This window comes from Pipistrellus hanaki (assembly GCF_964339955.1).
Source record: "Pipistrellus hanaki genome assembly, chromosome: 2".
Lineage (NCBI taxonomy): Eukaryota > Metazoa > Chordata > Mammalia > Chiroptera > Vespertilionidae > Pipistrellus > Pipistrellus hanaki.
In genome coordinates, this window is record NC_140504.1 from 28,724,874 (window position 1) to 28,776,336 (window position 51,463).

Sequence of the window (51,463 nt, forward strand, 5' to 3'; positions counted from 1 at the left end):
TTTAACATGTTTTACTTATCTGGCTTTTGAACAGCTAGTGCATTCATACAGTTCAAAATTCAGACAGGACAAAAGGGTAGAGAATCAAAAGAGTCTTTTCACATCCCTGTTCTTCACTGCCCCGTTCTCCTCCCCAGGGGTAATTAGCGCTGCCAATCTTTTCCGTCCTGTCAGATGTCTGCTATGCAGAAACAAGCCACACACATGTGTTCTCAGACTCTGCGTCCTAATGCAAACAGGAACATGCTGTCCGACACATGCAGTTCTATACCTTGTTCTTACACTTAACAATGCCTCCTAAATATGTTTTCATGGCAGTATTATAGAGAATATGGCCCCCACCTTAACATTATGCTCCATCATAGAGGTTCCTTCTAATTGGCCTTGTTTGTGCCTAGATTGTCCATTTATTCTATGGTTTTTCTGTCCCTGCTTTTGTTGTGCCTTCTTTCCTATTCCTCCTACATTTCATCTGGCCAAAAGAAAGAAGGTCTCTGTGCTGCAGTGACCCTAAGCTTCTAAGAACTCTGGTGAGCACAGGTTTGAAAAAATCCCTAAGGTTGGGAGCTTATACCTTTGTGGAGAGATAGATGTGCAACCGATATAAGGAGCCAGGGGTAGGGGCAATGAGAAATGAAATCACACTTACTTATCATTAAGGAAATGCAAATTAAAACCACAATGAGATTTCACCTTACACCTGTCAGGATAACTATTATCAAAAAAATCAATAAACAACAAGTGATGGTGAGGATGTGGAGAAAAGGGAACCACTGTGCACTGTTGGTGGGATTGTAAACAGGTGCAGCCACTATGAAAATCAGTATGTAGATTCCTCAAAAATACTAAATAGAGAACTCCCATACCACCCAATAATTGCACTCACTTTTTGGCATTTATCTGAAAAAAATTCAGAAAGATATATGGACCACTATGTTCATTGTAGCATTATTTACAATAGCCAAGACGGGGAAGCAACCTAAGTGTCCATCAATAGTTGACAGGATAAAGAAGATGTGATACATGTACACAATAGCATTATTACTCAGCAACAAGAAAGAAGGAAATCTTGCCAATTTTGTCAACATGGATTAACCTGGAGGGTATTGTGCTGAGTGAAATAAGTCAAATAGAGAAAGACAATGACCTCACTTTTATGTGAAATCTAAAAGAAATAAGACAAACAAACAAAACAAAATAAAAACTGATCCATAGAAACAGAAATCAAAGTGGTGGTTGCCAGAGAGGAGGGGGCTTTGAAAATGGGTGAGAAAGACGAAGGAGAGTATAGTCAGTAATGTTGGGATGACATGGTAACAGATGATTACTAGACTTAGTGTGGTGATCACATCATGAGGTATATAGATGTCAAATCACTGTATTGCACATTGAAACCAATATAATACTGTATGCCAACTATACTTAAGTTAAATTAAAATAAAGTAAAGGCAAAGGCCACTGAAAACGCCAAACATTTGAGATAATGGATCCCAAATATATCGATCATTGACAATGATTAAGATGACCAAACTAGAAAAGCTGGTGTTGTGTGTGAGGAGCCTGGTTAGTGTGAAGAGGTGGCTAACGTGTTAAAGGGGTAGGAAGGGGATCGTGCTGGATGGGATCGTACACAGTGAGCTGTGGAGATCAATACAGCTTCTTTCCATAAAAGTGAATGTAAAGTGGTATATTCTAGTGGCCAGCTTAGAAAAAAAAAAAAAATAGAAGAACTAAAAATGCACACACCCCATGAAACTGTTCAGAAACTTGTTTGTATTAAGAACACAAGAATGAACAAAACAAAAAAATCACAATATTTAAAACAAGAAAAAGTAGAAACCATCTAACTATCAAACATATGGTATTAATGTAGTAAACTATGGTACATCCATAAGCTGAAATACTATCAGCGATAAAACAGGTATGAGAAAATGTTCCCCATACGTTTCTAAATTATATTTTTAAAAAATTATAACAGCAAAAGGGCTCACTGTGTTCATTTATTTTAATGTAGCAATAACAAATGTTTATTGTGACTCACATGCACCAGATGCTCTTTGCAGCATTTTAAATATCTTAACTCATTTGTGCCTTACACCATAAATTGGGAGCTATGATTATTTCCAATTCGCCCAACAAGAAAACTGAGGCACATAACAGTTAAGCAACTTGGATGAGGTTGCTGTTGGCAAGCAGAAGGCTGGGAATTGGATCCGGGTATTGTGGCTATGCCCACACGCTCAACCATATGTGAGAATGCCTATTTAGTATCTAGAAGCCTAGGAGATGCAACAGAATCAGGCTGTTTAGAATAGTGACCCCAGCAGGGAAATGCATCTCCTCTGAAAGCAGCTCCCGGGGGCACTGAGTCCAAGGCCGGCCTACCTGAGTGGCAGGGCTCAGATAAGGCTGATCTGAGAGACTGAAATTAAAGGCAAACAAATAAATCTAGCCCTAACCAGTTTGGCTCAGTGGATAGACTATCGGCCTGTGTACTGAAGGGTCCCAGGTTTGATTCCTGTACGTTGGTTGTTGGTTATTTATTTTAATAATAAATAAATCTAAGGAGACTCAGAAGGAACCAAAATGTATCAATTCAGGATCTTAGAGAGCATTTAATCTAACTACAAAATGTGCCATGAGAGCATCTGGATTAGAAAGACAAATAAACAACATGCAATTGTTTATAAATCTAAATTTGCAAAGTGATCAGAGACCTATTTATTTACTAGTATTCACCAAATAAATAACTTATTTAGTCTACAGTGACTGCTTAGGATGCCTTTTTTTTTTTTTTTTTTTTAATATTTTATTGATTTTTTACAGAGAGGAAGGGAGAAGGATAGAAAGTGAGAAACATCCATGAGAGAGAAACATCAATCAGCTGCCTCCTGCACACCCCCTACTGGGGATGTGCCCGCAACCAAGGTACATGCCCTTGACAGGAATCAAACCTGGGACCCTCCAGTTCGCAGGCCAACGCTCTATCCACTGAGACAAACCAGTCAGGGCTAGGATGCCTTTTAAAAGTGAGCTCTCATTGTTCACTTAAATTATATTAAACTATTCAAAATAAGTGTAAAACAAAGATCTTTGTTATAAGACCAAACAAAGTCCAAAAAATCCCAATATTTAGCTTACATATTAAAAAATTATATGGAGAGATTGGTCATATTTTGTACCTTTTCCTTAGAAATGCTTTTAAGAGCACTTTTGTCTTTATTATTCTACATTGTTTTTACCGCCCCCCCCCCAAAAAAAAAAAAAATCATTTCACCTGTGTTATTTACCATATTAGTCACCAGGTGTTTCTGGAAGTTCAAGGCCAATGACCAATGATAACCTGCCACCCAAGAGGCTATTTTTAAAACTAAACTGCAGCTTTAGACCCAAAGAGGCATTCCCATGATATGTGTAGGAATGTCCTCAGTGTTGGGGTAAGTCTCTACCTAAAAAGCCTCCTGAGAAATTCTGATATTCTGTTTTGTTTTGTTTTGTTTTTGTTTTTTTGGGGTTTTTAATTTTTTTTATTTTAGCCATTTATCACATTATTGTTTTTAATATATTTTATTGATTTTTCACAGAGAGGAAGAGAGAGGGATAGAGAGTTAGAAACATTGATGAGAGAGAATCATCGATCAGCTGCCTCTTGCACACCCCCTACTGGGGATGTGCCCACAACCAAGGTACATGCCTTTGTCCGGAATTGAACCCGAGACCTTTCAGTCCGCAGGCCGACGCTCTATCCACTGAGCCAAACCGGTCCCAGCTGACATTTTGTTTGAAAACAAAATTAGTCACATTTCTGTATTGTAATACGTGTAACTTTGAATGTAAGAATCCATTGCATACATTGAGTTGTATTTTATAAACACATACCTAGAATGTATTTCCAGGCATGCGAGCACTGCACTCCTTCAAGTACAATAAACACCATCTCCTCTTCATTGCATCACGGCCTGGGGCCTTGAGCAAACGAAAATAAACGACACTAATTTCGTTGTATGTTAAAGCCTTAAATCCACCACATCAATATTCCAAAACCAACTCAGAGCAGCAGGCTGAGGGCCCGGGTGGGAAGCACAGAGGGATTATGCTAAGGCTGTGAGGGAGCGGGGGAGACGCAGTTCCTGACCTCCAGTCCCGAAAGGCTCCTTTTCATCTGGTTTCAATTCTCTTGTTTGTGCACCTTGCCACATTTATTATTGAATTCCTGATTTCCCCTTCGTGTTTCATGTTCCGTGTTCCAATGATTTATGAGAAATTGCTGATCTAGATGTTGTCTTTGGCATCCGGCGGGCGCCCGGAGCCCCTCAGGAATGCTGAGGGGATGAATGTGTCTGAACTGCAGAGCGGCCGGGCTGAGCAGATGTCCATCAATTCATGAAACACGCGGCTGAAGATGCTTTAATAAGATGCATTTTTCTTCTTAAACGCAGCAGCAACGGGGATGTTTCCAAAATCACTTTTTCCCTCTTTGGTGCATGATTGTCATTAGAAATGATAAAAGGCTTGGTCCTAAAACAGTGATTTGAAGATAAATCTGGTCAAAGGTAGATTTTTTTTTTTTTTTTTAAGTTCAGCTCAAGATAAAATGGCATTTATTTTTCTTCCATATCAGTGATCCGTTGTTTGATTGGACTAAGAAATGAAATATACTAATGACATTTCAGTTCAATCTAAACGTCTCCATAAAGATGCTCTCAGGGGTCCTCAAACTTTTTAAAGTGGGGGCCAGATCACGGTCCCTCAGAGAGCTGGAGGGCCGGACTATATGAACTACTAATTCCTACTGTAACACCTCGGCTGCGCTCACTGCCCAAAAAACCTGGCGGGCCGGATCAGACTCCTCTGCGGGCCGCATGTGGCCCGCGGGCCGTAGTTTGAAGACCCCTGCTAGTTGATAAGTGTGTAGGAATGAGAGCATTTTTTTTTTTTTTTAATGGTGACCAGCTTTCTCTCCTCTAAGTGAAAACCAGTTAACAAGTCTAATGTGCTCAGAGAGAATTCTCTAATCAGGTAAGTTTTGTCATTTAATCAAAATGTCGTCTTCCTCTCCACTGGAGGGGGTGAAACACAATCCTAGAGGACACTGCTGTTGCTGGGCCTTATGTTTCTGGTCAGTGTGGCTAAGTTGGTTGGGCTCCATCCCAGGCACCAACAGGTGCTGGTTCTATTCCCGGTCAGGGCATATGCTGTGACAGGTTTTCATCAGGATGACTGCTGACCTACTATACTTTCTGAGATTCAGAAACATAGCCACAGTGTAATCTTGTATCCACCTAGGTTAGGTACCCAACTATCTTTTCTAAGAATCTCATTAAAAGTTTAATTAAGAAGAACCAACTCCACACTGAGAAATGATTTATGATTAGTTAGTAAACAGGTACACACAGCTCAAAAGCAAAACAAAAACAATACCATGTAAACTGTATTCAATCAAAACTGTTTTATCCCCAAACAGAATACAGAAGAACCTGTGACTCAGAAATGATCACAGAAATCAGTAAGGAAGCCTTGGTTCCATCTCGATGCTTGTATTCTCAGCCAAGTTCACTGTCACCCACTCTACCTCTATGCCCCTAGCTGAATCAGGGCACATGTTTGTCCAAATCCTCACTCACACATTTCATTTCTTTATGTTGTGCTTGACTTGTCCGTCTTTCTGTCTCCAACTGTCCAAGTCTCAGGCCTTAAGAAACAATGTCTTCTTTAATTATGTTGCTAATTGCCAGCTCCTTCACTCTCCAATGGCCTCTGCTCATACAACTGCGTTCGAAGGCCATAAATGCCCGCTGTTGTTCTCTGTGACAAAACACCTTCTCTCTCAGACAGGGAGAGCAGAGGGGTCTTGAGACTCCTGGACCTGCCAGGCAGTGCTCTGCTTTCCTTTACAATGAAGCTAGAGGCTGTCACTCATCTTTACAAGCAGACTCTGTGTTTGCGCAGCACCAGTAAGTAAGTAATTAGGCCTCTGCGCTGTTCTACACAAGAAGCAGTCATTCCCAGCATTTTGAGATTTGTCTAAAATTGACTTCACTATGGATTTCAAAGAAGCAGAGACGAGGTCTTGCATTACATGTAGTCACCAAACTGCCACAGACATCCAAATCAGAGCTCACCCACTCCCCTCACATTTAATTCACCAATGCATCCAAGATTAAGGCTACTTGTTTTATAATAATACAGTTTGGTAAATGGTTACAATGGAAAATATATATATTTTTTAATATTGAGAGAAACAAATTTTGTTTTGTTTTGTTTTGTTTTCTTCCAGTTTTATTGAGATATAATTGACATTAACATCGAATTAGAGTATAAACTAATGAGTTGTGTGTATATGTTGTGAATAAGATGGAAAGCTTTTGAAGGGAATTGAGATTGTTTAAACTGGAAAGAGAACTCTGAGAAGAAAAATCGATAGATATCTAATAAGGTAAAAGCAAATTTGTGAAAATGTTGATGAGCAGTTCTATTCATGGTCATTATCAATGACTGAAAGCAGACAGATCTAAGACAAATTAGAAAGCATTTCCTAAGTAGTCAAGTAACAACATTCTAATATAATGCCAAGGAAGTCAGGCAGTCTCCTTCCACAAGGTTTGTTTTGTTTGAGGAACAGCGAGAATGTGGCCTCTTTCAGTCTGGGGTGATTTGGTTTGGGCAGAGGAGTGGGGGAGGGTGATAATAAACAAATGAGTTGCCTGTTGAACTGTAGGTGCTCTGCCATCCATATTATTTTTCTGACTTAAAAAAATAATAATAAAGCCAAGACACTCTTTTAAAAAAAGAAATTACGTAGGTTTATTTTCAGTCCTATTATTATTATCTATAATGCACTAATTTTTTATTTTAAAAAATTTACAGTACCTTCAAATGAGTATTTGTGTATTTATTTTTCTTGCTTACTAAAAGAACTTAACACAGATTCATATCTTCTTTAAAAGACTTGGAAACAACTGTAGTTTTGGTATTTTGGTACTTTTTTATTTTAAAAAGATAATATGGCACAAATATGATATACTATGTAATACCCTCTGTGGAGTCAGGGCAGTATCCATAATATTTCTGCAGTGATACATACAAATATTCACAGTCAGCGGGGTAAAGACTATATATAGCCTTACATCAATTTAGGTTACATTTTCCCATCAAATAAGTTACAAAAATATTTGGTTTTCAGAATGGGCTGTAAGATTCAGAATACCCAATTAAACTCAAATTTCAGACAAACAACAAATAATTTTTAGTATATATCCCAAATGTTGCCTGCAACACATTTACTCTAGCAAAGGTATTCAGTGTTCAAATTTAACTGAGTTTCCTGGCTTTACACTTGCAAAATCTGTTTTTTTGGATTTCATAATTGCAAAAAAGAAGTGGGGAACATGTATCTAGAAATATCCTAATTGAAATACTATTAATAGCCACTCTTCTAGGAGTATAGTTTGGTTTGGGCCTTTTTAAAACAACAACTACAACAACAAATACACCACAAATGTTACTAAATATGCTTGAACAGTGTATAAGGTCTGTGAAAAGACACCATAATTCAAGATACTTCAAAAGTTAGAAATAACATGGTTACTCTAAAAACAATTTTAATTTGCAGTTCTTCCCTGTTCCACCTTAAAATTCATTATCTATAAAAATAAAAAAAAAAGCATTCTTTCTATGAAATTCATAAAACTCTCCTGTGACAAACATATAGCTCCATCTAACGGAAAGAATATCCAATTGCAGTTCTTCAGGGAGCTAGAAATACTTATGTCTATGAGTGTTAGTAAAACTGTGAAGTATAGGTAGACCCCCACACACGTACCACACACACATATATAAACTCACACACTCCACACACACCACACAGGCACACAACACACAACACACATGTGAACATACGCACACATGCATGCATGCATGTGCTGCATGCTTTTTTGTGCCTTTCCTTCTCTGAAGTCAGATAGGACCCAAAGGTCTGTAGCCATAGTTTTTATAAGATATGCTCTTTTCCTTAGATTTGGAATATATATATATATATATATATATTTGTATTTCACCAGCATCCTAAGCTTTCATTCTCTCCCAACTATTACATTCCATTTCAGACTAAATTTCCTAAACCATGGCCTTCATCGTTTCTTTCACCTGTTCCAAAACACACAGCTCCATTTCTGTTTCTTCCCTATGCTCACCCAACCCTAACTACCCAACCCCTTTCCTCGCTGTTCCCCATTCCCTTCTGTTCCTGGTCACAGCGGCCTTTCCCTCTGCTCAGTCATCCTTCAGGGCCCTGAAATAGTGGAACACACGGAGGCCATGGAATCAGACTGGCAGTAGTGGTTCAGATCCCACCCTGGCCTTTTAATCACTTGGAGCCTCAACCATCTCATCTATAAAAACATAAAACATGCAATATCAAGAGAATGGAGCCTTGGGTCCACCTTTCTGCTTAAGTCAATTTGGTTTTGTCTTTTTGTCATTTTCAACCTTGTGGGTCTGATTTCTCAAAAAAGAGAAAAGTAGCCAGGAGCTGGCCTGGCACTCACAGGCCGACCAAGGTATTCTGTTAAACAATAAAATAAAATAAAAATTCACAAAGCACTGACAGCAGCCAAAGTTACTCAGTGACTGCGAGAGAGCAAGACAAACACGAGGCAACCTAGTCACGCTGTCTGAGCACAGACTAAAACAAGAACACTGTCCAAAGCACAAAAGCGATCAAATATCCCCCTTTTCTGGCCAATATAAAGGACCGTTGTTGCTTTATTATTACAACTACAGCCCTAATCTATTCTTCCTACTTCCTGTGTAAGATTCATAAGGACACCCAATCCCAGAACTGCTCCTGCTTCCTGATAGCACCAACCTTACGCAAGTTCTTGCTTTATGAAACCCTCCCCGAACCACCCAACAGAAACTACAAGTGCCTTTTGACACCTTTAGGTAGTGAGATGGCCCACAGTCCCCTGTGGTGTGCTGACCCTCTCATCCAACACGCCACCAAATCCAAATTGGCTGGCTGGACGATAAATGTGTTCCCAGAGTCTTTGGACTGATGAGCATCAACATCCGATAAAGTGTTCATTGAAGTGATTATTAACTCAGGCTCCAGAGCCAAACTGCCTGATTTTGTATTTTAGCATCTCCTCTTCCTGATACGTGACGTTAAGTCTTTCTGCCGCCATTTCTTTACTCATTAAATGGGATAACAAAAGTATCAACTAAATAAGTTAGCACAGAAAGCCTCATTAAATTTTAACTATTCTTTATATACCGTGTATACCCGAAAATAATTCATCCTTCAAAAATAAGACCTAGCACATGAAAAGATAAGACATACCCTGAAAATAAGACCTAGCGCAACTTTGGGAGAAAAAAATTAATATAAGACACTGTCTTATTTTCGGGGAGGGGGAAAGGGTAGTTCCAGCCAAAGACTCTTGTATATCCCAGGTCCTTTCTTATGTTAATCCTCCAGGCCAAAGGTTTTAAGGGCTATAACGCCTTATACATTTGGAGGGAAGCAGAATATGCCACCCCAAAATATGCCACTTTGGCATATTAATTATTTTGAATTAAAGTTACTTGAGAAACATCCTGTTCATGAAGGACACTCTGACCTCCTCTGTTCCCTGAGAGTAGGAATAATTCTCCATGTGAAGGTGCCCTCACTGTACCAGAAGGGTGGGACACATCCTCATCCCCAGAGACAGGGGATTTAGGGCCGAGAAAGCTCTATAAACACATTTTGTTACATCTTCACTAATTTGCGGCCCCAAACCCAAACCCCTTTGCCTCATCAATTCTTCACAAATTCGTTGTTTCCTTTTCTAAAAAATATAAAAGCTTCCTGCCTTGGTCACTCCTTTGAGTCTTACATATTTTTAAAAATATATTCTTAATTGATTTCAAAGAGGAAGGTAGAGGGTGAGAGAGATAGAAACTTCAATGATGAGAGAGAATCATTGATCGGCTGCTTCCTGCCCCCCCCCTCCCCCACTGGGGACTGAGCCCAAAAACCCAGGCCTGTGCCCTGACCAGGAATCGAACTGTGACCTCCTGGTTCATAGGTCGATGCTCAACCACTGAGCTACTGTATTATTAAAAGTGGTCCTTCTGGCTTTTAAGTCATCCAGCTTACAAAAACAGCAACACACTAAAGCTCTTCAGCTAACCCCAAGCAAGGATTTCCAAGGAAGTAGGAAAATCAGTATTAATCAAAACATTTTGAGTACATTGGAATCGGTTAATGTGTTAGTATAACAGGGGGAAAAGGTAAAATTAGATTTACTTCTTAAATTGCAAACCACGGTAAACTCCAAATAGACCAGAACAGAGATCTAAATCTAAAAAAGGTAAATCACACCAACACTAGCACATGAATTCAGTGACATGAAAATGAGGAAAACTGTTAACAGCTCAAAATCCTGAAGCAGAATAATAAATATAATTGCATAGAAGCATAAGAATTCTGCTATAGCCAAAACTGGTTTGGCTCAGTGGGTAGAGCGTCAGCCTGTGGACTGAAAGGTCCCGGGTTTGATTCTGGTCAAGGGCATGTACCTTGGTTGTGGGCACATCCCCGGTGGGGGGGTGTGCAGGAGGCAGCTGATTGATGATTCTCTCAATGTTTCTAACTCTCTTCCTCTCTATAAAGTCAATAAAAAAAATATATTTAAAAAAAAAAATTCGCAAGGGTCCTCAAACTTTTTAAAGTGGGGGCCAGATCACGGTCCCTCAGAGAGCTGGAGGGCCGGACTATATGAACTACTAATTCCTACTGTAACACCTCGGCTGCGCTCACTGCCCAAAAAACCTGGCGGGCCGGATCAGACTCCTCTGCGGGCCGCATGTGGCCCACGGGCCGTAGTTTTGAAGACCCCTGTGCTATAGCAACCAATCCAAACCAAAATCACCATAGACTTGAGGGAAATACAAATGACCAGCTGAAAGAAAATCTGCAACTTAATCATAAACAAGTGTTTTAACAGCCTGAATACAGCTTTAAAAAAAGACCCATAAAAATATCCTATAGATATAAGCTGCCCACAGAAAAAGAAATACAGATGGCTAAACCATCTATGTACCTGAGGTATTGACACTACCACTTTCAGGTTACACTCAACCTCACAAGAGAAATGCAAAAACTATCCTGAAAGTCCTGCCTTGCCTATCAGACCAAAAAAGTCAAACTGGATAATATAACTTGTTGGTGAGTCTGTGATTAGGTTCCCATGAAGGTAAATGGCAGTATTTACTTAAATTACACATTCCTTTGCTTTGATAGGAGTCTCAATTTTTAAATGGCAAATATAATTAAAGTATCTGTATAAGGCTTTTAATTAAGCACTGTTTATAGAGACAGCAATTTGGAAGCTCAAATGACCATCAGTAGAGAACTGGTTGGATCAAGGATGCCACTCAGGAATGAAAAACATAAAAAGTGGATACTTAAGGAAAAAAGGATATAAATGGATTTATACCCTGGCTGGTGGACATTTGTAAAATCAGTTAAGTTTCAGAAACCCTGGAAAAAATTCCACTAGCTATAAGCTAATTTAAATACTGCTTACAGAAACTTGTGATGTGAACAGCACACACTTAAATAAAAGACAAAAGTTCAACAGAATGTTAAATTTTTTATTCACTGATAAAGTAAAAATTCATTTCTAGATGTTTCTCTTGGTAAACTTCATGTTTTATTAGTAAGCAAAGGCCTATATAAGGTGCCTTCACCTAGTCCTCCGATTCAGACCCATCTTCATCCTGACTAATCTGGAAGTAGCGAAGTTCATATGTCTCCTTATCAGATGCAACCACACGAAGCCAATCACGAAGACTATTCTTCTTGAGGTATTTCTTGGTAAGGTATTTCAAATATCTTTAAAACAAAAATATTTATTTTATTAAATACCTACTATGTAAAGGCTTATTACATAAAAGAAGTGCACTGTTACCTTCACCTTGTAGGCTCTCAATTCCCCCCAAGATACTTCGCTTGTATTAACCATTGTGCAAGATTGCTAGGGATACAAATAAGGGAGCCTCTCAACCCCAATTACAATCAGTTTTTACTCTACAAAACCCTTATTCTCCCAACTCCTTAAAACGAGTATTTTTATGTTATAAGCCAATATGCAAGAGCAGCTTTCTCTTCGATCTCACTGTCACAATCAGATTATTTCTACATTAAATTTACAATTCCATTCTTCCAATGTACCATGTACTAAAATATCAACGATCCCTTCTTCACCATCTCTAACCTGAATCCTATGTTGCATCAATTAGAGGTAACCTCTCAACAGGTTCCACTTACAAGTCAAGATTAGCCACAGCCTTGAAACTAACACCTGGCTGTTATTAAAAGCTTTCAGCCTGGCTGAATCTCATCACCAGCCTTTCTGCCCTTTGCCAGAAATACCCAATTCCACTGGCAACACTGTGTTCACTCTCAGGTTTTCTACTAATTCTTGTGTCCTCCCTCCCTATCTCTTGCCTAAGTAACTGTCACTATCACTAAGTATATTTTCCATTCATATAGGCCTTATTAAAGTTCCAAAGCACTTTTGATATGTCTCCAACAACGTATCTATTCTTACATATGAAGAGCATACTAGGATTACGTATTCCATAAAACATTCCACAATTATCCTAATTTCACTAAAATAGTATGGAAAATAAATACTAACCTTTTAGAGAATTGTTTCTCAGAAACAACTGTGATTTTATTCTTGAAGCGTTCAATGTGAACAACATTCCCAAGATTTCCAGTTTTCCCATTGACTTTAACCTTCTCCCGTAGAAACTGTTCCTATTTTAAAACAGAAAAAGTGCAAAACTAGGGAAGAAAACCCTAGATATTCACTAGGGAAGGTACCCTAGGAATAGAGCTTAGGTTAAAATCAAATATTCTATACTCAGTAATTATTAAGAACTTTAGATTGATAAAAAAAACAAACTGAGTCGAGTGATACTTACAAAATTTGCAGAGTCAAAAATGCCATCTTCCACTGGATGAGTAAGGTCCAAACCAAACTTCCAGGTTGTCCTCTTAGGCTTCTTGGCTTTCTGTCACAGAATATTAATATAATCATGACTCTCGGAAACAACTTAGTCACTTTATTTACAAACTTTAAAAATCTATCGGTGCAATGATGTACGCGATGCCAAAAGATGACATGAAATTGTGCAAAATCCTAAAACAAACAGCCGATCATCAATCGGGTTATTCCTTTTTCACCAGGATGCCGGAAGGAGGGTGAGTACACCCCTTAACTTGACTTACACCAAGTTTTGGTGAAATCTGTCATACATCATACAAGTTGTCTCCCAAATGCAAAACTCGAAAGAATACGGTAAGCTACTTACTACTCGTTCCCTTCATTAGAAGATTTCAAGGAGTCCTACTTTTACAACTGGAAAGGATTAAGAGGATCCATGCACTTCCTACTACAAGTCCTACAAGTGAGAGCTAGAAAACACCCATCCTGCTGTTTGAACCTCTAACCTTGTTCAAATTATCGAGGAAAGTCTTACAGCCCTTACTATTTCCCAGACCACGGATGTCCTACTTCAAATTACCAGGTACCCCTCTCTCCAGGACTGGCGCCGCTCCACCACGGCCATCCCCACTGCGGATGGGGACCAGCGCTCCGCCAGGTCGGAGATCGCACCCTTCACGCCCACATAATTCACTCCTATCGCTGGTACGAGGGGGCCTTTAGTCTGGCCGGTATTTTTTTTTTTTTTATCTTTGAAAACACGTATAACTTAGCTTTTTCAGACCCAACACTTTCAGGCCAATGGCCACGTAACAGGGTTACACAAATGAAATGGTGCTATAGCTATTAACTATTCAGACAAAATCAGCATTTGCCAGAGGATGACACTTCCACATCGCATCTACCCAAATGGGTATCAAGTTTGCTTCCTTACGTAGTCCAGGAACTTGTGCCGAAAAACTTGCGTGTAACTTAGGAGTCCGGCGGAGATGAACCAGGGTTATGGCCCGCTCAGACAGCACCAGTTTTGTCTGTAACCCAGCAGTATCGCCCTCATATGCTTTTTTTTTTTTTTTTTTGTAAATTTCCGACACACACCTAGCTTCCCAAGTGCTCTTAGGACCGACTTTAACATCTTCCCGATTCCCTTATTATATAAGGTCAATGTTTGAAAGCGCATTCCTTTTACTTTTACCCAATAGTCGTGGTTTGTGCCTTTAAAACAATTCCTTCATGAGAACAAGCTTCCTCCGCAGCTCGGCTCTGACGTTCTCTTTTGTAAGGGGGGCTAAGGCCGTCAGACCCTCCCGGCACCCCATTCCCTCCCCCGTGCCAGCTGACAGGGTGGCGGGGAGAAAAGCAGCGGCCCACGTGCCGCCGGTGCCCCCGGCCCGCTCCCTGGGCGCCTCCTTCCCTGCGCTCGCCCGGCCCCCCCAGCCAAGGCCGGGCCCGGCGCAAACTCCAGGCCACGTGCCGGTCCCCTCGGAAGGGCTTAGAGCCTTTACATTTAGGTCGTTTCCCTGACGCAGTCTACTCTTCCACTTCCTTTTATCTCCAAGGAGACAACCCGAACTCTCCAGACGCCTAAGTGGTCTACTTGGGGGGGGGGGGGGGGGGGAGAGAAGACGACCGCGCAGCGACTGCGCGCACACTCACCGGCGCCATCTTGCTAGCAGGCCGCGCGATCAGAAAGAAAGCCGGGCGCTTCGGCACGTATTTATAGCGTAGCGTGCTGCGTCATGCGCCGCCGCGACGTAACCTCCGCGCCGGCCGGAAGGGAACTCGAGAAAGAACGCGGAGGCCGGTAACCCAGGAAACCGGTAACCCAGGAAACGGAGGGCGCGTCAGGGAGCGGAGGCAGTCAGGTCTCCTGGGAGCGCCCCCCAGCGGCGGTGTATGGAAGGATTCACCGTGTTCGGTAAGAAGCTGGCTCTGCACCAAGTTACGCACACATACTACCGGAGGTACAGAGGACTCATCTTTCACTAATCCTCTGCATCTTCTTTCCATTCAGAGCAAGGCATTGTCTCAAGAACCTTTGAGATCTCCTGTCTTCTGTATTTATTATCCTCCAGCAAAAATTTATTTCTATATCTATGTTTTGTTTTCTAAATGATGGTTGAGAGAAATCAGTATTTCGGAACACAAAATAAACTATGTTTTCCAATCGAAAAAAAGAAATCTTTAAGTGAAAATCACTTGTTTGCACATTGGGTATGATATATATATTATAAAATTTAAAGAAGATACAGTATCATTTTCAATAACTTAATTATATAAAAAGCTATCTTGTGTGTTGGAGTGATGGTCAATCTGTATATTACTCTTTTATTAGATAGGATAGAGGCCTGGTGCATGGGTGGCGGCAGGCTGGTTTGCCCTGAAGAATGTCCTGGGTCAGGGTGAGGGTTCCCTTGGGGTGTGTGGGGCGGCCTGAGGGAGGGGCCTGTGGTGGTTTGTAGGCCGGCCATGCCCCCTGGCGACCCAAGCAAAGGTCCTGGTACCTGGGGTTTATTTATTTTCTACAATTGAAACTTTGAAGCCTAGAGCAGAGCCAAGCCTTCTGCTGGCTCCGTGGTGGCAGCCATTTCTGTTGGATTTATGTATCTTCTATTATTGAAACTTTGTAGCCTTAACCAGAGGCCTAGGCCGGCAAGAGCAGGTGGAAAGTTTGGCTTCCTCCATCACTGGGAAAACCCAAGCCTCCCTCTTGCTCTCTGTAGCTGTAGCCATCTTGGTTGGGTTTATTTACATATTCACTGCTGATTGGCTTGTAGGCATATCAGTGACGGTTAATTTGCATATTACTCTTCTTTTAACTTGCATATTACTCTTCTATTAGATAGGAGATGTGTGTGTGTGTGTGTGTATTCCTTAGCAGATGATATGTTTTCCTTGAATTTAGAGAGGAAGAAAGAGAAACATTGATTGGTTGCCTCTCTTACTTGTCCCGACCAGGGATCAAACCGGGAACCTAGGTATGTACCCTGACTGGGAAATAATCCTACATCCTTCTGGAATATGGGACAATGCTCCAATCAACTGAGCCAGTTGGCCAGGGCTTCATTATTATATTTTTATCTTTCTGTTGCTACTGCAAGGTTTTCCTTCCATTATAGTTTCTAATTGGTAATTATTTTTGTATAAAAGCTGTTTACTTTTGCATGTTAATCTTGTATCCTGCTACATTGATGAATACTTTTGAGTTAGCTTTATCATTGACTAGAGGCCTGATGCATGAAATTCAAGGCAAGGGGCTCGATCCTCGCAGCCCCGGCTTCGTCAGGAAGGTTGTCTGGACAGTCGTTTGCTATCCAGTCTAATTAGCATATTATGCTTTTATTATTATAGCTTACCTGGGACTTTTCCAGGTACTATCAGATCACCTGAAAATAACAGTTCTATTTTTTTCTTTTACAATGCCAATGTGTCTGTTTTCTATTGTCCAATAGCATAGGTTAATACTTCTAGAACAAATAATAGTGGACAAGATAGTGGACATTCTTGCCCAAGTTCTTTATCTTAGTGAGTTAATGTTTTTAGTGTTTTTCCACTAAGTGAAAGGCTAGCTTTTGGAATATTGTACATATATACATTCAAGTTGAGAATACTATTGAGAGATTTCTTAAGATATTAATCTATTTTCCATGAAAGTGTATTAAATAGACTTCCTAATATCGATCTATTCTTCATCTCTATAGAAGCTGCATGTAGGCATGTGCATTATTTCTTCATGTGCTATTTGAGTCTAATTACTAATAGTGTATTAGAATATTTGCATGTACATTTATTTTCCTTGTTTTTTAAAAAAGTTTAGGGTAGAAAAGTTATACAACATAAAAATACTTTCTCATTTTTATGCTCTAAACTAGGGGTGTCGAACTCAATCAGAGAAGGGGCCAAAATCTAAAATCCAGCCTAAATCGCGGGCCAAATGGTTTACTGAACAGTCATAAACTGACAATGTCATAAACTGACAGCGGAGTGCAGTGATGACAGCGCAGTGCGGGCCACATTGCAAGGCCTGGCGGGCTGGATTTGGCCCACGGGCCTTGTGTTTGACACATGTGCTCTAAACCATCCTACGTAACTTTGGGAGACGATCTGGTCTCAAAGGTGTGGTAAAATTCTCATGAAAATATCTGGGCCTGGTTTTGTTTTGGTTTGGACTTTTTTGTGGGATAGTTGTAGATAACTTTATTCATATTGTTTTGTGTAAGCTTTATATATTTCCACAGAGGTTGATTCTAATAATCCTATTTTACTAAGAAATTATATCACCTAGATTTTCAGGCTTGCACAGAATTTTACATTTTTTCCTCTGCATTACTAGTCATTCTTGTTATTTTTTCATATGTGTTTTCTTCTTTTACTTACTTTAAATAAATTAGCTAGTGGTTTGTTAATTTTAAAAAGAACCGTATTATTTTTAATTTGCTATTTTTCTATTTACCTCACTTTATGCTTTTTATCTTTGTATCTTCCTTTGTACTCTTTTTTTGGTTTATTTTGCTACTATTTTTCTAGTTGTCTGGTCTAGTAATTTAATTCACTTATGTTCTTTCATTTTTATTGATATAGATGTAAAACTTATGAATTTCCTTCTCTATTGCTTAACATAGATTTTTATATACTTTCATTCTTTTTCTTGAATTCTTTCATTTCTGACTGTAGGTTCTTTTCATTCTAGAATTATGTAATAGATTTTTACATTTTCAGGTAGAAAAGTCTTTTAATTTTCAATTTCACTTAGGATTAGTATGTGTTAATATTTCTACTTTATAAAAACTGTTTTTTTGTGTGTGCCCTAAGTATCTTTTTCTGATATTTCCATTTGCCATTAATATATATATTCTAAAATATTTACCTCAATGATTCCACAGCAATTAAAATGATTAGTGATAATTTAAGTGAAACTCACGCACATAATTGTGAACAAAAAAAGGGCAGAGACACTATCAATGTTAGGTAGATGGACTTCCATTTTCCCAATTAGAATCTGTGTGGGGTACCTGATGGCAACTGAGGTTGTCAAGCCTTTTTGGCCCTCTAAACACTGGGGCACAATCATTATGCTAGGAAGTGCCCACTTGGTGGCCAAATATTATTTGACTGGATTTAGAAATAACTCTCAAATTGGACAATCTGTAATAATAAAAGTATAATATGCTAATTAGACCACGCATCTTCCCTCTGGATAAAGGAGCAGTGGGTGGGGGCCAAGGCAGAGGTGGCAGAGCCCCCTTGCCCCCCCCCCCTGCCATAGTGGGTGGGGGAAGGGACCAAGGCCTTTGCACTAATTTCGTGCATCAGGCCTCTAATGGATCTATAATAACTTTATGGGTGGGTTCTTCTGAAGCAATATACACCCAGTAGTTGTAAACGATACTGCTGAATGTATTGTGGGAACAGATATTTTAAGATAGCAGTGGCCACACGTGTTAGGCAGGCAGTATGGTTATAAATGTGGCAATTCCACAGGACACCCTCTATTTGGATAGGTTGGGGCTGGGGAAGAATACTAAGACAGGCTGCTATATAACACACAATTAGCCCCCTTTTGCTCCTCCCACCCCCCACGCCCACCCCCATCCCTACCTCTGGGAAACTGAGTTACTGGTATTTGCAAGTGGAAAAAAAAGTAGGGTTGGAGGGTTGAAGACTCTTGTGCTCCTTTTTCTGCCTTATGCTTGCTGGACCTGAAAAGTTGTCACGGTTATAAGGTGACAACTGCCACAGTAGTCTCGTCATGGCTCACATGTCAGGGAGTGAGAGATATGGTCTAGAATGAAGAAACCTTTTCTACATGGTACCAATCTAGGGATGACTCTGCCTAGATGGTGATTAGACGTGGTGAGGATTGGAAAAACAGTGAAGGGTCTGCTTCAGGGTCTCACCACACCATATCACTGTAGAAAGAGAATAGCAACCCTGGCAGGGCAGGAACAGCTCAGACCCTGAGAGGTCAGGGATGGGAAGGACCATTAACCTCTCTTGCATTCATGTCTGAGGAAGATGAAGATGAAGATGATTTACCTGTATAATTTTGAACCATGTGGCTATCTACATATTTTAAAAGCTACTAAAAATTTTAAAATAAAAACATTGTACCTAAAACTGAGCCAATCTCTAGTAAGGACCTAGAATATAAAAAAACAACAAATACAAAAGTTAGACTTTCTTTTAACAGTGGTATACACATTCAAACAATTTTCTAGTATGAAATTTCTTTTAGAAATATATATATATACAATAGTGTAAGCTGTTAACTTTATTTTTATTTGATATAACCGATGAAGTTTTAACAAATATACTTTAATGTAACAAAGAATTATAACTGATAAATTTACCATCTACATTTTAAAGAATTTTCAACAATTATTTTAGTACAGCCAAAGATTTAACATTTGAATTTTACCTTTTGAAATGTAAAATGGTCTATTATAATACCCATTCTACATTTCTTACAATTTTAAAGTTTTAGCTAAAACATGAGTAGTAAAAACAAGAGTTCTCCTACTACTAAGACAAATAAAATGTATTACTAATAAAGTGCCATTGGATTAGACAATACTATTTTAACTATCTCCTTTTTGGAGAGGAGGACAACAGTACATAGAGTATAGAGCTAGTCATTTTCATTATACTAGTGTAGAATCAGCAATTTGCATTACACTTTGTAACAAGGATGAGTGCTTATTTGTAGTAGATATTAACAATAAAGAATTCCTCTCAAGATGACAACTATAACTTAGGACAAGCTATGTAGTCAGCACTGACCATAGTTTAGTGTCCAGAGTTTTTAAAAAGTGCAATCTTGAACTAAGACAAACCTGTCTACCAACACTAAGAAATAGTTTTAGGGACTCCATATAAATAAAAGAACTTTCCTTTCAATTGTAAAATAGTTTCAACCTGTTTTAAGGAGCGGAATAGTAGTGGTGGATGGTCAAGTTTGGCACTAAGTGTGTTTCTAGCAGGTGGTAGCCGGATATGCAATGCTATTAAATACATCTTTCACAGAAGGAAAATGTACGAATTAGATGTATACAGCACTTTTCAGGCACTTGACTTCACTTGGTGGTTAAATTGATGTTCAGATATTTAATTAATGGAAAAAAATATTAAATTATATAATAACTTCAAATCATGTTCCTTCCCACAGAACATCTGTGTTCCGTAAGCTAAATCCAAATGTTCCCTGATAAAATCCAATAATGACACCCAATTCAGAAAGAAAACATTTAATAGATTAAAGGTAATAAATTGAATTTTCTCAATTTTAAAATTTTCCACATTAAATTTTTCTTTAGGCTTTGTTGCCAACTACTTGTCTGAATGCTAGGAGAAAAAGGGCTTGAAAACTATGAAATATTCCTAAGTGATAGAAAAGTTTAAGCCACTGGACAGTTTAATGTACTAATTATGGAAATATACTTTTGCTCTTACACTTCTTAAATATAGTTTACACTTCTTAAGAGCCATATTTTCTTAGTAAATCTGTTCCTAGTTCAAATAATACAATTCAGTATGTAAACATTTTAATGTGTACCTAAACAAACATTATGAATTTTGATCTGTTGTTCCTAAATATGTTTGAGAACCACTAACTACATCAATGTCTGACTGAAACTATCTTTGGGGTTCATGCTAAAGAAACGTTTTCAGATACATCATTAAGGAAGGTTCTAAGATAAGACTATCAAACTGTATTTTAAAATGAAAAAAAAAAATTTATGGCAAAATTCCAGTATAGTTGTCACTAATGTCCCCATTTTTTCTTGAATACTTAGCATGTAGTTTAAATATGTTGATATTAAGGATTTTTTAATTTGTATGTATTGCAATTTGGGAAAATTCTGCAATATATTTTCAGGCAGTTATCTTTAAAATAATGAAACTTGAACTCTTAGCACAAACAGCCCTGAGAACAATGCATTCAAATTACAGCTCAACTAGAAATAATCTAATTGAGAAACCTTAAAACTACAAAAACAAATTCTGAAAAAGTCGTAAATAAAAAAAAACCACACACAAAACAACATTTGAGGCACTACCATACTACAGTACTTTTAAGAATTGGACTCTGTTAAAAAAAAAAAAGCAAACATACAAAGCTGTGTGACATGCACACACATTGTGCTATAATGAAACACTGTGTCCAATTTTATAGACTAAACATTTTATTGCAGCATCTGTTAATGATATATCATGCTCTGGCTGCAGCAGAGTTTTGGTAACTGTTTACAAAGCATTGGTAAAGAATTTTATATTATCAGTGGAAACTGATTCAAGAGCTTGGTTAGCAACAATTTCAAGTGACTGACAGCCCTTGGAAGGGAGCAGGAAAGAAACATCATAATTATATTACGATGCCAATGCTAAGTCAAAGATTTGATCTATTTCAGAGGGTATACAACATTATAGCAAATAAGGTATAACAAAGTCTTCACAGTACAAATAAAATGTTCTAGAAAGAAACACATATTCCACTTGTTAATATAATGTTGTATATCAGCGATCTTCAACCAGAGTGTTGCAAGACCTTTTAAAATATGCAATACTTGACTATTTGGTCAGGGGCACTGACCACTTTTCCCTTAGATTGTCAAATGAAAAAAATGACAACAGCCAACACAATAGTTGTCGGTTGTGAATGAATCAAAATTATACTTTTTTTTAAAACCAGGTCAGCAAAAATATATTTTTTGGTGTGCTGCAGAATTTTAGTAATTAGTTTGTGTGCCACGAGATGAGACAAGGTTAAAAATTGCTGTTGTGCATAAACTGGTGAAATGCCTTAAGACAAACATGGTGCATCACTATATAACCTTACCAACATGACATTCTACATTTCATACATGGTACTTGTGATATTTATCATTTGCTGAAAAGAAGTACAACAAATACTAGGAATCAACTTTTAACATCTCTGATGTCAAAAAAGAATGAAGTCATTTCTGTTTTATGTTAAAAAATGTTTCCTTGCTTCTTTTTAATACAATTTACAAAGCGTTACTAAATGAAATATCTTGTTCTAGAGAAACATATTGACTTATGTGAAAATAAACAGTCCCATATCTTTAAAATCTACACTTACATGTCAGAAAAGTATTTACATTTCTTTATAAGTACTTAAAATGAATTACGTGTGCATAAATAGCTTTTGCCATTCAAAGTATGAAGATAGAGATGCATTATTATAATTTACATATACTTATCTTGCAATTGAAAACATATTTATGTGAAGTTTGACAAGTTAGGAAAAACAAAGGCATGCTGACCCAGAATTATAATACAAACCAGAACACTAGTATGGTTAACTGGGGTCATATGCATGACCAGCAAGCAGCACAGCTGGATTATTTTCTAGAATTCCTGTGGGTAATTATGCTAACCAGTAGCAAATAAGATACACATTATAAAATACTAAAAAATGAGAGCAGCATGTAGTAGATACTGAAATGGAATATTGGAAAGAATTTAGTCTAATTCATACTTGTGCTTTAGATGGGCAAAAGTTAAAATGCTGCACTAAAAATGATTAATTTGCAACCTCAATATTTCTTGTGCTTTAGAATTCTCTTTGCATTTCTATAAAATATCTTGCTTCTTCTCCAAATGGGTTAGCTGAGGCTAACACAAGGTTTAAAAGTATGAGCAAATTAAGCAACTAAAACTTTGGGATCTTCTGTTTTTAATGCGATTCCCAGCCACTGATTAAATTAGTTGCAGCATCATATATTTTCTTCTAGATGATAGGAATAAAAGCCTTGTGTAAGTCAAGGCATGATAGGAGAGGTCTCATAATCAGTCACAGAGAATGGAAATGTTCTGAAACAGTAATTTTGTTCTGGGTTTCACTCCAAAATAATGGTTACTGTGTCAAAGGTCCTCACAAACCCTATGACAATGTTCAGAATTCTGGAAATAAGGTGTATGTGAACAGAAATGTAGCAGTCACCTAAAACACTTTTTAAAATAATTCAGTTTTACAGAATTTCTTCCTAGTTATATTTCACATGAGTAACTGAATTAAGTCATGTGACAATCAGAAAAAATACATATAAGTACTTCTTAGTTAATGATTATCACATAAAGTAACTTTTCTCCCATAATTCATTTTCATTTCATTCTACAAAAAAAAAAAAAAAAAAGTACATAAATTTAACAAATGTTTCAAGTCAATTTGAAGTTAGAATTTCCATTTTTTTCTGACATAAATATTTTGATGTTAACATCTACTTACAAATGCTTGGAAAGGAATGATTACTATAAATAATATTTATCAACATAATTAAAAGCATTGTATAGTACCTTACAAAGCAAGTCACTACTTGAAATACAGAGAGAGAGAGAGAGAGAGAGAGAGACCAACAGTTGAAAGCAAAAGTACAACTAGAAGCTTTCTGATTAGAAAGGCCTCAAATAAAAAACTATAACTTTAACAAACCCATTTTGCCACTGTCCCCGTGTCTTCTTTACAGTATGATTTTCTAATAGTTACCCAACAGTTTACTGCCTCTCTGTCAACCACAGCAGGTATAAAAATCACCATATATAAGGTTATATTAAGTCGGCCAACAATTTGGCAAAGAACAGTAAGACCAAGGTAATACAGGGTACCACACTGACACCTTTTGATAACATGATTTTTGTTTAAGAATTTGTGCTTGCCACACATCAGCTGAAACTGTGACAATTCTAATCCATTATTTACTTACTCTATATGTTGGGTCTGAAATTAATACAGCACAATTCAACTTAAATGTGGTACTTCGATACCACTGGATGCTACATTGTTTGATTTAAAACCCTGGTTTATTTATCACTTAACTAAAATTCACGAATGATATACTCAAATCACATCTGTGGATTTCTTGGACTGTTCCTTCGACTCACATACTGACAACCACAGGAATGTTATAAAAAAAAAATACCTACAAAAAAAAAAAAAAGAATTATACATTGTGATTTTTTTTTTTTAAATTACTAATTGCGTGCAAAACTAACTCAGCACAATTTCAAAACAATTAAAAGATAAATGAGGTTGCTTCTGAAGGCCATAGCTTTGGTGACAACTTAGAACCAAACTTGAGATCTGTAGTTGACTCAGACCTAAACAGTTTGTCAAGCCTGATGCTCCCAGTTATTTGCAGGGCTTTATGGCTACAGCATATTCTTCACTCATTGCACACATGACAGACACCTGGAAGGAAAAATGCAAGCAAAAGTTCTTCAGAAGGCAAGACATATATAAGATATATTTAATTAATTATATACTGTATATTCCTGGATATTTTATACATATTAACTTTGGAAAGAGGTATCCCAAGATCAAATAATCTCCTTTCTTTATAGTTCTCAAAGAGAAATTTCTCAAATTGTGGTTTTTAGACAACTTCCAAGGAACAGGGAGAATAAGAGCTATAAATGTTTCAATACTTACTAGATGTTATGTATTCCAATAACATTCTTTCTAATACTAAAAAAAAAAATAGCTCAGATATTGATCTTCAAAACAAATTTGAGAGGGTCAATGTCTATATAGCAAAAGTTTAAGTCTGATAATGGTTCTTTAAGGATATTATAGGAAAACTGCTTTATAGACATCATTTTTAACATATTGGCAGTATTTAAACACTACCTTCATGTAAGTATTTTATGCAAACTAGATGAAGTCAAATTTTTATAAGATAGTTTTAAAAAATAATTCTCCCATAGGTCTTTACCTGTACATCTTCACCTGCATTGTATTTTCCTTCTATTTCTTTGCCTAGTTCACCTTCTGGCAGCTTTAGATCCTCACGAACTTCACCAGTTTCTGTCAGCAGGGAAAGGTAACCATCCTGAATGCATATCAGCTATTGAAAGGAATTGTATTTGCACTGATGAGATTATATTCACTCCTTTGTAATATTTACATAGTTAAGTTGCAATCCACATTAATTAGTATAAGTACACAGTAATACATTAATATATTCTTCATGCTTAAAAAAATGTTAAGACACATAAAACTAAAAAATATGTACAGACTAAAAGTGTAAATTCACTCCTCCCTGAACTTCCCCTGTGCCCAAGTCTCTGCATTATTAAATAGTTTAGGCTTTTTTTTATAATGTACCCTGAAGCATTTACATTTACGTACACACTAGAAATACAATTACTTAAAGAAACATAAATAGTACAAGTATTTTTCAGCAAGTTATTTTCACTTAATAACATATCTTAGAACTCTTTCCTAATTGGAAAATATGGACCTACCTTAGTCCCTTTAACCACTTTACAGCTGCATAGATATACTGTCACTGATTTAATCATTTTCCCATTGATGGCCATGAAAGTTTTTCACAATTACAAACAATGTGTATTTTAGTTTGATTATGAAAAAAATGGAAAAATTATAGTCTCCAACTCACTACTTAATACCACCAGATTTTTAAAGAAAGACAAACACCGGCTATTGATAACAAAATGAAACAAACTCAGGTATCAACCTAATTTGCAAGAAGCCAGTTTTGATATAATTGAACTAGTGGCCTGGTGCATGAAATTTGTGCACAGGGGTGTCCCTCAGCCCGGCCTGTATCCTCTCCAATCTGGGACATCCTCTCGCAATCTGGGACCACTGGATCCTCACCACTCACCTGCGTGCCTGCCTGTCCCCAACTGCCCGGCCCCCACTGGCCTTCTCGCCCCCAACTTTTTCCACCTTGCTGGCCTGCTTGCCCCCAACTGCACCCCCTGCCAGCCTGATGGCTCCTAACTGCCCCCATCCTGCTGACCTGCTCACCCCCAACTTCCTCCCCCCCTCTCCCCCCCCCCACCCGCCTCTGCCTGCCTACCCACCCTGCCAGGGCTCTGTGATCAATGATGCAGAGGGAGGTCCTGCCCACCTTGCTGGGGCTCTGAGATGAATGGCAGAGCAGAGGCAGGCATTTCCCACCAGGCCTGGGCTCTGCCATTAATCCCTGCTCACAGGGAGACCCTACCCACCAGGCCTGGCTCTGTGATCAATGGTAGAGCAGATAGAGGCCCTTCCCACCAGGCCTGGGCTCACCATTGATCCCCGCCCACATGGAGGCCCTGGCCACCCTGCTGGGGCCTGGGATCAATGGCAGAGCAGAGGCAGGTGTTTCCCACCCGGCCTGTGCTCCACCATTAATCACCGGATTGTCGTCGTTGTCGGGAAGGTCTCTCAGTCTAATTAGCATATTACCCTTTTATTAGTATAGATTTCTTTTATTATAAGCATGAAGAAACAGCCAGGCTATATTCATTATTCTAAAAGCATGTACTGGTATATCATGAGTGTGCTTAGAACTCTAACAGGATTTTATAGAAGGCAATCACCCTCAATACTAGATGTTACATTAAAGACGTGGTTGTGGCCGAAACCTGTTTGGCTCAGTGGATAGAGCATCGGCCTGTGGATCAAAAGGTCCTGGGTTTGATTCCGGTCAGGGGCATGTACCTTGGTTGCGGGCACATCCCCAGTAAGGGGTGTGCAAGAGACAGCTGATCTATGATTCTCTCTCATCGATGTTTCTGACTCTCTATCCCTCTCCCTTCCTCTCTGTAAAAAATCAATAAAATATATTTAAAAAAATAAAATAAAGACATGGTTGTGGACCCCTTTCACTACTATAACACATCACACTGTAGGGGTAGAGTTTCAAACCTCTCCTCTATGGCAGTACCAAAGCTGGCTATGACTTTCTACACTAACCCCAAAGACCGCAGGAGATATCAGTTTTACACATGTCTAAAATCTCAAAAAAACAAAACAAAACAAAACCTAAACATATTCCAAAGCAATCAAAAACACTTTTAATTAATTTTTATCTCCTTCAAACATTTGGTTGACAGAGGAACAGGGAATAAGGAGGTTGAGGTAGAAGTATAATTTTTAAACAATTAACTATAGGCTTATAAGGCAGATAGATCTTTTATATTTTCATTCTTTTAGCAATTCACTGAAGTGGAAATTGTCGATTTCAAGATTTAAAGATTCCCACTGCTATTAGTGACTGAAATATAGAAGCCTAATAATAATACTGGCATTTTGATATTTATATAATGGTTGTACTTTATTTTTTGCCAACAATTCATAAAATACTAGGATGAAAAATAAAGCATTTCAAATATAAAATTATATAAACACAAGACAAAATGTAAAAATGTATTTATATAGTAAACATCTTATTAAAATAAATTGCTTTATGAAATACAATTAAAAACAAGAAAACAGCTATAGAAAAAATAAAATTAAATAATGAAAAGGAATTATTTTATCTTTCTTATATAAATTAAATTTTAAAAAATGTGTTTTTATTGATTTCAGAGAGGAAAGAAGAGGGATAGATAGAAACATCAATGATGAGAGAGAATCATTGATCAGCTGCCTCCTCCATGCCTCCCACTGGGGATTGAGCCCACCATCTGGGTATGTGCCATGACTGGGAATCGAGCCATCATAGGTTCATAGGTCAATGCTCAACCACTGAGCCACACCAACTGGACTAAAATTTTTTTAATATACAGAAAAGTTAGAAAATCACATAAATTTACCTAAATTCATCCATGGTTAACATTTAACCACACATTCATTTTTCTCTGTATATATAGAGTATATAAAATAAATATTACACATTCCTATTCTTTTCTTACTTTTACTGAAACATTTGAGAATATGTTTCACACAGGACTCTTTAGCAATAAATACTTCACTGTGTTTCTCCTAAGAAAAAGGACATACTCTTCTTATAAAATCAGTTTAATCTTCAAAATCCAGAAAGTCAACATTGCTAAAATATTATTCAATATATAGTCCATAGTCAAATTTGCCAATTGTCCCAATATTGTCTTTGATAGACATTTTTCCTCCCAATTCTAGGATCTTATCAGCTCAGTCTCCTTGAAATTCAACAATTCCTTACCCGTATCTTTTCTGACATTGATGTTTTTGGACAGCACAGAGTCACTGAATTATAGATCGTTCCTAATTTTGGGTTTGCTTCCTCATGATTCAGGTAATGCATTTTTGGAAGGAATACTATCGATACATAAATGATGTGTCCCCAGAAGATCACATCAGAAGGCAGATGATTTCAATTTGTGCTATTACCCTGTTTCCCCGAAAATTAGACAGTGTCTTATATTAATTTTTGCTCTCAAAGATGCGCTAGGTCTTATTTTCAGGGGATGTCTTATTTTTCCATGAAGAAGAATACAGTACACATTTAATGTTAAATAAAAATAAAGGAAATTTATTACCTGTATACGGTACGGTAGTACGGTAGTTGTCAACACAAACCAGACAAACTGTGAATCCTACAGTATCAAGAATTTACTCATTTATTCAATGACAATCATGTCATCATCTTCTGGAACACCATCATAACAATCCAATTCCTGAATTTCCTGGTGAATTTCTTATGACTCCATTTCTTTCAGCATCAGTGGACCAAATCTCTCATGTTTAGCCTGGGGGGGGGGGCTTATTTTCGGGGGGATGCCTTATATTTCACTCAGAAGGAAATCTGTAAGAAGGTCTTATTTTTGGAGAATGTCTTATTTTCGGGGAAACACGTACTTGTGAGATTAACTTTGATCAGTTGGCTAAAGGAGTAGCTGCCAGATTTTTCCACTCTAAAGATAGAATTTTCCCTTTAAAAAAAAAAAAATAGCAACAACAACAAAAAGATAAGGGTGTCAAGTTGAGTTTTAAGCATACTTTTGTGCAATTTCCCCCCATCTTCTCTCAAAGTCCTCTCTGATGCTGTAGAGTTGGAAGGATGGTGAGGAGGCAGTTATAAGTCAATTCTAAATATTTCCTTCCATCTTTAAACAAATATACTCATGTGATAAATTTAAAATGTTTTGAATCACTTTTTGGAGTGGGGTAGAAAGAGTATATAATTATTTGTTATTAGCAAGATGGGAGAGAATAGGGTCATAAAATTTGTAATAGTGGTGTATAAAGCTGCTAACAAATGAAATATGTTCTCAAAATACTGGCACCAGCATTTGTATTTATTTTTCTTAAAATAATCTAATGTATGGGGCTATTTCTCTCCATAGGGTGCCTTGGAAAAATGAATAATACCAGGTCCTGAGCGGGAAGTCTACAAGATGAACCTGGAGCCACCATTTACACTAGAAAGCATGGTGCTGCCAAGGACCACTAGGCCTATATTACAGGGACTCTCTGAAGCTTACCAGAATAAGAGCCCCCTGGCCAAAGATAGAATAGTTTGAGAACTGATAAGGATAATAACTACAAGGAATTTAAATACAAATATGTTTAAAGTTCATAGTGAAAAACACATTTGATTGATTATATTCATTTTGAAAACCGATAATTAAAGGAAAAGAACCAAGTATTTAAACTGCCTTCCCTATTATATGCTGTACCAAAGGGTAAACAAACAAAAAATTGATTAAGAGAAGTTTCTCTCTATAGATTGCTATGGCAAAAAAAAAAAAAAAAAAAAAAAGACAGAAAAGTCAGGAATCAATTATTCTTTCTGTGAAGGAAAAGAGCCACTTGCTAACCTGACAAGCTCAGGGGAGGCCTGTGTGGCAGTCTTGCAAACTTAGAGACCTAAAATAACCACAAAAGATGGTTTGAAAATTAAATATCTAACTATAAACAGGTTATAGTGGGCAGTCAAGGTCTAGGCGATATTTTCCCAAAGATCAACTTCAATCTTTTTACTGAGCCCATTTGTCTTTTTGCCTCTAAGATAACATATCTATGAGATGTCTGGGTAACTTGTAACTTCCCTTTTTCTGGAGCCCCTGGGGCACAACCAAATGTGGATGCCTCAAATTCCTTCGTTATCATTTTAATTGTTCCTACACTCACCTGAGTACACTTCCATCATTTTACTTTTTATCCAATCCCAGGAGTTTCCCACCACTTTGCTTCCTCCCGCCTCCTTACTCCACCACCAATGAATTTCATGTAACCCACCTATGTCCCTCCTTTGATTTCAGTGTATAAATAGAGAAATGTAACCCGCCATTCTTCAGAGCATTATCTCAATCCGTTGAAGTTCTGCTTGTCAGCATATGTCGACATTTTGGCTCAAATAAATTCACAAAAATTCTTTACAGGTTTCAATGGTTTTTTTGTTAACATTTCATTCTGAACTTATTTAAAAATATATAAAGTTAAAACTATAAATATTAATACATTTCTTTTCCTAAACAAAGGTTTACTTTTTTACTTATTATAATGAATATGTATGCACACACATATATATTTCACTTTAGCTGACTGCCAAATTCCGCTTAAAATACCAAATAAAGCAAATATAAAGGACTACATGTAGCTAAATAATAAAAGTAGACATTTAATCAAGGCATTTGGATAGCACAATAACTATAATTGAAAAGGCTTACAGAGTTAAATTTTTTTTTTTTAATGAAAAGAAATATTCTACAGTGACTTGATAAAGAAAGATGTGATCAGAGTACATATTCTGCAAGGCACTATTCTAAGTATTGACTAATTAAACATCACAGCAATCCCATGAAGAGTTCATTATTCTTATCCCCATTTTATAAATAAAGGCAAGAGGTTAAGTAACTTGCCAACCAATGTCACACGGTAAGTGCCAAAGCAAGGATTTGTCTGGCTTGAGTCATTCTCTTATCCAAGCTATTATACATACCAAAGGCTAGGACTAGACTGAGGCAAGTGAGGCACCTATCTTGGGTGCAAAATTTAAGGTGGTGCCAAAAAGAAATATCAGTGATCAGATAAATATTTTAACTTGGTGGCTTGTTTGTTTTTTAAATATATTTTTATTGATTTCAGAGAGGAAGGGAGAGATAGAGATAGAAACATGGATTAGCTGCTTCCTGCATGACCTCCAGTGGGGTTAAACCCGCAACCAGGGCTTGTGACTTGACTGGGAATTGAACCATAACCTCCTGGTTCATAGGTCGATGATTAACCATGAGCTACACTAGTTAGGCTAATGTTATGTTTTTTAAAATATATTTTTATTGATTTCAGAGAGGAAGGGAGAGGAAGAGAGATAGATACACCAATGATAGATAGACTGCCTTCTGCATGCCTCACACTGGGATTCAGCCTGCAACCTGGGCATGCGCCCTGACCAGGAATCAAAACGTGATCAACGCTCAACCACTGAGCCATGCCGGTTGGGCAATGTGGTGTTTTTATAAATTAGAATTAGTGCAAAAAATTCCAAGATGAACAAAATACCAAAATTTAAAAAAAGGGAGAGCACCAGTCCAGTATTAGTGATTTTACCTTTTGCTTTAGCCTCCAGTGTGTCTTGACATTGTTGCTTGTCCTATCTTTATTTCAATATTGTGCCTTAGGGAAGGGATTCACTCACCTCATTCCCCTCATCCTAGTATGGATCCTGCTATAGCCCAAAATAAGACCCACACCAAATTTTTTCTTAATGTTAAATCTTGAGTTCCAATCAATGACTGGCTCTTTTCATCACAGTAGAAATTATCTGAACTACTGATGCCATCTTTCTGAACTACTCAAAGGCAAAAACCTTCTATGTTGAACGCATAGTAATGAATATAATGAATATCAAATAACCTAAGCACTCACATGTTAAAAATACAAACTGAAATCCACTGTTGGTAAAATTCTAAGCTTAGCCTTAGTTGGCACTATCCTCATCTCAATGAATAATTAGATATGCATTTAACAAATGCTTATTGAGCACCTATTATGTGTCTTAATTAGGTTCTTTAAGAATAATGGAATGGTTCCATGAAATTTTTACTATATAGGAAAAGGGAGAGAAGAAAAGAACTACTTTTGGGTGTATATCTCTTAGGTAATTATGGAATACAATTTCTAATTTAACCTTCACATTATCCCTCTTTTGTAGATGGGAAGACTAAAGCTCCAGAGGGGTTTCATAATTTATCCAAGGTCATCCAGTTAGAAAGCAGTACTGGATCCAAATCCAGAACTATCTGTCCAAAAAATAAACAACATAAAAAAATGTACTATTATTATACAATAAATATATTGTCTTATTATAAATGAATAAGACAATTCAAAATTCTACAAAGTACCTAAAGCTACCTATAAAACACTTATGATAAGTGGGGAAATGTAAATATAAAATTGCTTACTAGATTCAAACCATGTAAAAATATGTTGACATGTGGACAAAGAGTAAAAGGAAATCATTGGGTAATTGCAGTTGATAGTGACATTTAAAAAAAAAATTATATAATACAATGCTCTAGCCAGTTTGGCTCAGTGGATAGAGCATCAGCTCAAGGACTAAAGGGTCTCCATTTCAATCCTAGTCAAGGGCACATGCCTGGGTTGCAGGTTCAATCCCAGGCCCGGTTGGACAGAGGCAACCAATGGATTTATCTCTCTCACATTGATGATTCTCTCTGGGTCTCTCCTCCTCCCTTCCACTCTCTTTAAATATCAATGGAAAAATATCCTCGGGTGAGGATTAACAACAATTATGCAATACGATAAAAGGTATAGAAAGAAAGCAGTTTAAACTGGATAAAACAAATCTAAGTGTCAAAGTGTGAACTTTTATTTCTCACTATATTTAATGAACAGAAAAGAGTTCTATATATGGTAAGCTTGATAACAGAAATTGAAGACTTTCAAGAAAACTTTAGTTATGATTAACCTGAGCTTCCACATCCTATGAGGTAAGTGGTTTGGTTACTAGCAATACTCCAAACAACGAATGCTATCATTAAACTTGACTTATCCTGTATAATTGGAACTAAAGCTTGAAGCTTATACCTGTAATTTAACACAAGGTCACAGCATGGTCACTGAATATAAATAAAACAACTATATTATTTTTGTATTTTCTTCACCATATTCAGTGATTATGTATTTTATCCTTTATATTTAAGGATGTCAACTTATTTCCCTGTTTAAGAATGCCAACTTCTGACTCACATTTCACTAATACACAAAGTTGGTTGGTGAAACATGAATTCCAATAATTTATTGAAAATCTTAGGTCTGATAAGTGAAAAGAAATAAGGCATTTGGGAGGGAGTTACATAAATTTGAAATATTTTACAAACAGAACAGTAATTTTACTAAAAATTAAACCTATTCAGTCACAATATACAATTACTTAGTCTGAGAAATAAGTTTTCAACTTTTTAAAAACGCAAGAAAGTTAAAACAGCAAACTAGCAATAATTCTAGATAAGGTATAACTATTAAATGGCACTATCCAATTTCTAGTATAAATGGTGCCCAATAATCCATTTGAAAAAACCTCCAAAACTATTCCTGGTTTTTGATAAATTACAACTGATACTTACACCTGTGAGAAACAAGCAGCATTTTAAAGGAAATTGGGACTTACTTGGTAGTCATTTCTCTTAATATTTGGAACATCCATATTGTGAGTAGAAGGGCAAATATCTTCATATTTTTTGCCCGTGAAAATATCAATTCCAACAAGGTGAACCTGACAGAGAAGGGAGAACAGAAAACCTGTTTAAACTTTGCCAAGTATATCACTCATTACATACACAAGAGCACAATATCAACGCTGATTATGACAGATTCTTTCTCCTTCCAAGGTCACCTAATTTTACTGTCAAAAAAAAAAAAAAATAGTAGGTATAAAATTGAGAAGCAGTGAGCAACTAAATGGTATCATTATATACCAAGACCCAAATCATATGCAGTCCAGTCATTACATTAATAGAGGGCCTATGAACTCAGGTTTTAGAATTATGTTGGAACTGGTTTTCTCATTTGTCAACTGAACAGATCTACTAAGTCCCTAGGAAAGTTTCAATTCCCAATTAATGAAACGTTATACGAGTCCAAGAAGGAAATGCTACTTTTCAGTATTCAAAGTAATAGCAGATCTCCTAGGAATTGTGGGAAGGGGGAAAAAAAAGAAGTGCTTATTACAAAGTTGTAGGTACAGAAGCCTCATGTGCTGTAATAGATGATAAAAAAAAAAAAAAATCTCCACGCGAAAACAGACCTGGAGGGGCACCCACCTTGGCGTGACCGTGCTTTCCAGTTTTGGAAGTTGACATCTCCACTATTTTGCACGGCCGCCCCTTGAGCACCACGAAGCCGTTTTTGCGCAGGGCCGAGCACTGCATAGGGTACGTGCTGGAAGCCCCAGCATCGCCGGTGGTGAAATCGATTTCATCCGCCATGGGTGGGCTGGGGAGATGGTCGCTTTCCCCAGGAACTGCGCAAAAAAAAAGTTTGTGTTTGCTTCTTTTATAACCACGGGCACGGGAACATCTCAGTTCGGATAGGTTAGGTGCCAAGCATCGCAGATGTACCATTGTTTGCATGAACACAACCCCCACCCAAGAACGGTGGACACTTTCTAACTCCGGCCTCTACAAACTTTTCCATCCACCGGTCGGGAGGTAGATGGGAAGTCGCAGAGGAGCTCGCGGGAGTGGGGATGCCCCCCTGGGCGCCCCACTCGCAGCAAAGCCCAGCCCGGCCGTCCCGCCGCGGGAGGGAGAACCCGGCGACCTTCCCGCACCGCGCCACCCGGCCCTCCGCCGCCGCCGCCCTGATCGCCGCTGCGGGGACCCAGCCCAGGCCGCACGCCCCCGCGAACAACGGGGTTAAGATAACGGGACCCGACCGGCAGCGCCCAACCCTCCAGCAGGGCACTCCGCCCCCGGACCCCGGCGCAGCAGCCCCCGCCTCTCAGGCGCCCCCTTGTCCGGGGGGCATCCCCAGCCCGGCCCAGCCCCACAAGGGCCTTCGCTCAGGCGGGTCCCGCGCTCGCCTCGGTTCCCCCATCTATCCTTCCTCCTTAGGACTCGGCTCCGGCCGCCTTTTCCTCGCCTTGCTCCGGCCCCGGCCCCACCAGTTTTTCCCTTGTGTTCACCTTTCGGCAAAGAAAGAGCGCCTCTCCTCTGCGCACCGGCGCGGGTCCCCCCTTACAGCTGCAGCGGAGGCAGCGGAGTCGGCCGCGGCAGTTCCAAGACACGGGGCGGGGCCGCCACACTTTCCACACCCCGGCCTCCCGCCCTGGCCCGCCCCCACCGCAGCCCCACTTCCGGGATAGGTCCGGCGCGTCACAGGCCCCGCCCCCTCGGGCTCTCATTGGCCGCAAGGTTCCCGAAGTCCCGCCCAGTCACGTGAAGCGCGCCCTGGCACCCCCACGTGCTGCGGATTAGTGCACTTCCGGCGTGCGGAGCACTTTCTGGAGGCCGGTGGCTGAGAGGGAACTCGCCGGCAAGGATACTTGCTCCCCCCAAAAAACTTTTAGGTTCATTGTGTTGGGGTTTCAGGCGAAGTCTACGGGAACCAAAACCACGTGCCGGGTGGACCCAGCCCTCCGGGGCGTGTCTGCTGTCACGTGACGGCTGTCCGGCCTCTTAGAGGCGGTGAGCAAATTCAACCCGGTACCACGGGATTGGGATTTCAAACCTGGATTCAAACTTTGGCCCTCCCTGTTAGTCAAGCCCATGCTGTTCCTCAAAGAAGAGCCGAAATGCAGTGTTTTATTGCCCAGCTCAGCCCTGTGGGCTCCTCCTGGGACCTCAGCCTCCCCTGATGGGTGCCCCTCCGGAGTCGGGTGGGGACTCAAGATGTCCTTGAAGTAAAATGCGGCGGTGAAAGGGCCTCACTCACTCCTTCCTGTGTTTCCCAACCTTCTCTCATGATGAGAATCACCTGGTGGAGTTGTTAAAACACAGATTCCTGAATCCCAACTAAGAAGTGCTAAACTAGAATTTTTGGGAACATATATACTTAATGTATACATAGTTAAGTATACAATTTTACCTATATGTTCCCAAAAATTCTAGTTTAGCACTTCTTAGTTGGGTTTCAGGAATCTGTGTTTTAACAACTCCACCAGGTGATTCTCATCATGAGAGAAGGTTGGGAAACACTGCTAGAGGCTGTTAGGAAGTTATAGAAGTGAATGCTGCCTGATTCCTTCCACGTTATCCAGAAAGGGGTTCTACCACACTGATCGCTTCTTTCTTCCTGGCGTCAGCATTCCATGGAGAGGCATGTCCACACCTCTTTAGGGCAGTTGGGTTGTCCTCAAAATCGACCTGGAGCCAATAGAGACCTATATCGGCTTAAGGACCAACGCTGTAAAAAGGGGATGTGCTCCCCTTTTCACAATGCACCACATTTTCTTACCCTGGAAAGGGTGACCTCCACACCCCAGTTTATGTAGCCCTGTGATACTGCATTGCTCTCATGAATTGTCCCATTGCTCACATTTCTCTGTGGCTCTACAGTTTTCACAGGTGTTTCACACATATCGTCTAACTTAGGGGTGTCGAACTCAATCAGAGAAGGGGCCAAAATCTAAAATCCAGCCTAAATCGCGGGCCGAATGGTTTACTGAACAGTCATAAACTGACAATGTCATAAACTGACAGCAGAGTGCAGTGATGACAGCGCGGTGCGGGCCACATTGCAAGGCCTGGCGGGCTGGATTTGGCCTGCGGGCCTTGTGTTTGACACATGTGGTAACTTAACCTTTTACAATAAGCAAGTGAACTTCTGTGCAGAGCTCAGCCTCTAGCTAATATAGAAAGATTAGCAATCTGGCTCATGGTTTTCCTCTTATACCACCCAGCCTTTTCTTGTGTAGTTGTTACTAGAATGATTGCTAAAGTTTAAAGAGTATGTAAGCGGGAGATACATTAGATGTTTTATGTGTATTATTCCTTTAATTTTGACCTTGATTGTTATTGTCTAAACCTCAGATTTAGTAAGTTATAATTTATAGGAAGTAAAATGTACCTTTTTAAATTATGAGTTTTGAATAACATAGGCGTTCTTCAAAGAACATAGGCGTTATTACCACTATAATAAAAATACAGAATATTGGCCTCATTCTAAAAGTTTTCTCCTGCCTTTTTTGGTCAGTCCCATCCCCCCAACCCAGCCCCAGGTAATCATTCACAACTATTCTTCTTCTTTTTTTTTTTTTTTTTTTAAATATATTTTATTGATTTTTCACAGAGAGGAAGAGAGAGGGATAGAGAGCTAGAAACGTTGATGAGAGAGAAACATCGACCAGCTGCCTCTTGCACACACCCTACCGGGGATGTGCCCACAACCAATGTACATGCCCTTAACCGGAATCGAACCCAGGACCTTTCAGTCCGCAGACCGAGGCTCTACCACTGAGCCAAACCGGTTTCGGCCACAACTATTCTTTGATCTACATTTTTAGTTGTGGAAAATAGCAGAGAAAAGTTAATTTCCCCAAATCACACAGCTAGCAAGTCAGAAAGCCAAGATTGACACTTTGGCTCTCCAATCACTGCTTTAACTACCACCATATACTACATTCACGTAAGATTTGGATATGGAATCAAATAACCTGGCAATATGGTCAATTTTAGTGAAATGACTGGAATGCTAAATCAAATACTGAACCATTGCTCCTAGGGGAAATAATAGATTTAGGTTCTTGTGAACCTCTTGTAACAACATTTTCACCAACGGACCAATATATAATCTTGTTTCATGTGTGTTTCTGTCTATATATATATATATTAATTAACATTTAACTCATAGCCAACAGCACTATAATTCCTGCCCAAGGAGGCTTATCTAATATATGCATGTTCTCTGTAAGGCACATCACAGCCTTCTTGTGCTTATAAACACTGGACAACACTACAGCACTATGGGGGCCATTTTATTTATTTATTTACATTTTTAAAAATATATTTTTATTGATTTCAGAGAGTAAAGGGGAGTGAGTGAGAGATAGAAACATCAATGATTCTCATAATTGATGAGGCTGCCTCCTCACGCCCCACACTGCGGATCAAACCTAGGCATGTGCCTTGATTTAGAATCAAACCATGACCTACTGGTTCATGAGACAATGTTCAACCACTGAGCCATGACAGCCAGGACATGGGAGCCATTTTAAACAGCCAAGTCACCAACAAAAGTGAAAAAAATATATGAAAAAGAGGCACTGAAAGACTGAAAAATACTGTTTGACAACTGAAACAAGAAAGCAGAGCATCACCTTGTTGACCTCAGCCCGGAAAACGTGTGTTGTATGATGCAAATCTTTCGCTGCTCTGTGGATGACCATAAATGACAGCCGAAGCAGCTAGAGTATTGATTTTGAGGTTGCAAATAATTTTAGTGAGTAGGGAAACTCACAAATATGGAATCAATGAATAATGAGGATTGACCTTTTTTTGTAATCCTCACTGAGAACATGTTTATTGATTTTAGAGAGAGAGGAAAGAAAAGAGAGACAAACATTGATGTGAGAAACATGGATTGATTGTCTCCTGTATGTGCTCTCCAGCAGGGGGTGGAAGTATCCCAGACCTGTGCCATGACCAGAAGTCAAATCTGCAATCCTTTTGGTGTACTGTACAATTCTCCATCCAACTGAGCCAGGATAAGGATTGACTGTATTTTAATATTGAAATGGCCATATTTACTAAGACAGCCTCTTGTTTATTAGGTCCCTGTAGTCTAGTGCAGAATACAATTCAGCAGTTTTAACTGATATAATAAATGCTACCAATGAAATAACTATAGGATACTGTAGGGGGCTCCTCATCTAATCTAGGTGTTGTCCAATTGAAATATAATTCAAGCCATGTGTAATTTTGAGATTTATTATAACCACATTAAAAACCACCATAAATCGCTCCTAGGGCAATGAAACTAAAGAGAAAATAAACTAATGGGATTATATCAAAATAAAAAGCTTCTACACAGCAAAAGAAACCATCAAGAAAATAACAAAGCCCACTGCATGAGAGAACATATTTGCCAATGTTATCACTAATAAGGGTTTAATCTCCAACATTTACAGGGAACTCATACAACTTAACAAAAGGAAGATAAATAACCCAATCAAAAAATGGGCAACGGACCTAAATAGATACTTTTTGAGAGAAGACAGAAGGAAGGCCAAGAGACATATGAAAACATGCTCAAAATCACTATCTCAGAGATGCAAATCAAAACTACAATGTGGTACCATCTCACACCTGTCTGAATGGCTATCATTAACAAATCAACGAAACGACAAGGGATGGTAAGGATGTGGAGAAAAAGGAACCTCGTACACTGCTTGTGGGAATGCAGACTAGTGTAGTCAGTGTGGAGAACAGTATGGCATTTCCTCAAAAAACTAAAAATGGAACTCCCATTTGACCCAGTGATCCCACTTCTAGGAATATATCCCAAGAAACTAGAGACATGAATCAGAAGGATATATGCACCCCTATGATCATAGCAGCACAATTCACCATAGCTAAGATTTGGAAACAGCCTAAGTGTCCATCAGAAGATGAGTGGATTAAAAAACTATGGTACATCTACACAATGGAATACTACGTTGCATTAAAAAAGAAGGAATCCTTACCATTTGCAACAGCATGGATGGAACTGGAGAGCATTATGCTAAGTGAAATAAGCCAGTCAGAGAAAGACAAATATCACATGATCTCACACATTTCTGGAATATAATGAGCAACATAAACTGATGAACAAAAATAGATCCAGTGACAGGGAAGCATCGATCATACCCTCAAACTTCAGAGGGAAGGTAGGGGAGCATGAGGGTAAGAGGAGAGATCAACCAATGGACTTGTATGCATGCATATAAGCCTAACCAATGGACACAGACAACAGGGGGGTGAGGGAATGAGTGGAGGATGGGGTAGAGGGGAAAATGAGGGGATGATATATATATATATATATATATATATATATATATATATATATATATATATATATAAAATACCTTAATAAAGAAATTAAAACACACTATAAAATTAATTTCAATAATATCTTTTCTTTAACCCAGTATACCCAAAATATTATTTCACATATAAACAGTACATAAAATAATTTTACATTTTAAAATACTAAGTTTTAAAGTATGGTGTAGAGTACATCTCAATTCAGATTAGCCAGATTTTAAGTGCTCAAATGCTGTGTTTGAGTGGTGGCTATCATATTGAATTTCACAGGTCTAAAAGATTTTAAAACTTCTCTGGCAGTGATATCTTTTAAAAAAAATATATATATATATATATATATATATATATATATATATATATATATATTATTGATTTTTTTTTTTAAAGAGAGGAAAGGAGAGGGATAGAGAGTTAGAAACATCGATGAGAGAGAAACATCGATCAGCTGCCTCCTGCACACACCCCACTAGGGATGTGCCTGCAATCAAGGTACATGCCCTTGACCAGAATTGAACCTGGGATCCTTCAGTCCCAAGGCCAACGCTCTATCCACTGAGCCAAACAGATTGGGGCTAGCAGTGATATCTTATCTTGAAATCTGAAAAACGAATAAAAGTTAGCAATAAAAATGGGTTTGGAAAAGGCATTTTGGGAAAAGGATTGAAGGTACAAAGACTTATAGGTGACAGAAATATGGCATCATCCTGGACCACAAAATGCTTAATGTGACTGGTACATACTGTAAAAACAGATGGGTGAATTTGGATTTTCTCCCAAGGGCAATATACATTGAAATAGTACACAGAAGAAAATAACAATGACATTTTTTAATTTAGAAAGCCCATTCCAGTTAAGATATGGATAATTTTTTTAGGAAGGAAAAACATTGGAAATAGGAGACCAATTAGGAAAAAATAGTTAATGTTGGTGAACAAAGAAGGCGATTGAGAACGCAGAGAAGACATATTCAAGAGAATTAAAAGGAAAGATAGAATTTAATAATTTAACATTGGGGGTCAAAATGCGATGGGAGGCATTGGGTATGAAGAAGAGGAAAGCATAAAATAAAAAACTGAGAGGGTGTTGGTATCACCGATTGAGATAGAAAATATAAGAGAAAAGGCAAGTTTTCAGGGCAAACTGAGTTCATTTTTGGTCATTTTTGAGTTAAAGCTTTCTGTGAGAAAGAGGTGTATCTTAAATAGATATTTGTGAATCATCAGTAAATAGATGATTGTTAAAGCTAAAGTAAGAGACTCTCTTCAGCTTTAAGGATGCACAGAGACTTAAAGTAACAGGATGGAAAAAGATAGTCCATGCAAATGGAAACAAACAAACAAACAAAAAGCTAAGGTAGTTAGTTATATCAGCCAAAATAGCTTTCAAGACAAAGAATGTAATAAGAAACAAAAAAAGGTCATATAACGATATAAGGGTCAATACAATAAGAGAATATAGCATTTGTAAATGTTTATGCACCCAACATAAAAACACCTAAATACAATATATAAAGCAGATCTCAATTGATGCCACAGAAATACAAAGAATCGAAGGTAATCTATGAACAATTATATACCAAACAATTGGACAACCTAGAAGAAATGGATATGCTTGTAGAGACATTTAATCTACTAAGACTGAATCATAAAGAATAAGAAATCTGAGCAGACCAATTACTACTAAGCCTCCCCCTGCTCCAGCCCCTTCCCCCCAAAAAAGTCCAGGACCAGCTGATTTCACTGGTGAATTCTACCAAACATTTAAAGAAGGATTAACTGCAATTCTTCGCAAGTTTTTCCAAAAACTGGAGAGAAAGAATCACTTATAAACTCATTTTACAAGGCTAGCATTACCCTGATACCAAATACCAGAAAAGGACACTATGAGAAAAGAAAATTACAGGTTAATATCCCTAGTGAACCTAGATATAAAAGTTTTCAAGAAAATATTAGCAAACCAAATTCAATAGTGAAAAAGATCATACACCATGATGGAGTGAAATTTATTCCAGGAATGCATGGATGGCTTAACATTTGCAAATCAATCAATGAGATACATCATATCAACAATATAAAGTAAAAAAAAACTTTATGATTACCTCACTAGAAGCAGACAAACATTTGAAAAAATTCAATATCCATCCATAATAAAAACTCTCAACAAATTGTGTATAGAGTGACTATAGCTCAATATAATAAAGGCCATATATGACAAGCCCACTATTAACATCATATTCAATGGTGAAAAGCTATTTTTCCTCTAAATCAGGAATAAGATAAGGATGACCACTCTCACCACTTTTGTTCAACATAATCCTGGAAGTTCCAACCAGAGAAATTAGGCAGGAAAAGCAAATAAGACATCCAAATTGGAAAGAAAGGAGTAAAATTGTCTCTATTCACATATAACATTTCTATATTAAATACAGAAAACCCTAAAGACTCCACCAAAAAGCTATTAGAACCAATAAACAAATTTAATAATAAACAAGTTTCAGGGTAAAATAAATCAATATACAAAAAGCAGTTGTGTTCACTAACATTGATCTATCAGAAAGAGAATTTTTTTTTTTAAATAACTGCTTTTAAAAAAATATATATTTTATTGATTTTTTACAGAGAGGAAGAGAGAGGGATAGAGAGTTAGAAACATCGATGAGAGAGAATCATCAATCGGCTGCCTCTTGCACAACCCCTACTGGAGATATGCCCGCAACCAAGGTACATGCCCTTGACTGGAATCGAACCCGGGACCTTTCAGACTGCAGGCCGACGCTCTATCCACTGAGCCAAACCGGTATTGGCAAAGAGAAAACAATTTTTTTAAAACTTTCACTTAAAATTGCATCAAACAGAATAAAATATTTAGGACTAAATTTAACCGGGGTGGTGAAAGATATATACACTGAAAATTATGACATTGATAAAAGAAATTTACAAGTAAATGGAAAAAATATTTTATATTCATGGTTTGGAAGAATTAACATTAAAATGTTTATATTACCCAAATCTACAAATTCACTGTAATCCCTATTAAAATTTTAATGGTATTTTTTACATAAATAGAAAAATCTAAAATTCATATAGAACTACAAAAGACAAAAGACTGAATAGCCAAGTAATCTCAAGAAAGAAGAACAAAATTGGAGGCATCATGCTTCCTGATTTTATACTATATTAAAAAGCTATAATAATCATAACAGTGTGGTACTGACATAAAAAGAGATACATAGATCAATGGACTAGAAAAGAAACTCAGAAATAAACCCATACCTATATTGCCAATTAATTTATAAAAAAGGAGCCAGGGATATACTATGGGAAAAAAAAATGAATGGTGTTGGAAACACTAGCCATATGCAAAATAATGAAACTTATACCATTCACACACACAAAAAAAAACTCAAAATAGATTAAAGACAAAGGCTTGAACATATGACCTTGGAACATAAACTGTAAAACTCTTAGAATAAAAACATAAGGTTTAGGCCGAAACCAGTTTGGCTCAGTGGATAGAGCGTCGGCCTGCAGGCTGAAAGGTCCAGGTTTGATTCCTGTCAAGGGCATGTACCTTGGTTGGGGGCACATCCCCAGTAGGGGGTGTGCAAGAGGCAGCTGATTGATGATTCTCTCTCATCGATGTTTCTAACTCTCTATCCCTCTCTCTTCCTATCTGTAAAAAATCAATAAAATATATTTAAAAATATATATATATATAAGGTTTAGTTGATTTTGGCAATCATTTTTTGGAGTTTTCACTAATAGAAGGTAACAAAAGCAAAAATAAACAAGACTACATTACAACTAAGAAGCTTCTTTACAACAAAGAAAACAATCAAGAAAATGAAAAAGCAACCTATGGAATGAGAAAAAATATTTGCAAGTTATATCTAAGAAGGGGTTAATATTCCAAATATATAAAGTACTCACAATTCAATATTAAAAAAACAAACAAAAAAACCCACACCAATTTGATTTAAAAATGGGCAAAGGACTGGATAAACTTTTTTCCAAAGAAGACATACAAATGGCCAACAGGAACATGAAAAACATGCTCAACATCACTAATCATCAGGGAAATGCAAATTAAAATTACAGTGAGATAGCCAACCTGTGTGGCTAAATGACTGAGCATCAACCTATGAACTAGGAGATCATGGTTTGATTCCTGGTCAGGGCACATGACTGGTTTGGGGGCTCAATCTATAGTAGGGGGCAGGCAGGAGACAGCCAATCAATGATTCTCTCATAATTGATGTTTCTGTTTCCCTCTCCCTCTTCCTCTCCCTTCCTCTCTGAAATCAATAGAAATATATTTTAAAAATTACCGTGCAATATCACATCATACCTGTTAGAATGGTTATCATCCAAAAGATGAGAGATAGGAAGTATTGGCAAGAATGTGGAGAAAAGGTGCTCTTTTTTGAGGATTGTAAAGTAATACATATAGCTGCTGTAGAAACAGCATGAAGGTTCCTAAAAACAATTAAAAATAGAACTACCAGCCCTGTCTGGTTTGGCTCAGTGGAGAGTGTCGGCTTGTAGACTAAACAGTCCTGGGTTCGATTCTAGTCAAGGGCACATACCTTGGTTGCAGGCTAGATCCCTGTCCCTGGTTGGGACATGTGTGGGAGGCAACCAATTGATGTGTCACTCTCACATCATTGTTTCTCTCTGTTTCTCCCCCTCCTTTCCACTATCTCTAAGAACCAATGGAAAAATATTCTTGGGTGAGGATTAACAAACAAACAAACAAACAAACAAATAAACAATCATATGATCCAACAATACTACTTTTGGGTTTATATCCAAAGGAAGTGAAAGTAGGCTATCCAAGAGATATCTGTATCCCCATGTTCATTGCAATATTAATCACAGTCAAGATATGGAAATAACCTAAGTTTTCATCAGTGAGTTAATAGATAAAAGAGTGTGGAATAGCTGTACAATGGAACATTATTTAGCACAGGAAAGAAGGAAATCCTGTCATTTGTGACACATAGATGGACATTGAGGGCATCATGTCAAGTGAAATAATCCAGACAGAGAAAGACAAATGCTGCATTTAGATTGCATTATATGTGAAATTTAAAATAAAGGTCAAAGTTATAGAAGAAAAGAATAGAAAATTGTTGCCAGGGTCTGGTGGGTGGGGAAAATAGAAAGAAGTTCATAAAAGAATACAAACTCTCAGATATGAGATGAATAAGGTCTAAGGATCTACTGTATAACATGGTGACTATAATTGATAACTGTATTATATAATGGAGTGTAACTTTTTACCAAAAAAGACGCAAATATAATATAATGAATGTGTTAATTAACTAGATGGTAGAAATTATTTTCATAATGTATACATATATCAAATTGTCATAATGTACACTTTAATTTTCTTATAATTTTATTATCAATTATACCTCAATAAAGTTGAATGAATGTATGTAAAGTATCTCATTAATATTTTTAAATATTGATTACATGTAGAAATGGTATTTTGGATATGTTAGACTAAAAATATATTATCAATTTCAAAAGAACCAGAGGAGGCAAATAGAAAACAAATAACAAAATGAAAGATGTAAGTTTAACCAAACCAATAATAGACCAAATATAAACGGATTAAACATTTCAATCAAAAGGCAGAGATTGTCAGACTGGAGAATCTCACAATGCCATACTACATGCCATCTACAAGAAACACTTTAAAAATAAAGACACATATAGATTGAAATTAGAGGAATAAAAAAATGGATGCCATTCATTTTGTAAGCATTAAGATGTAAGAGTGGCTATAGTGATATCAGATAAAGTAGACAATAATACAGAGTATCACCAAAAGAAAAGAAACATTTCATAATGGAGAAAGGATTGAATTATTAGGAAAATCTAATTTATGTGTGTATATGCCAAAAAATAGAGCTTAAAAATACATGAAGCAAAAACTGACAGAACTAAATGGAGATATAAACAAGTCCACAATCATTTTAAAATACCTCTGTCAGTGATTTATAAAAAAATAGACACAATGTCAATAATGTGGTATACTAGTATTTTAAGATCATAAACCACCTTGATTTAATGAATATTTTCAGAGTGCACTGAATCCAAAAACTGCAGAATACACATTGATTTCAAATACACATTGATCATCATTCAAAATATGCTATGTCAATTTTCAGAAAAGATTTATAATTAACATTTGAAATCAATGTAAGTAAATTGAAGATCAATAATTTTTATTTAAAACTGCACATATTTAGAAATTAAGACACATTTGTAAATAATCTGTAAGTCAAAAGAGAAAAAAATGTGAAACTATATTAAACTGAACAAAAAAATACAATATATCAAAATTGGGTTATTTTAGCTAAAATAGCTTTAAGTATTATTTTCAGAAAAGGAGAAAAATTTTTTGAATACAGCCATACTCATATATTTACACTAGAGGCCTAGTGCACAAATTCATGCACATTTAAAGGTAATTAATTAGAAGAAATATTTTAATATCGCTATTCACTCTCTATAATAGAAGTGTCAACCAAATTCATGATCAACAATGACAGATGGAAACACATGTGTGAGATTGGCACCAGTGAGAGCTATAGTGGCCTGGTGCACAAAATTTGTGCACAGAGGGGGCTGTTCCCTCAGCCCAGCCTGCACTTTCTCCAATAGGGGACCTTTCGTGCAATCTGGGACCTCTGGCTCCTAACCACTCACCTGCCTGCCTGCCTGCCTGATTGCTCCTAACTGCCCTCCCTTGCCAGCCTAATCTTGCTCCCAACGGCCATCCTGGTTGCTCCCAACTGCCCTCCCCTACTACCCTGATCTCGCCCCCAACTGCCCTCCTCTGCTGGCCAATTTGGTTCTAATTGGTCAGTTTCTATGCCAGTGTCAAAAGCCCCACATCCTAGGAAACTATTGGCTACTCATAGTTGACTCAGATTTGGTTCTAATTGGTCAGTTTCTATGCCAGTCAGCATCAAAAGCTTCACCTCCTAGGCAGCCATTGGCTCCTCACAGTTGACCTAGATTTGGTTCTGATTGGCTAGTGTCTCTGGACCTATCAATAGGGCCTGATCAGAAAGGCAAGGCTGATCAGCAGCCCTGGTGGAGGCTCAAAGAGAAATGGAGGCAGGGCTGCTGGCCAGGCTCAGCAGGAGAGAGAGAGGCAAGTGCTGGTCAAAAGCTGCCACGGACACTACAGATCAGCACCTGCTTCTCTCTTCAGGTCTCTTTCTGAGCCTGATTTGCAGCCCCCACAGCAGTCACTGCTGGATCACTGGGCCTGCAGCTACAGAAGTCAGCGCTGGGTCACCATGGCAACCCAGGGCTAACTTCTGTATGGTCAGCTTTTGGTCATGATCAGTCGTTATACCCTGGCTTTTTATTATAAAGATATAGTTAAATTTGCTTAATTAGACCTGCTTTCTGATTTAGCTAAAAATTTTCCAGCCCAATGAAACACCCAACTTTTCTTTCAGGTAATTGTTAACAACACAACAGTAAATAGCAACATGAAGCAGATTATTATTGTAGATCATCCAGGGAGATCAACAGATAAAATATTTAACTGTAGCAGTATTTGATTATATTCTGCACAGTGAGAAAACCTGGTCATTTTCAAGTACCACCATTTCTTTTAAAAAAAAATACATTTTATTAATTTTTTACAGGGAGGAAGGGAGAGGGATAGAAAGTTAGAAACATCAATGAGAAAGAAACATTGATCAGCTGCCTCTTGCACACTCCCCATTGGGGATGTGCCCACAACCAAGGTACATGCCCTGACTGGAATTGAACCCGGGACCCTCGAGTCCACAGGCCGATGCTCTATCCACTGAGCAAAACCAGTTTCAGGAAGTTCCACCATTTCTTATTACTTTTCAGTCAGGTCAAATTTCTAAACTTTCTAAATCTCTGTTTTCCGACTAATGAAAAGAAAATAGGATTCTACTGAGTCTCCTAACTACCTACTCCAGGATTTCTGTGAGGATCAAATGAGCTGAGGCATGTGGAAATGTTTTATAGACTTTTGGTTAAAGTGTAAAATGTTTGCACCTGGCTATAAAGCAAGTCATGTTCCTTGGGCTGAAGAAACTCCAAGGAGGCTAGTTGCTAGAAAGAGGAAGCTGCACTTTGCTACATGATGTCATTACCCTGTGCCCAAATGTTTTTAGGCTGGGCTGGGCTGTGGGCTACATTTTGTGCCATAGGATCTTGGCAGCATTTGCTGTGATTTGGTGGGGTGTTGCTCTGGGGTGGTGACAAGGCCTATGTCCTACTTGGGAGAAGCCAAGTGTTGATTTGTTGGAACCAGGTCTGCAGAAGTACTGTTTCTTTTTAAATGGCCAGGGTGCATCCAGGCAGCTCCTGTGTTGAGCATTTGCCCCCTGGTGATCAGTGTGTGTCATAGCTACTGGTCAGACAGTTGGATGGACATTTAGGCATGTGCCTAAATGTCCAGAGGGGCAGTGTGTGTCATAGCTATATAATATCTATAGATATATATAATATCTATATCTACTTTCAGGCTATAGTAATATAATAGAATTGAGTAGTTGCCACAAAGCCTAAAATATTTATCATCTAAGCCCTTTGCAGGAAGAGTTTGCAGATCTCAGCTATAAGTTTACTTTGCCCTTCTCTCACTAGCTTCTTTCTTTAAAAATATGTTTTTATTGACTTTAGAGAGGAAGGGAGAGAGAGATAGAAACATCACTGATGAGAATCATTGATCAGCTGCCTCCTGTATGCCCCTTACTGGGAATTGAGCCAGCAATCTAGGCAAGTGCCATGACCTGGAATTGAACTGTCACCTCTAGGTTCATAGGTTGACATTCAACCACTGAGCCAAGCAGGCCAGGCTCACTAGCTTCTTAATGGTGAGAACCTATGCCATTGATTTAAAACTCAAGTGAACTCACTGGTGAATTCCACAAAATATTTAAGAAATAATCCAAACGTTTTTTTTTTTTTTAATGGATAAATTGGACTACATCATAATTAATAACTGTTCATCAAAAGACACTATTAGGCTCAGCCAGCATGGCTCAGTGGTTGAACGTTGGCCTATGAACCAGGAGGTCACCGTATGATTCTGTCAGCACACCTTCCCATATTGCAGGCTCAATCCCCAGTAGGGGGCATACATAAGGCAGCTGATCAATGATTCTCTCTCATCATTGATATTTCTCTCTCTCTCTCCCTTTCTCTTCCTCTCTGAAGTCAATAAAAAAATATTTTAAAAAAGACACTATTAAGAAAATAAATAAGCTGAGACTGGTTTGGCTCAATGGATAGAGCATCGGCTTGGGGACTGAAGGGACCCGGGTTCGATTCCGGTCAAGGGCATGTACCTTGGTTGCGGGCATATCCCCAGTAGGGGCTGTGCAAGAGGCAGCTGATCGATGACTCTCTCTCGTCCATGTTTCTAACTCTCTATCTCTCTCCCTTCCTCTCTGTACAAAATCAATAAAATATATTTTTAAAAAAATAATAAATAAATAAATAATATAGCCATAGAATGGAAGAATATATATATTCACAGAACATATATCTGATAATGAACTTGTATCTAGTATAGAGAAAGGATTTCAACTTCATCTTAAAAAAAACCACACATAAACAACCCAATAAACATAGGCAAAAGATTTAAACAAACGCTTGACAAAGGAAAATATACAAATGGCTAGTAAACATGAGAAACCAAGATCTGGGAACTAAGTATGCTGTTGCTACTGGATTATCTTTGTTTAAATGATTAGTAAATAGATCTAAGAAGTAATTTTCCTTAAGCCATAAGTTAATATCGATACTTCTAATTCAAATGAAACATTATAGTATTTTTCATACCTGATTTTATTTTACTTGTGTATCTCTTTTACGGTAAAACCTTGATTTCTAATTTTATTAATATATTTGCTTTATTCTATAATACAACTAAGATGCCTAGCACACGGATTAATGCACCTGTGGGGTCCCTTGGCCTAGCCTGCGGGGATCAGGCTGAAACTGGCAGTTCAACATCTCCCAAGGGGTTCTGGATTATTAGAGGACACAGGCCAGGCCTCGGGTCCCCTCCAGTTCATGAATCCATGCATTGGGCCTCTAGTATGCATATAAGATCTTTGGTTAATCTCTTCCGGCCCTCCCCCTTCCCTCTGAGATTCATCTGTCTATTCCATGTTTCTATGGCTGTGCATTGAACATCTGCCCCCTGGTGGTCAGTGTGGATTATAGCTACCTGTCGGTTGAATTGTCACTTGGGTTTTTATATATAGACTAGCAGCCCAGTGCACAAAATCCATGCACAGAGTGGTGTTCCTCAGCCCGGCCTGCATCCCTGCACCCTCAGGGGATGTTTGACTGCTGGTTTAGATCCGATCCCTGTGGCATCGGGTCTAAACGAGCAGTTGGGCATCCCTCTTACAATCTGGGACCACTGGCTCCTAACTGCTCACTTTCCTGTCTCCCTGATCGCCCCTAACCACTCTGCCTGCCAGCCTGCTCACCCCCAACTGACCCCCCCTTCCAGCCTAATCACCCTCCAACTGCCCTCCCCTCCTTGTATGATCACCCCTAACCACCTCTGCCTCAGTCCTGCCACCAACGCTTTATCCAGAAGGATGTCGGGAAGGTCTCTTGGTCTAATTAACATATTACCTTTTATTAGTATATATTACAAAAATAAATTTTTAAAAATATATTTTTATTGATTTCAGAGAGGAAGTAAGAGGAAAAGAGAGATAGAAACATTAATGATGAGAAAGAATCATTGATTGGCTGCCTTCCGCAATCCCCACACTGGGGATTGAGCCCACAACCCAGGCATATGCGCTTGACTGGAATCAAACCTGGGATCTTTCAGCTCCCAGGCCAACATTCTATCCTCTGAGCCAAACTGGCTAAGGCTACATAATAAATTTTTGAGTTACAATACCTATTAGTTATTAATAATATATCTACAAGTAAAGTTTAAGATTCCTTTTTCAGTTCTTCTTGTCTTTAGAGTATACAGTATGTTCTTAAGCCTAAGGAAATATAGAACACTTGGTCAAAATCTACTTGAATTGCAATTATTTTCTCTTTCATTATTTTATCAGTTTGATTTATAGTCAGATAAATTTATTCTTGTTTCTGTTTAATAACAAATATCAAAAGAATGACAGAGGTAGAAAATCATTAGTAATTCTCAGTGTAATTACAGATTCAAGTAAGGATTGTCAATGCATGTTAAAACCTTTGGGTAAAAATTTGTTAGTGTTAGGATATTTATATAGCCTTAAAGTTACATCCCACTCATGATATTAATTACATAGGGTAAATTCTGTGGTCACGACCTTACCCATATGATCAAATTTAGTAACACCAGTACTAGGACAACCTGACATTGAACAACCTGAAATGATGCAATAAAGCATACACAAAATCACCTATGAAGTATTCTTTCCCAAATGTCTACTATGAATCCACTTATGGGAGTAATAATCAGATAAGTACAGAATTTGAGACATTCTATAAGTTAACTGGTCTTGATGCTTAAATAATGGCAATGTCACAGAAGTAAAACACAAAACAAAAATAAATAAAGGTAGTGAAAATTGTTCTAGATTAGGAGAGACCTTAGAAACATAACTATCAAGTGCAAAGCATAAGTATTGATTAGATCTTGAATTATAAGCTATAATCATAAGTACATTTTTTGTGACAATTTGGGAAATTTGAATATATAAAGAC

General features: G+C 38.0%; 2 protein-coding genes across 2 annotated transcripts; both read right to left on the reverse strand.

Moving 5' to 3' along the window:
- Positions 1-11,619: 11,619 nt before the first annotated feature.
- On the reverse strand, positions 11,620-14,743 carry RPL22L1 (ribosomal protein L22 like 1). Its single transcript, XM_084875648.1, has 4 exons — positions 14,658-14,743; positions 12,979-13,068; positions 12,690-12,811; positions 11,620-11,881 (listed from the first exon to the last, which is right to left on the reverse strand). Exons 1-4 carry the CDS (start codon positions 14,664-14,666, stop codon positions 11,737-11,739), a joined length of 366 nt encoding a protein of 121 aa, XP_084731774.1. The 5' UTR covers positions 14,667-14,743; the 3' UTR covers positions 11,620-11,736.
- A 4,521-nt stretch (positions 14,744-19,264) lies between these two features.
- Positions 19,265-35,031, reverse strand: EIF5A2 (eukaryotic translation initiation factor 5A2). The gene is made up of 5 exons (XM_084875647.1): positions 34,889-35,031; positions 34,026-34,225; positions 33,374-33,478; positions 24,734-24,865; positions 19,265-24,210 (listed from the first exon to the last, which is right to left on the reverse strand). Exons 2-5 carry the CDS (start codon positions 34,188-34,190, stop codon positions 24,151-24,153), a joined length of 462 nt encoding a protein of 153 aa, XP_084731773.1. The 5' UTR covers positions 34,191-34,225; positions 34,889-35,031; the 3' UTR covers positions 19,265-24,150.
- Positions 35,032-51,463: the final 16,432 nt, after the last annotated feature.

Excerpts from the sequence above, each read along its gene's own strand:
- RPL22L1 (XM_084875648.1), bottom strand. Across the intron at positions 12,812-12,978 it reads TTTTTGACTCTGCAAATTTT|GAACAGTTTCTACGGGAGAA; the intron begins GTAAGTATCACT and ends GTTTTAAAATAG. Across the intron at positions 11,882-12,689 it reads GAGAAACAATTCTCTAAAAG|ATATTTGAAATACCTTACCA; the intron begins GTTAGTATTTAT and ends TTTGTTTTAAAG.
- EIF5A2 (XM_084875647.1), bottom strand. The coding sequence starts at position 34,190 with ATGGCGGATGAAATCGATTTCACCACCGGCGATGCTGGGGCTTCCAGC. Across the intron at positions 33,479-34,025 it reads GAAAGCACGGTCACGCCAAG|GTTCACCTTGTTGGAATTGA; the intron begins GTGGGTGCCCCT and ends CTTCTCTGTCAG. Across the intron at positions 24,866-33,373 it reads TTAAGAGAAATGACTACCAA|CTGATATGCATTCAGGATGG; the intron begins GTAAGTCCCAAT and ends TCCTTTCAATAG.